General features: G+C 58.8%; 4 protein-coding genes across 7 annotated transcripts in view; 2 read left to right on the forward strand and 2 right to left on the reverse strand.

Moving 5' to 3' along the window:
* Nucleotides 1–1022: 1022 nt before the first annotated feature.
* Nucleotides 1023–7794, reverse strand: LRRC75B (leucine rich repeat containing 75B). The gene is made up of 4 exons (XM_012661002.1): nt 7599–7794; nt 5053–5181; nt 3485–3600; nt 1023–1822 (listed from the first exon to the last, which is right to left on the reverse strand). The coding sequence occupies exons 1-4, from the start codon at nt 7773–7775 to the stop codon at nt 1297–1299; spliced, it is 948 nt and encodes a 315-aa protein (XP_012516456.1). The 5' UTR covers nt 7776–7794; the 3' UTR covers nt 1023–1296.
* Nucleotides 7795–15860: 8066 nt separating this feature from the next.
* Nucleotides 15861–31110, forward strand: GGT1 (gamma-glutamyltransferase 1). 3 transcript variants are annotated; one of them, XM_012661000.1, is made up of 15 exons: nt 15861–16189; nt 17759–17870; nt 20041–20202; nt 20666–20833; nt 21594–21724; nt 21847–21933; nt 24605–24797; nt 25176–25333; nt 26256–26405; nt 26912–27048; nt 29528–29715; nt 29937–30064; nt 30167–30279; nt 30362–30475; nt 30808–31110. In XM_012661000.1, exons 4-15 carry the CDS (start codon nt 20670–20672, stop codon nt 30952–30954), a joined length of 1710 nt encoding a protein of 569 aa, XP_012516454.1. In that variant the 5' UTR covers nt 15861–16189; nt 17759–17870; nt 20041–20202; nt 20666–20669; the 3' UTR covers nt 30955–31110. The 3 variants fall into 3 exon arrangements, with proteins under 3 accessions (XP_012516454.1, XP_012516453.1, XP_012516455.1); XM_012660999.1 differs by having other exon boundaries at nt 20041–20833; XM_012661001.1 differs by lacking the exons at nt 15861–16189; nt 17759–17870; nt 20041–20202; ... (3 more) ...; nt 24605–24797; nt 25176–25333 and having other exon boundaries at nt 29506–29715.
* A 2240-nt stretch (nt 31111–33350) lies between these two features.
* Nucleotides 33351–50201, forward strand: GGT5 (gamma-glutamyltransferase 5). 2 transcript variants are annotated; one of them, XM_012661004.1, is made up of 12 exons: nt 33351–34098; nt 41216–41346; nt 41606–41701; nt 42152–42347; nt 43015–43172; nt 43571–43717; nt 45702–45838; nt 46183–46373; nt 46749–46855; nt 47054–47172; nt 47299–47409; nt 49756–50201. In XM_012661004.1, exons 1-12 carry the CDS (start codon nt 33926–33928, stop codon nt 49900–49902), a joined length of 1713 nt encoding a protein of 570 aa, XP_012516458.1. In that variant the 5' UTR covers nt 33351–33925; the 3' UTR covers nt 49903–50201. The 2 variants fall into 2 exon arrangements, with proteins under 2 accessions (XP_012516458.1, XP_012516459.1); XM_012661005.1 differs by having other exon boundaries at nt 47108–47172.
* Nucleotides 50202–62701: 12500 nt separating this feature from the next.
* Nucleotides 62702–66768, reverse strand: part of SUSD2 (sushi domain containing 2) — a 6794-nt gene continuing 2727 nt past the window's right edge. The window contains exons 5-15 of the mRNA XM_012660986.1: nt 66256–66430; nt 65916–66117; nt 65676–65761; nt 65330–65598; nt 65104–65247; nt 64856–65014; nt 63723–63971; nt 63332–63604; nt 63026–63202; nt 62836–62938; nt 62702–62726 (exon numbers count right to left, since the gene is read on the reverse strand). Coding sequence (XP_012516440.1) covers nt 62702–62726; nt 62836–62938; nt 63026–63202; nt 63332–63604; nt 63723–63971; nt 64856–65014; nt 65104–65247; nt 65330–65598; nt 65676–65761; nt 65916–66117; nt 66256–66430 — 1862 coding nt within the window. The remainder of the gene's footprint in view (nt 62727–62835; nt 62939–63025; nt 63203–63331; nt 63605–63722; nt 63972–64855; nt 65015–65103; nt 65248–65329; nt 65599–65675; nt 65762–65915; nt 66118–66255; nt 66431–66768) is intronic.

Raw genomic sequence — 66768 nt, forward strand, 5'->3', positions numbered from 1 at the left:
CCTCCCTCCTAGTCCTGACCGACCCCAGCCCATCCTCACACTTCTTGGGCTATCTCCTCTCTGGCCCAAGGCTGTCGTTCATCCGGCCTGCCTGGGATGTGCTAGAATATGTGCCCTGGGGTAAGGGATGTGCCCAACATGTCAGGGAAGGTCAGAGCTGGTGGCCCAGGGGGTCCCCTGCCTTCTTAGCCTTGGGGCTTCCCTGTGCCGCCAGGTCTCTCCTCATAAAGCAGGGTCTCACTGCCCCCAGGCCCTACCTCCTGGCTCAGCAGGGGCTTCCCCTCTCTGTGCCTCAGTTTCCCCTCAGACATCTCTTTATTCTTTTCTTGCCTGCCCTGCCTGTCTCCCAGTTATGCTGAACTCCAACTCCCCAAACAGAGCTGTGAGGGTGACCATGGCATTGGGCTTTTGGTTGGGAGCCCACTAGCATGGTGCTTGGGGAAGAAGAGACAGTCCCCACTATCTGGGACAGCCCTGGGACCTCTCTGCCCACAAGGCCCCCTGCTCCTGGCTATGCCCACCTCCACCCCCTGCATATTCTCCCACAGGGGAACCCCCAGGGCCTGAGGGGAACACAGAACACACAAGCTCTTTGTTTCTGGCCTGATGCGTCTCCTAACCCTATGGAGTTACCTGCTTGCCAGGTACAGGAGGCCTGGCTGGCGGGTAGGGGGTGGGCAGTGCTGTGCCCTGTGGGAGATGAGCACCCAGTCCTCCCACTCGAGTCTACATGGCCCTGTCCCGAGCCTAAGGGGCCCTGGGGAGAGTTGGCAGGCTGGCCTCAGACGTGAGCTTGCTGTGGGGCTCTGTGCAGAGCTTTGTCCCTTCCTGGGCTCCCAACTGGCTCCCCCTAGTTCCCCATCTTAAGAAGCCCAAGCCCTGCCCAGATGTGCGGGCCCCTGGAGGCCTCCTCTGATTCCCCAGACCCCTCCCCAAGACCGCCACAGCTTGGTCTCCATGGGTAACCCACCTCTTCTTCCCACCCCAGCCCCAGAGCTGGCGCTCAGCAACCCCAAGGTCAGTGATGCAGAAAGGCTGAGATGGGGCATCGCCCTTTATTGCAGGATCCACATTGCGGGGGCCAGAGCCCCTCCCGAGGGGGGAGGCTGAGGCTCCAATCTAGGCTGACCACCCACCCTCCTATGGGCCCATTTTCCTTTTGTCCTCTTAATCCCAGGCCAAGCACTTACACTGGACCTCTGAGGGCCTGTGGGACCCCCTGGGCCTCCGTCACCTGATGTCCCATAAGCTTGAGGGCATTGTATGTCAGCAGTGGTGAGCCAGGTAGGTGGCAGGTCACCTGGTGCAGCAGGCCTGGGGCTCAAGGCCCTTCCCAGCAGCTGCAGAGCCCCAGGTGGAGGCAGGGGTGGTGGCCTCGGCTGCGCAGCCCCCAGGCTCCAGGTCCAGGCCCTCGTAGATGGTGGGGAGCGAGGTGCGCTGGCTGAGCCGCCGGCGCAGGCCGACCAGCAGTGGCTGGGGCAGGGAGGCCACGTCCACGTTGTTGCCCAGGTCCACCCAGGCCAGTGTGGGGAACTTGGTGGTGTCCTTGATGGCCTCGGTGAGCTCTCGGGCGGTGGCCTGCGTCAGCCGGTTGCCGTTGAGCAGGAGCTGGGTGAGGCGGGGCAGCGTCCACAGGCTGGGCAGCAGCAGGCGCAGCAGCTCGTCACTCAGCTCCGTGAAGCTCAGGTCCAGCACCGCCAGCTCAGCGCCATGGCTGCCCAGGTAACGCGTTATGTGCTGCACATCTCGCACTGACAGTGGGATGCCTGAAAGGTCCACGGTCTCTCCTGCCAGCAGAGTCTTCTGGAGGCTGCTCTTGACCCTACGGGAGGTTTGCAAGGGGGATGGACTGAGCAAGAGCCCCCAAGCAGGCCCTGCTGACCAAGGACAGTGACCTGTCGGGGCAGCCCAGGCCTGCAGTCTGGCAAAGCCAGGTTCACGCTGTCACCATCTGAGTGGGTGGCCATGGGAATGCTTGGAAGCTCTCTGAGCCTCAGTTTCCACTTTGATGAAAAGGGGATGTGGCTGTTATGAGGACTGAACACACGCACGTGCAGGCTCCGTGAACTATTATTGTTATAGAAACTCCCAGCATGCCCAGCATCACCACCCATTACAGCTGTTACCTCACTGACTTTTACACCAATCCAGTGGGGTGGGGATGATGGTCCTGTTCTACAGAGGTGCAAACTGATGCCCAGAGAGGTGAAGTAGCTCTTCCGTGGCCACGCTCCGCTAAGGTGGGAGCCGGGTCTCCGAACAGAGGTGCTTTGACTCCGGAGCCCACACGTTTGTTTCCTGTGCCCCTCAGAGGTCAGTTCCTCTAGGTTGCGGTCCCCAACCCCCAGGCCGTGGACCAGTACCGGTCTGTGGTCTGTTAGGGACTAGGCCGCAGAGCTCTGCTGCCCTCCACCCTCCCCAGCCCCGTCCGTGGAAAAATTGTCTTCCCTGAAACCGGTCCCTGGTGCCAAGAAGGTTGGGGACCACTGCTCTAGGGTAAGGAAACACTTCCTGCAGGGAACAGGGTATCAGGATGGTCCCCTCACCTTCAGGGCACTGAGATGCAGGTGGTGTGGGGTGAGGCCTGCCTCAGGGAGGCTCCCTGTGTTCTCAGCTGAGAGGGAAGTTTAGAGATGGAGGAGGGCCCCCCACTGCCCTCTGCACACCCCTCTAGGTCTCTCTTCTGTTGTCTGATCAGAGCCCACTAGGCAAGTAGGGCTTTGGGGGGGCTAAGAACAGTGAGCACCCCTCCAGGGCCCCCACCTGCCATGACAGGGAAAGGCCCCCTGGGTTCCAGGCTGATCGTGTCCCATGAGGCCCAAGGTGGGACAGGGGAGAGGGACAGACAGGGGAGATGTGCCGGGCCAGCTCCCAGCTGGGTGCCTGTGGCCAGTTCTGGGCTGAGCCTGTGCCATGCGGCTCCCTGGACAAGTCACTCCAGGATGGAGTGACTGAGGGGCCCACAGCAGAGTGAGCTATCAGGCAGCCACAGAAGCCTTGGTTTCAGGCAGCCTGGCATTAGCAAAGAATTCCCAAAGGGCTGCAGGAAAATTGGGGTGTGTGTGGCCCTGGGCAAGCCACTTTGCTGCTCCCAGCCTGTTTCATTCCCTATAAAATGGGAATCATGACCCAGAATCTCCCTCCCTCCCCAATTGTTGCAAAGATCCAGCTGAGGATGCCTGTTGAGGTCACCCTGGGCCCAGGCCCTGTGACAGGCCAGGTATTGAGAGGCTAGTGAATGGCAGGAGGCAGGACAGTCCTCTGGAAACGGGAGGCAGGTCACACAGAGAGTGTGGCTTGGCTTGGGAAGCATCTGCTGCCACGGGCCAGACTGGCTTCCAGAGTTGGAGCCCTCGTGCAGACAAGGCTGAGGGCCTCCCAGTGTGGGATTTCAGGCACCAGCCTCTCGGGGAGAGTGCAGGTGTCACCCTGGGATGGGACCCTGAAGGACAGGGAGGAGGGGCTGTGGCCGGGCTCCCCTTACCAGCTCTGGGTCCTCCTCCGGGGCAGGCTGGACCCTCGCTGTTGCTTGGAGTGAGGGGTGAGGTGGTAGATGAGCTGCCGGCATATCTTGTCTGAGGACTTCCAGAGCTCATAGTCCTGTAGGGGGACAGCAGTGTCCCAGGGTGAGCCTGAGCTCCTGCCACCCCCTTGGGGCCTTGGGAGAGGGCCTGGGCAGCCAAGTACGTGTGTGTGCACAGCTGTGCATCATGGGTCACTGAACTGCCCACCGGGGCCTCCCCCACTCACCTCCCACCCCGGCCGTGGCCTGGCGGGGAGCCAGGGGAGGCTGCCCTCTGGGAGCTGGACAGGCTGGTCCGAGGCCCGCAGTGCCCGGCGGGAGGAAGCCCAGACAATGGGCCCTTGTTCCCTGTCTCAAGTCCAGGGCCAGCGTCTCGGGCTATCAGCCGGCTGCCTGCCCACCCTCAGCACCCCTCGGGGACTTGCCACAGGGGGAGGAGGCCAGACCAGGCCCCTCGAGGGAGCCCTGCTCCACTGAAGCCAATCCCAGGGAGTAGGAACAAGCCAGGTCAGCATGTTCTTCTTCCTCTCACTCTCCCAGCAAAACCGCCTCTGGGGCCTGGGTCTGGGCTGACAGGGCTGGGGGGTTAATGCTTTACAGCACCACCACCTGGCTCTCTGGTCCTAACCGGGCTCTCGTAGAGGCCCAGCTTGGGGCGGAACATGGTGCGCATTCCACAAAGCTGGCACTGAGCATGCTCCACTGCCCAGAGCGTCCTTTTATCCAGTCCCTCTGTGAGTAGCCCCAGGAGCGTGCAGCACACAGAGCGGCAGCAAGCCCTGGCGGTCACTGTGATGGCCATGGGCTAGCCACACAATCCTTGGTGCCAACTGCACACAGACGCAGGAGTTCGGAGCTGGCAGGGCCCATGGCAGACACCCTTGTTCCACGAGGGGGACTCACTATGATTAGGGGTCTGGCACTGGTGGCTGGCCACAGCCACGCATGCTGGGGCTGTGTTGATGCTCATGGCAGGACATCTGCAGGTGCCATCGGAACAGGGTTCTGGGCAGCAGTGGGGTGGAGGCTGCAGGTGGCAGGCTCCAGCTCAGCATGAAGCCCAAGCTGCTGTGAAGGGGAAGCAGTGAGCACCCATCCCCAGGAGTGTCTACATAGGACAGAGACCAGTGGACAGGGTCTCCAGCCAAGAGTGGCTCTCTTCTGGCCCAGAGATTCAGAGGCTGGGAGTTGAGTTCCTTTAGTGGATTTATCAGAACAGTCTGTGTCCCACAAGGTCCCCGTATGACTTCTGCCCAGCTAGAGGCTCCCCTGCCTGGGTCCCCACGCCTGGTGCACAGTGCTGCCACTCAGAAAACAGGTGTACCCAGCATCTGACTTTCAGGGTCCAGCAAAGCACAGCTCACACGTGCTCCAGCTGTTGGCCAACCTAATATACTGAAGTTGGCATCAAGTCCCAGAGAGTGACAGTGACCACATAGCAAGCCCTGGCCCCCAAGCCCCAGCCCTGGGCTCTCCTGGCTCCTGTTGACCATACTGCCCAGCCCGGGGCCCCAACCTGCTGGCCTCACCTTCTTGGGGCACTGTAGGTCCCGGGCCAGGTTCACAAGCAGGTCATGGGAGATGGGGTCCACCAGGTTCAGGAAGGCCACATCCCTGTAGAGGATGTCAGTAAGGAGGGTGCCTTCAAGGCCCAGGTCCTGTAGGTGGTGGAGAGAGTTGAATGAGCCAGCTGGGGCCTCCCTTCTCCAGGCCCTGTCCCAGCCATCCAGATGCCACTCATGGCCATCCCATCTCTGTCTTCCTTCCTGAGGCTTGCTGGGGTCTCTCCACAGGCGGTGATGGGCCAACTGTCCAGCAGCAGGTGGACCCCTCAGATGAGGAGAGGGGAGGTGCCTCGGGGACCTCGGCGAGGCAATAAGCAGATCCAGGAACCCAGATTCCCTGGAGGGGAAGTGTCGTGCTGTGACACCTTGCCTTCTCTGGGGTTGGGGCTTGCCAGGGAGATTCTTTGGGGTCTCCCACTCCTCTTATAACCCCCCAATGCCACTGTCCCCAGTGTTCCCTTCAGGCCCTGTGCCTTCCTGTCTACCTCTTAGTTCTCCTGATCTGCAGCCACCATCTGTTTGCTGACAGGTTGGACCCATCCTGTGAGGCTGGGCCTCTCTCAGCTCAGCTGTCCCAAAGGCAGCGTGTTCATTCCCCACACTGAAATGGTAGGAAATGCCTCCCACGCCCATCTTCCCGGGCACTGGGGCCAGAAGCCCAGGAATTGCCCAGCTCTCCTCCCTCTCCCTCTCTCCCTCCACTCACCCGGCCAGTCTCCTTCTCTCTCCCCAGCTCCTCTGCCAAGTTTCGGCCCTCACACCCCAACAGCACCCCTCCAGTCCACCCCTGGGCTGCCAGAGCCAGCCCTATGAAACACACACCTGAGCTAAACCAAATGCTCTAGCACTTAGGTGACATCAGACTCACGCACAGTCTGCAGAGTTTCAGAATTTCCTGTGCCTGACAGTCACACCCTCCCCGGCCCACCAGGCCCCTTGCCCAGCCTCTCCTACCCCTCGAATGGACCTGCTGTCCCCGACCTTTCGGACTTCTCCCGTCTACTCCCATAAGCCTAGTGTAGGGCTGAACACCATTTTAGAGGGTCCATTTAGAGGACACGCTGACAGCTGGCAGGGCAGCCACAGCCAGGAGGGGCCTTCAGACCCTGTGTGGGCCCTCCCCAAGCCAGAGAGTGACATGCTCTGGGCACAGGTCCTGGGCACAGGAAGACGGGCCAGACGAGAGTGTCCATGGGCCACAGTGCAGGGTCCCTGCAGGTTATGGGGCAGGACAGGCCCCTTGCTGGGCCTCAAATCCCAACCTCTGGGACATAAGGGGGTGACCTAAGTGGTCTCTGAGGGCCCTTTCCTCCCCAATATTTCCCAGCTAAAATGCCCATCTGGTGCCTTGGGCTCCAGACACTATCCCAGAGATCTGTGCCTCTGGGCATCTGTGCCTGATTCAGTGCTGCTCTGCTGTTTGCATTCTCAGTGTGGTTCAAGCCACAGATGCCAACTAGGGAGGATCCAGAAGAAGGAAGGGTGGCTGATGAGCCTGGGCAGACCCACAGGGCCCCAGCCCATGGCCTGCCAGCCTGCCTTCCGCAGGTCTGGACAGCTCCTCTTAAAGGGCCAGCTCCTCCTCCCTATCCTGCTGAGCTGAGAAAGGAAACTGGGTGCAGGAGCTGGAGAAGGGCTGGGAGGCTGAGCTCTGGCCCTGGCTCGCCCCCAATTCTCTCTGTGGGCCCTGGGCTCACCACTTCTCCCCATGCCTAAGTTTCCCCATCTCTAGTCATCCACCTTCTGCAGTCCAAGACCTGCAAAGCTCTTTTCAGCTCACGGGATGGGGCAGGTGGTGGTGGCAGCTGCCGCAAGGGATGGAGATGGGTGGGAGGGTCGAGGGGATGGGGGGACATAGAAAGGGGAAGTGGCTTGCCCTGTGGTGATGCTTGGACCTGCACCCATGTCTCCTAGAGCAACCCAGGGCTCGGGATCTGGGATTAGGGTACCTGGTGAGTGTGGGACCAGAGCTGCCCGCCCAGATGTGTTGTTTTGTACAGATGCTGGGCATGTATGCTCAATGCGCATGAGCTGTCTGTCGGGAGGACAGGTGATGCTGTGGCTCTGTCTGGGCTGCATAGTGTCTTGTGGTGAGGCTGCACCAGCAGACCGGCCGGGCTGTCATCTCCCACGGTCCTCTCTCCAGGGTCCAGTGCCTCCCTCATCCTGGAGGAGGGGAGAGTGCCCCCTTCCCACTGCCCCTCAATACCAGATGATTTGACCCCACCTGCCACTCCTCCCTGCCCCCTCCCTTCTTGCCTAGGCCGGGGGTACCTGAACACACAGCCCACCTCAAAGCCCCGGGACCCGGACACACTCAGCGGCCCCAGTCCACGCGCAGTCGTCCTCACCCTGCCCTCACTGCAGCCGCCGCCCTCTCGCCCGGACGGAGCCCACCCGCTGCAGCGCGTCTTGCCCTCGGAACCCGCCCAGCCGCGCCCGGCAGCTTGCAGGCCCGCAGCCCCCGGTCCCCGGCCCCAGCCCTCCCCGGCCGCCGCTCCTTCTCTCGCCTGGCGCAGGAGGCGCAGCAGCTGCCGCGCGCGCTCGGGCCGCCGCTCGCGGAGCGTGGACTGGATCTCGCGGAGCCAGCGCACCCGGCGCTCGTAGGGCGCGGGCCCGCCGCCTGCCGCCGCCCCGGCCTCCGAGCCCGCCTGGGGCCCGGCCCGCCGGCCCAGCCGCGCCCCCATGGCCGCCGAGCGGCGGGCGCGGAGCTGCGGGAGGCGGGGGCGGGCGGGGGGCGGGGCTGTGCTGCCCGGCCCCGCCCCGGTCCGGTCGCTGGCCGAGCGCCGGCCCCCGGCTGCGCCCAGCGGGGCGAGGGGTTCCTGAGTTCAGTCGGGGTCTCGCTGGAAGAGGCTCTGCCCGCCTGGAACCTGGCGCTGGAGCTCTGTTCTGAGGGCTGGAGCCGCCAGGGGAGACGCTGCGCCTGGCCAGGACGAGGTGGCTTTTGGCACCTCTCAACCCTCTGGCCCCAGTGCTGACCGGGGAATAAGTTACTTTGATGATGCAAAGAGCGTTCCAGGCGGGGGGGAATTCTACTGCGTCTGCCAGCACTAGGTAGTGCCAGCACCTGCTTTCAGGAATCTCCCCTGCAATTGTAGTATATGACCTGTCCGCCTGCGTGAACACTCCTGCATTGACAAATATTTACTGCCACTCCCTGCTTGGCCTGGGCAGGTGGGTGGAGCTGGGCCCTCTGCCCCCTGCCTGGATGGGGAGTGAGGTTAACCGTTAAGCCCAGCTCTGGGCAGGCTGGCAGCAGGCAGGCTTTATCTGCCCCTGGCTTCAGTTGTCCTGCCTGACAAGGGGAGGGGGCGGGCAGTGTCAAGGGGGCCCCTGGCTCAAGGGGCGTCCCACCTCCTGGGGCTTCCTCAGCAGGAGTCTAGGGTCTCTGTGGGAGGCCTGCTGCCCCCCTCCTGCACCCCCACGCCACCTCTGGGCCCCTCACATTCCCTGGGTGGGGGGCATTTGGGGCACTGGGCTATAGCCCCCACCTCCCGTAGGCAAGGAGCACTGTCAAGCTTTCGGGGACAGGGTGTCCGGTTATGTGTGCAGGAAGGTGTACCGGGTGTGAGGGAAGACTTGTTAAAGGCACATATGAGGGACGACAGGCTCCTTCCTCTGGGTGAAGCGTTGCCTGCCCAGAGAGTGGGGGCAGGGTGGCTGGAGCCCATGGGCTGAGCCCCTGAGACAAGGCAGGGGACAGCAGGATGTCTTGACTACCCACTGACCCCCAACTCCTGTTGGGCCTGCTCCTGGACTGCCTTCTTCCCTGGAACCTGCCAGCTGGACCCAGCAGCCTCCCCTCCCCTCCCCTGCAGCCAATATTGTCCTGGGCCACCTTGGCACCACAGGTTTCCTCCCTGGCAAACCTGCATGACGGCCCTGCCTGCTCTCCCCAGGGCCAAAGCGCTGAGCTGAACTGTTACTGCACTGAAGTGGTGACCAGGCCAGAGCTTTAAGCAGCAGCTCCAGTGCCCAGGGACCTTTCAGACCCCTGCCCAGAGCAGGCAGCCTGGTAAGCCCTCCTCCCCCTCCTCACATCCTCAGGGCTGGAGCCAGAGCTGGGAGGGCTCCCAGAGCCTGACCGTATCCTCCCAGAGGCTGAGCCAGGCCTGGACATTGTCCCCTTGAATGTGAGAAGACTGGGTGGGGGAGGTGTGGGGTGAAGGGAGGGCCAAGCTTGGTGACCTGAAGGGGCAACGTAGGCAGTGGCATGGGGGACCCATGCCCAGACCTTAGAGTCCTATGAACAGCAGAGAACCGCCCCCCAGCCCCTCCTGTCACCCCCCACCCTGTGTGCGCCTTGCCAGCCTCCATGTGTACTTAGCTAAAGGCTGCTGGCTCCTCTCCCTGGAGTTGCCCTAAGCAGCAGAGCTGTGTTTGTGGGGACCCATGGGATAGAGGAACTGCAATGTTGCCCTCTCAGCCCCCCAGGGCTGATGTGGGGGTGCAAGAGCTTGTCCCAGGTCCTTCAGGGTGGCCCTGACACCCCTGGGGAGCCAGTGAGGAGGGAGGTTGGGGGCCAGAGAGTCAGGTAGGAAGGACACAGCCCTACCTTAGGCCCTAATGGGACCTGCTAGGAGACAAATGTTGGCAACAGCCACATCTTTGGTGTCTCAAGCCCTCAGCCACTCATGTGGTGGCCCAGTTGAAGTGACAGTGAACCAAGGTTTCGGTGATCCAGCGTGGGGGAAGGAGGCGGAGGGCTGCAGCCAGGGATGAAGCTAGACCTGCTTCACCTTTGAGCCCCTTCTGTCCCCACCCAGTGGGATGGTTCAAGACCAGGAGGAGAACGGCCAGCTCAGGGCTGATGTTACCTCAGCAAGTAGCCCAGTGACACTGAGCCTCCTGGGAGCCACTGCAAAGAAGGATGCAGAATGATTTTGGAACATTCACCAGGAGGAAGGAAGCAGGGGGACACTCTGTGGGGACAGTTTCCCCAGAGTTTGCTTTACAGGGAAAGGCTGTCAACCTCCTGCAGGGCCAGGAATCATCACGGGGCTATTGGAGGCAGCAGAGCATGGCGGGTGGTCAAAGGCACAGGCTCAGGACCTGGATTCAAGTCCCCTGGGCTGCCACTTGTTGGGTGTGTAACCACAGGCAGGGTAAGGAGCTGCCATAAGTCACCGCGGACGCAGTGGCTTAAAACAACAGAAGTGGGCCGGGCGTGGTGGCTCACGCCTATAATCCTAGCACTCTGGGAGGCCAAGGTGGGAGGATGGCTCGAGATCAGGAGTTCGAGACCAGCCTGAGCAAGAGCGAGATCCTGTCTCTACCAAAAATAGAAAGAAATTAGCCGGACAACTGAAAATATATAGAAAAAATTAGCCGGGCCTGGTAGCGCATGCCTATAGTCCCAGCTACTCGGGAGGCTGAGGCAGGAGGATCACTTGAGCCCAGGAGTTTGAGGTTGCTGTGAGCTAGGCTGATGCCATGGCACTCACTCTAGCCAGGGCAACAGAGTGAGATTCTGTCTCAAAAAATAAATAAATAAAGTCAATAGCTCAAAGATATTTTAAAGGATACAAATTAACAGATAGATAAAGAGATACATAGGACGAGGTCTGGAAGGGTCCCAAGTGCTGGAGTTTATGTCCCTGTGGAGTCAGGGTGTGCCGCCCTCCTGGCAGGTGGGTGAGTTCTTGTTCACCCTCCTGCAGGCCTCCATGTGTTCAGCTACCCGGAAGCTCCCCCAGCCCTGTCCTCTTGGGCCTTTCCTGGAGACTTCATTGGATAGGCATGATGGAAGCATGGGCAACCGTGTCGACGTGTGATTGGACATAAAGGGTGTGATCTAATACTAACAGCCTGCGTGGGGCAGCTCAGCTCGGCCTGTCTTAATGCTTCTTGGCTTCTCTGTGCAACACTCCTTTCTCCTGGGTATGGGGCAGGACCCTCTGTGGAGTGAGGGTCTTAGGACCCACAGTCAGATTAGAGCCCTGCCCTGGGGAAGAGAGAGGAGGGCAGCATATCCAAGAGAGAGATTGTTTCCTGAGGCTTGTTTCTGAGGCCTAAAGTGCCCCGACATTATAACAAGAGACCATAACAGGCGCTGTGGGAGTTATGAGCCAGGAACTGTGGACAAAAACCTATATATAATATCACAGATCACATTCTGAACTTCCAAATCATATCGATTTGGGGGGACACTCTTTAACCCACCATAAGTCTCTGTAGACCTCAATTTCCCTATCTGTAAAATGGGGAAAATAAAGTGCCCATCTGGCAAAGGTGCGGTAGGATCAGAGGTGCAACGAGGAAAGGGCCCAGCAAGCTGAAGTGCTGCGCATCGGCGAGCTGTTTTTACTCATGAATCTTCTGCGACTTTGCACTGGATCCACCTAGCCATGCGGTCGCCGCCGTCCACGCACTCAGCGCTGATTACTACGTGCTGTGGATCCCGCAGAGAGGAAGGCAGAGGAGTCGTGGCAGCAGCTGGCCTGCAGAGTGGGATGGGGTGCAGGGGGGCCCCAGGAGGAGGTGACGTGCGGTTGGGGTCTGAAGAAGAGTGCTTCAGGCCATGGCAATAGCCTGTGCAAAGTCCCAGAGTCCTGGTGGGGGCAAGAGGAAAGGGCAGGCGCCAGCAAGGCACAGGGGGCTTTGAGGGGCTTTTCTTGTGGGAGGGACATGCTCTGATTTGCATGCTGAGCGCTGTAGTAGGGAAATAGCGGAGGGGCTGGGACCTGTGACTCGGAGTCCCCAGGTGAGGGGTGGCCCGTGGGGACAGGGGGGATCAAGTGTGGCCAGGAGTGACGTGTAGAGGCAGGAACAGCTGGACAGGACCAGTCAGGTTGTAGGGGCGGCCGCCCGGGGCTAGACTCTGGCTACCGTGGCGGTTGGAGGTTTGGGAGGGCAGCTGCTTGGCTCAGGTTTGAGCATGTTCCCCTGGCACGTCGGAGCCATCAGCAGTGGGGCTCAGACTCAGGCTCCTGGCTGAGAGAGTCATCCTGAGCCCAGCATCTGAGAGGCGAAGGAGGCCAAGGAGGTGCCACTAAGAGGTTGGGGGATCCTGAGAGCGCAGGTGAGAGCTGAGCAGGGTGTGTGTGGAAGGCGTTGGGCAGTTTTGGCATCAGTGAAGTCACAGGGGTTGCGTGTGGACAGGTGGGCACAGGTGTGGAGACAGAAGTGGGCTGGCTCTCCCGGAGCCCAGGCCACGTGATAGGGTGGGGGCTGGCGCATGGACAAGATTCAGCCTTCCTCCCCCACCCCCTGGAGCTCCCAGACGCAGATAATTACCAGGTGATGTGATAAGTGCCACCTGTAGAGGGTGCCACAGGGAGGACAGGGTGGTCAGGAAGGGGGAGGGGGGGCCCTTTGGGCCTCTGCTCTGAGCTGTTCATCAGGCGGGGACAGAGGCAGCTGCAGGCCTGGGTGTCGGAGCCCGGCCAGACGCTGGGAGGCCCTGCAGACAGTGGTGCTCCCTGCAATCTGCGCGCAGCCATCTTGGTGAATCTGCCGGACAACCGTCTGGTCATTCCTGCCCTTCAGGTAGGGAACTGAGGCCAAGAAGGGGAAGGCCACCCACATCCCCTGCCACAAGTGGCTGGGGTTGAGTTTGAACTACCCAGGGACTCCAGGGCCTGCGCCCACACCATCCTGCCTGTGAGTTTGGAAGTTGGACTTGGTCCACCAGGTGCCAGGCCGGCCCTGCTGCTGGATGCTGCCAGGCGTGAACGAGCTGGCAATTCTGGAGGCCCACACTCTTGGCCTTGCTCCAGCCTCTGTCCTCACATCAAAGGTGGGTGCTGGAATAGCAAATGCTGCCAATGGCACCCAAGGGTGTTGGCCAGGCCGCGGGGACGTGGGAGCTCTGTCCATGCCCACAGGTGGCCTGTGCTTACCTCCCCACCACCCCTGGGTGACACCAGCCCCTTCGCTGAGCTGAGCTCTTCCTTCTATCCCTTCAGTGTGGTCTGGGTGGCTCAGAGAGGCTGTGGCCAGGTAGCCACAGGGCCTGGGGTGCCCCTGTTTCTCTGCTCTGTGGCCCTGCAGCCTGCAGAAGGTGTTAGAGAGGCAAATTGGGGATTGATGTTGGGAAGAACTTGTCAACCACTGTAGTACTGCTGGCTTTAGAGGTGGTGAGCTCCCTGTTGGGGCAGGTGGGTAAGCTGAAGATCAGAGACCAAACATTTGCGATTCTGTGATCCTAAATTTGCTATGACGCTTGGATTCGAAGTCAGTTTTGTTCAGTCTACCAAGCATCTCCCTGGTGCAGGAAACCAGGGGACACAAAATGCCCTGGATAATGTCAGCTTTCTGCTCCCAGGGGTCCCTGATATGTTGTCTGGCGGTTCTGGAGCATGACCCCAGGTGCTGCTTGCGTCTGGACCCACTGGCCTTGCCCAATCACTGTGAAGCTCATGACCACAGTTCAGAATGTCATGGCTCTGCCAGCCATGTCCCTTGCGGTGGCCCACCCCAGGGCATGAGGCTTTTCAGGTGATTCCTGGCACTCAGATACAGTCAGCTTCCTGGACCTGACAGTGGGGTGGGGCACGGTGGAGGCTGCAGTGAGATGCCAGTTGCAGGAAATGGTTTGCATGGCCTTTGCTGTGTCATGGGACATTGTTCTGCCCAGTGGCTTGAGCAGGTCCCTTCTCTCGGGCTATGGTTTCCTGTGCTGGGAGCTCTCTTCTTATCCCACTTTCCCAGATACAGAGGTGGGGCAGACCCAAGCCTGCTGGAACAGACAAGGTCTTGGAGGTCCCTGTGGGCCCATTTCTCAGACGGGAGGCTGGGCCAGGTGCTGAGCCTCCCACGGGACCGGCCCTTTGAGCCTCCTGTCTGGCCAAGGCCCCCGAGGCGCTATGGGCTGCTGGTGCCAGCACAGCAGGGCGATAAGGAGATGAAAGGCACTGGGACGGGGCTGGCATCCCCATGCTGGCTTGGCAGCTGCCCCTGGCTGAAGGCCAGCTTGGCCCTGGAAGGCTCCTCAAGGAGCAAGGACACAGAGAGCCCAGCTCAGCTGGCCCCCACCAGCACTCCCTTCCTCCCACGGCCCCTGCCCTCTGCTCCCTCCCTGGAACTGGCCAAGGAGCTAATGGGAACCCACTAGGGTCTTAATGAGTTAGCCAGGGTTAATGGGTTACCCGGCCCAGTGACACATTCACCAGTCTCCCAGGGCTCTCAAAGTCCAGACTGGCCTGGACTTCAAGGTCTAAACTCTGCTACCCTCTTTTCCGGCCTTGACACCTCAGGGCTCAGGAAGGGCCCAGGGAGGTCAAGAGGTCCCCCTTGAGCCCTCATTGTTCCTGGAGAAGGCTCCAGTTGCAGGCCTCAGGCTCAAGTGCTTCCTTGCCTGCTGGGTCCTCCCCAGTCCAATCCGAGCTCGGCGGGGTTCCCCAGGGCCCCATCCTGGTGTCAGCCCCTTCCGGGGCTCCTCCTCCTTGGGTTCCCCAGGGCCCCATCCTGGTGTCAGCCCCTTCCGCGGGGCTCCTCCTCCTTGGCTGACCATACTGTCTCCTACCCAGCCAGGCTGGGGCTCCTTGAGAGAAGAATCTGGAGGGGCCAGGATTGGATGGGCGAATGGATGAGTGAATGGATGAATGAGTTGAAGCCAGGGCCATGCTACTGGTGGCTATTCTGGCAGGCAGCAGACCACGTGTGGACCTAGGTCTGAGGGCTGAGAGGTTGGGATCTGCCAGCACCTGGGGGGCCCACCCCATCTCATCCCAGCCTCACTCAGCCCCACCCTCAGAGTTTAGGTCTCTCATTGAGGTTTTGAGACCCCACTGGGCTCAGGGAGACCCTCAGTTGTCCCAGGTCACACAGCCCCAGGGACAGGACCAGGAGCCAGCCCTCTTCTCACCTGGAACAGTTCCTGTGCCTTTAAAGCCTCCCCCCACCCCCGGCGGCATGGGGAGGGAGGGGAGGAGCTGGGTCGCAGCAGGGGATCGGGACTTAGTTGGGTTTGGGTGTGCAGTTGGACAACCAGCCCGGAAGTAAGGTGAGCCAAGGTGCATCTGGCTGTGCCCCAGCTCTGTGTGACCCAGCAGTACCACTCACCCTCTCTGAGCTGCTGGACATCACGTAGGTGGGGGAGCTCGGGCGTGGGGGCTCCTGGGAGGGCCTGGGTTCCATTCTCAGCTCTGCCATATGCCGGCTGCACTCTAGAGGCGCCCCTCTTCCTCTCGGGGCCTCAGTTTATGCGCCTGTGCAGTGGGAGTGAGGCTTGTGTGGACGGGCGCTGCAGAGGAATGGCACAGGTGGGCAGAGTCCCCGCTTCTCTGTCTGACCGGGGCCTGTGTTTCTGGCCTGATAAGTGGGCTTGAGACTCTGCCTGCCCAGGCTTTCTGGCCAGCTCTGCCACAGGGGTAAGGGGGGTGGAGCCACCTGAGAAGCCCTTGAAGAACCCACAGCTCCCAGGAAGTGGACTTGGAAGTAAGAGAGAGGAGTGCAGCGTGGAGAAACTGAGGCCCGGGAGGCTCTGGCAGCCCCGGGTGAGGGTGCAGGTGGGGGTGGGGATCTGCCCTGGAGTGGAGCTGCAGCTGTGATGGGGGCTGGGGGACATGTGTCCTTGGGCCATGCTCGCCCCTGTCTGGGCTCTGGTTGCCGCAGTGGATGGGGGTGGGGCAGGGTCAGTTGTGCAAGGGCTCATTGCCCAACTCCAGGGGGCGCCCGCCACCTCCTGGTCATCATACATAGCTCTTTTGACAGGTTTCCGGCAGGTGGAGCTTATGAAGTCTTAGCGAAGGGGCGTTTTTCTTTAAATCTCAACCCTGTGTCGCCACAGTGGGCAGTGTGGGAGACACTTTCCAACTCTGGACTGGGTGACAGTGAGCGTCCCGTACAGGGGTGGAGGCAGGCCTGGGGAGGTGGCTCTGTACTGGGGGCTGGTCCCACTTGTGGTCTGAATGCCTCCTGGGGCCAGCTGACCTTGGGCAAATCGATTTTGCCTAAGCTTTGGTTTCCTGTCTGTTAATGGGTTTGGGGCTGTGCCCCAGCTTCACCCTTGTGATTCTGGGGTTGCTGTGACACAGCCGTCGACCTGGGTTGGAGGATTAACAGGGGAACTCTGGGCTGGCTGCTCTGCCTAGATCTTCCTCATGCTCCCCTCCGCTGAGTCCTGGGAACCTGCCCTGCTCAGAGTCATGGTCTCTGGGTGAGTGAGGCTTGCATATTTCTGGGGACGGCGAGCTCACCACCTCATATGCCCACGACAAGAGCCTTGGGGTCTGGAGGAGACCTCTCGCCCAGACCCTGTAGTCTTTCCTCAGGTGATATGGTTTCCTATTCTTCCCTAGGTCCCCTCTCTGCATGCGAGGGGTGGAGGGCTGGACAGGACAGAATGTGACACACTTGGCATCTGAGGAAGAGCCTCCTTTGTTCTGTAGGTCATACCTCTGTTGAGATGGCCTTTGATAAGGTGCCTCCCCTCCTGTCTCCCCTCCCTGGACCCTGCAGCTGCTGCCAGGCTTCATTTGTGGCCCTATTCTCGAGGTCACCTGCTGGGGTCTGGGCCATCCTCTGCCCACTCAGACATTCTTTCTGCCCTCCTGCTGCTACTGATCCTGCCATGTCTTGTACCACCTCAGGCAGGGAGGAAACTGCTTAACAGGCTAGGGACAGAGCCCTGTGGCTCTCCACTGCAGACCCCTCCCAGCTGACTGCCCTGGAATGCAGCCACTCAGGCAGGGCCAAATTCCCTGACGTTCCTGTCTGATGTCCAGCCCTCAGGGGCAGGTCATGGGGCTTTGGTCCCTGGTTCCTGCCCTGTCCATCTTCCCCTCCACCATCAGGCCGTTGAGGATTTCATGGGAGAGTTTGGTGGGTTCTGTCCAGAGCCCACTCAAGGGCAGTGGGTGACAGAATAAGGCCCCTGTAGGCTGTGTGAGCCAGGCAGGCAGCGAAACCTGGCCAGATTCCACGTCCTTCCGTCAGCTGGGGCAGCCTTGCAGGAGGATCGTGGAGTGGGTGTTACCGGATCGGGACAGACCTCAGATGGAGGCCGCAGGAGCTCCTGGGCGCCCTAGGCACAGCTGGCCTGGGAGTAGGGGAGGGAGCCATGACTCAGGGAGTCTCTGACCCTTATCCTTGGCAGAGAGGGCCACAGGGGAGTGGGGAGCAATGTCCAAGGTCCCCTGGGGCAAGGCCCGCAGCTGTTCCTGGCTCAGGCTTCCTTGGTGGGCTTGTCAGGGACATGCAGCGACTTGGGGCTAAAACCAGGTGGCCAAGCTTGCACTGCTGGGCTGAGGGACCTTGGGCCAGCTCGGGCCCCCTCTGGGCCCTGCCTTTCTAGGCTGTTGAGGTTGTCCCTTGGGTCTGGGGTGCTAACATTCCTGGGTGGGTGGTGAAACCAGCCTGGACGCTGGGGCCCCGGGCCTGTTCCAGGGACTCGCTGTCGGTATCTGGCAGCAGCCTGTGGTGAGTCCCCTTAGGCCCGGGCTCTGTTCTGGTGTCAGGAACCATCTCTGGGACACTGTGTCTGGCTCTGAGTTCAGACACTCTGAATAGGGAAGGGCAAGCCAGAGGGGGCCCCAGCCTGGGACTCGCTGGAGGGGTGCACAGGCAGAGGGAACTGAGTCTGGGAGCGGGGAGCCCCTGCCCCAGGCTCACAGCACCTCCTGCCAGGGCCCTCCCAGGGCTGTGTGAATGTCAGTCACCTGGTGACAGGCCGAGTCACCGCACCTCCTCGCTGATGTGACATCAGCCTCCCCGTCCTCCTTGCCAGGTGGGGCCTCTGTGAGAGGACTGTCTGCCCCACACCCTACGCAGACGCCTTCAACTGCCCCTTGGGGACGCTGGGTGACCCCCGGCTGGCCTCTTGTCCCCTCTGCGACTAGGTAAGCTCCCGGGTCCTCCGGCCCCTTCTGCGCCTTTCCTGCCTCTGCTCCCCCTGGGAGGTGCCCACACCCACCCAGATCCCAGTCCCGATGCCGAGGCCCCCTGCGGAGCTCTGCAGGGCGCAGGCGTGGCTCCGGCGGCTCCTGGGAGTGGGGGGCCCGGCCAGCTCTGGCTGGGACTTTCCCAGGAGGACAAGTCTGCCTCTTCCTCCCAGGCGGGTGCAGCCCAGAGCTGTCTTCTGAGGAAGAGGAGCTCTCCTGGGCCCCTGCCGCCCCCGGGCTTCAGGTACGCCCACCAGCGTCACAGGAGGGAGTCTGGGTTTGAGGCCAAGTGCTGCGCCTGACCCACTCTCTGGCCTCGGTTTCCCCTCCTGCCATCGATGTGCGTGAGAGCGAGGCTTCTGGGTTTGGAAATTCTTTCCGTGAGTCTTTGAGAGAAGTTGGGGGTGGAGGGGTGGGAAATGAAAGCCTAGGCCCCCAGCAGGGTGTCTTCCGCCAGGCTGGGACATCTGCCTGTGGGAGGCTGGGCCAGCCCTCCCTGCTGCCCTGGAGGAGGGGCCGGGCCGGCATGGCCCACTCCGCTCCCCACGCTCCCTGGCGGTCTCAGCCTTGCTGGGTGCCCCCTGCTCCTTGGGGAGCCCACTTGGGTCTTTAGGTAGACAGATGGACAGGCAGATGGCTGGACAGGGGAGGCTGGAGCATAGACCTCAGGGGTCATGGCTGGCTCACCCCAGGGCCCCAAGGAGAGGCTCAGCTCACATGCCCAAGCCCTAGAGAGATGAGGCTGTGTCCCCAGGGTGCCCAGTGTGGCCCGGCACAGTGCATGGGACCGGGGAGCTTCCTTGGCAGGAGGGGCCGGGCCCCCACCCCTCCACATGTGATAGGAATGTTCTGTGTCTGTGTCTATGCCACCATCCGTGGCCCAGTTCCTGAGGCCCCTCAGCCCTCCCAGCACAGCTGTCTCTGTCAGGAACCCTTAACCATGACTGGGGCTCCCCTCCAGGGCCCAGGGTGTTGGAGTGCCCACAGGGCCCACGGCTGCTTTTCAGAGGACTGCGGGGAGGCGGTGTGGCGGGAGGGATGCAGGGAGGGGCGTGCAGTGGTCAGGCCAGAAACGGGTGGCGCCTGGATCCAGGCTGCTGTGGTCAGGGTGGTGAGGGGGCACTGTGGACACTGGACACGCCTGGGGGTGTGGGGTGGGGGTCCCTGCAAGACCACCGCCAGGCCCTCTGCTCCAGGGTTCTGCATCCATGACTGGGGGTGGAGGACTCTGTGCTTTCCCCTGCGCGATGAGGGGTCAAATGCTATCGCCGTTGTCCCCAGGCCTGCTAAGCCTGGGGTGGGGACAACCCTTCACACTGCTGTCTGGAATGCCCCCTGTGTGTGGGGAGGGCACAGGAGTCCACTGCTAGACCGTCTCTGGGACAGTCTCTGCCTCCGAGTTCAGATGCTCAGAACAGGGACGGGGACGGGTGAGCAAAGCAGAGGGGAGCCCAGCCCGGGCTCACTGGGGGATGCCGCCCTTTGGAGGGAACTGGGTCTGGAAGAGGGGAGCCCCTACCTCTGTCACCACATACCTCTTCCCTGTTGGGCTCACACCCGTCACTCGCTGCCGCTGCCACAGCCACAGGGACCTCAAGGGTCACTGGTGTCCCCTGTGCGGCCTGGAAAGATGTCCACAGGGGAAATACAGCGAGCAAGAGGCCTGTGCCACACAGGCCGCCAGGGGCGTTCCCTAGTGCAGCTGTGCTGATAACTGCAGTCAACACCGACAATCCGCACAGTGCAGCCCCTACTTCCCAACGCCCTCACAAGCAAGGTGCCATTGTCATTCTGGTGGGACAGTTTGGCGACTTGCCCTGGCCCCACAGCAGGTGGCTGCATCCCCTTGGCCCTCGTTGCCACCTGGCACGCTCAGCCCTGCAGCCTGGGCTTGTGCAGAAATGCCCTGTCCCCCTCGCTCTGCTCTGTGCAAAACCCTCTCCTGGCTGCGCCTGGGGAAAGTGCTGGGAGGATTTACGGAATCACGTGCGCCTCTGGTGGTGTCTTCGGCTCCAGAGTTCAACTGGAGTCAGAGAAACCAGCCAGAAACTGATGGGGGGGGGGTCACACGGAGCCCCCCGGAAAGGGCTGGACCGGGTGGCTTCAGGTACATCCCCTTGATTTGCAGGAGAGCGAGGAGGCTGCCTGGGTGCGGAGTCTCTGGAGAAGATTCTGCGGCCACAGGCACCTGCAGCGTGTGAGGGAGATCCCAGTCATTTCAGCCAAACCCTCCCATCTTTCACGGCTACCTCCCCAGGCAAGGCTTGGGGCTCCCATCTGCTGCCACACGGTGAGTCCCAGCCCCATCCAGCAGGTCTGATTTCAGGAGAGAACATCAGGTATCCCCTTTGAGGGCACCTTGGAAGCTGAACCCCATGCTCTGGGGGGCCACTCAGGGGATACCTGGACAGTGCCAGGCTCTGGGCTGAGGTGGGGGACACAGGAGGGATCAGGCCTGTCCACCCTGGAGCTCCCTGCTAAGCAGTGGAGGCCCGGCCGCTGGAAGGGGCTCGAGAGGTCTGAGGGCTCCCGGGATGGGCCCTGAAGACAAGCAGGGAGGGCTTGGGAGGGCAGGGATGGGGCCCGGAGCTCCCAGCAGAGGGCCTGGCCCGGGCAAAGGTCTGGGGGCCGGACAGCCCGCATGTGTCCTGGGAGGCTGGAAGGAGGCACAGGCCCATGTTCCCGAGGCTTGACTTTAGACTGTGCCCTGGCGGGGAGGGGCCTGGCCCAGTCCCCGCCCACCCCCGTGGCAGAGCCATGAAGAAGCGGTTCGTGGTGCTGGGCCTGCTGGCCGTGGTCCTGGTGCTGGTCATCGTCGGCCTCTGCCTCTGGCTGCCCTCGACCTCCAGAGAAGCCGACCGCCATGTGTACCCCAGGGCAGCCGTGGCCACAGATGCCAAGCGCTGCTCGGAGATTGGGAGGTGAATGGGGTTGCCCCACCCGGCAGGGCGTGGGGTGGCGTGGGAACATGGCCCTGGAGGACAACCATGTACGTGAACCCTCGCCCCTTTGAGACTCAGTTTCTCCACCTGTAAATGGGCTGCCTGAACAAGTAGTGTCTGATGAGCATGGAGCTATCTTTTCCTTGGACCCTCACTGTAGCCTCTGGTCAGGGGAGAAGGGGACAGTGACCCTGAGAACAGGGTGTGGGCCTCCCAGAGCCCAGCAGGGCCCCTTTTCTCCGTTCTAAGAATCTCTGTTTCTCTGGACGAACGCCACTGTTTGATTCTATTTTAGACTCCTATTGCTCATTGTGTATAAAAATCACTTCCCACCTAAAGAGTTAAACAGAAAAAAAAAGTCATTAATAAAATGTACCAATTTCCCATTTTTTTTCAAAAGTCATATACATTTGTTGCTTAAAAAAGAGGAAACTGTAAGTCTTTAAAACAAAAACTTACTGGGCATGGTGGCTCTCACCTGTAATCCCAGCATTTTGGGAGGTGGCGGTGGGAGGATTGCTTGAGGCCAGGAGTTCAAGACCAGCCTGGGCAACATAGACCCCATTTCTGCAAAAACACATAAATAAATAAATAAATAAATAAGAAACAAAAACTTGCATGGACTCCTCTTCCATCCTCCCTGGGGCAGGGCGGCCCGACAGAGGGGGTGGGTGGGTGGCAGGGTGCGTGGGGTGGGCACAGCAGCCTGCAGGTTCTCACCCCAAGACGTTCCATGCAGGGACATGCTGCAGGTCGGCGGCTCGGCGGTGGACGCGGCCATCGCGGCCCTGCTGTGCGTGGGGCTCATGAACGCCCACAGCATGGGCATCGGGGGTGGCCTGTTCCTCACCATCTATGACAGCGCCACACGTGAGTGCCCAGGGAAGGGCGCGGGAGGCTGCGGGCTGGGGCAGCCCAGCAGGTGGCCCCTGGGCTCGAGTGTGGGGTGAGGGTTGGCGTGGGTCCTCCTGCCTACCTGCTTCTCCTTCTAGGAAAAGCTGAGGTCATCAATGCCCGAGAGGTGGCCCCTGGGCTGGCCTCCGCCAGCATGTTCAACAGCTCGGAGCAGTCTCAGGAGGGTGAGTCGGGGTGTGGGTGCAGAGCGGTGCCGGCCGCTGGGAAGGGGCCCCGCCCTCACCATCACACCCCTGTCTGGAGCCCAGGAGCAGCTCCAGCACCCTCCATCCCTCCCGGCCCCCAACCCCTTTCCCTAATGTGAGGTCAACACCATCCCTGGAGGGAAAAGGGACAGAAGTGTCTGTTATTTCGACTCAGGCCCTGCGGGGCCACCCTGTGGCAGCACAGGACAGGACACTTATTGTGATACCAGCTGTCACATGCCAGGGCTCGCTGGGGCTGGCACCCTGTTTGGTGCTTTTCACCAACAAGACCCCATATTCCCCCTGTGCCCTTGGCGGTGGGGGATGCTGTGTTGACTCCCATTTTACAGGTGGGGGTACTGAAGCCCAGAGAGGTCTTGCAAGTGGGCTGAGGTTACACAGCTGGGAGGTGGTGAAGCTAAAATTGAACCCAGGCTTTCTAAACCCTGTGTTTTCAACAGGCATCCCATTTGTTCATTCATTCATCCATCTGTGGGGATAGCTCTCTAGAGAATGGGGCACAGTCTGTCTTTTCTTACCTGGCCTTACGTGGAGAGGAGGGCCTGGAAGTCCCCAGATAGCTGAGGGGAAGCGAATGTCCTCCCAGGGTGCCACTCAAAGGAGGCGAGACGGACCGCGGCATGAAGACTGGAGGGACGGAGGGGCCAGGCACACCCATAGCACGTCCCACACCTCAGGCAGGCATCCTGGGCGGTGCCCTGTCAGTGGTCCCTTTGGGGTCCTCCCCAACATATAGAATCTTTGATTTTTTTATACTCACTGAGATACTCAGAACGTGTAGAGTTTAAATTGCTCAGAGAATGAGTATGTGGGAATTTTACAGACTTAGCATCTTGTGGATGCTTGGAGTTCATTTATTTAACTGGGACTTATTGAGCGCACCTTAAAGTGCCAGGTGCCGTTCTGGAAATCAGAGCACAAAACAAAGACAGCGGGTGGCGTCTGTGGCGTGGTCAAGGTGACGCTGCAGGTGGAGGAGAGAGAGGCGATCAGGCACTGGGGAGAAAGCGGAGCTGGAGGGCGCAAGGGCGGGGGCTCCACAGAGGGGGACCTGGGCAGGGAAGGGGACGTCTGAGCAGAGACCCAGAGGGGCAGGGTGAGGGGAGCTGTGCAGGCGTCTAGCGGGTGAGCGAGTGATCCAGGCAGGACGGGCGGGGACAGCCCTTCGGGGAGCCAGGGAGGCTGCAGCACGTGACCCAGGAGGAGGAGGATGGGGGGGAGGGGGGTCAGAGGGAACGGCCCAGGTCGTGTGGCCCTCGCAGGTCACGTGAAGCCCCTGCCTCTCGTCTGGGTGAGGTGAGGCCCTCGTAGTGTCTGAGTGGAGGGGTCTGTCCTGTGGCTAACAGGCCCCTTGGGGTGCGTAAGGGGCAGGAAGCAGGCGGCAGCTGCCAGGAGGTCCCTGCAATAATCCACGGAGAGGAGGGGGTGGGAAGGGGCGGGTGCTGGACACATCTGGATGGTGGCGCCTGCACATGTGCAGACGGGTCGGGTGTGCAGCTCGTGTGGGGAGTCGCGGGTGGCCCCAGGGTCTTTGGTCTGCGCCTGAAGGATGGGGTGGCCCTAAGAGAGACGGGCAGGGCTGGTGGGGAGCTGGTTAGAGCAGACACTCGGGAGCTCGGGAGATCACCAAGAGAGTGTGGCAGGCAGAGGAGAGGGGGGAAGGCAGGAGCCGGGCGGTGAGGCAGGGGTCCAGGAAGGAGAGAGGGGAGGCTGAGAGGGGCGCTGGCAGTGTGGGGGTCGCTGGTGCGTCTGAGCAGGGTAGTGTGAGAGCCTGACTAGCCCGAGGTCAGGAGAGGATTTTTTAAGGTGGGAGGAACCGTGTGCCAGGTGTCAGACCTTCCGAAACCGCAGCTTCTAGGAATCAACAACCAGCTCTCAGAAACTGTACCGGCTTCGCAGTGGCAGAGATGGTTCTGGAGCTGCAGCTGCCAAGCCTGGGAGTAGCCAAGGTGGCACTTGTCATCTCAGGTTGGCAGCAGGAGGGTGCCTGGGGGCGGGGCCTTGGCTGTACCTTCCTGGGCCGAGGGTCAGTGTCCAGCTCAGGGTGTTGTGCCCAAGTGGGCAGCGGGGCTTGGAGGGGAGGCAGGCCCAGGGGCGTTTCCGATGGAATCTGGGGCGCCTCAAAATTCGGAAATGGAAGGCAAAGCTGTGTGTAGTCAGGTGGGGAAACTGAGGCTCAGAGAGGGAACAGGGCGGAGATTAAGGCTTGGGTCCTGCTTCTGGGACAGTAGGAGAGAGGAAGGGGGCCTTGAGGGCAGCTGATCTGGAGCTGGAGCTGGCAGGGCCTGGTCTTGCTGCGGTGGTTCAGGTGGCGCCCGCGAGTCTTACGGGATGAACGGCCGCGTGGCTGGGACAGAGCTGGGAGGGGTCCGGCTCCCCCAAGTCTCACTGAGCCGTGTGGCCTGGCACAGGACTTCAGACATGGAGGCGCCTGTGGAGACAGACACTAATCCCGGGACAGTAAAACCCTGCCCCTCCACACTCCCCCTGCCGAGCCCAGACAGGACCTGAACACTCCCTTTCCTCCTGAGCCTCTCTGGCCCTATCTGGGGAATGGGTCACGGAATGTGGCTGCGAGAGACCCTGACGTCCCCTTCCCGGGGTGCTAACCGTGGTGCTCTCTCCCCAGGCGGGCTGTCAGTGGCGGTTCCCGGGGAGATCCGCGGCTACGAGCTGGCGCACCGGCGGCACGGGCGGCTGCCCTGGGCTCGCCTCTTCCAGCCCAGCATCCAGCTGGCCCGCCAGGGCTTCCCCGTGGGCAAGGCCTTGGCCGCAGCCCTGGACAGCAGGCGGGCCGTCATCGAGAGGCAGCCTGCCCTGTGGTACGTTTGCGGTTGCGGCCACCCAGGGCCCCTGCAGGCCGGGAGCAGCTGGCAGAGCTGCGCCTTGCTTTCGGGGACCTGCGCTGATAGGGGTATGGGGTTCGAGGACATGTAGACCCTTCCCACTGCGTGTAGGGACACATCCTGAGTCTGGGGCTTGGGGCCCAAGGTAGACACCGTGGCCACCATGTGTCCTGAGTGGCAGGGGACACTTAGAAGGCACAGGCTGGACTGGCCAGAAAGGGCACCAGGAGGCCGAGCCCCGAGCGACAGGGACACTTACCTGTGGCCGGGCCCATTCATGCTTTGTTCTCAGTCCCCTGGTGTGGGTGGGTGTGGGAGCGTCTGGCTGCGTTTCACACGAGCCCCCCGCCGCAGCGAGGTGTTCTGCCGGGATGGCAAGGTGCTCCAGGAAGGGGAGACACTGATCCTGCCGCGGCTGGCCGACACGTACGAGACGCTGGCCCGCGAGGGTGCCCAGGCTTTCTACAATGGGAGTCTCACGGCACAGATTGTGAAGGACATCCAGGCGGCTGGTGAGCGGGTGACTTGGGCCTGGGTGAGGAACCCCGCAGAGGGAACCCTGAGCTGGGGCCCAGAGCCCTGGGGTCCTCCTGTCCTGCCCAGGCCCTCGGGGAGCTCCTGGCTGGGTTAAGGCTGAGAGAGGCCGTGCAGTCCAGGAGAGAAAGTCCCTATGGGTTAAATGCAGGGGCTGGGGCAGGGGAAGTGCTAGAGTGCAGACTGAGGATCCAGGAGGACTTCCTGGAGGAGGTAGTGGCTGAGCTGCTAACTTTGTTAGGTAGAAAGGGGAAGGGATTCTGAGCAGAAGGAATAGCTTGGGCTAAGGCCAGGGGAGGGGCAGTTTGATTCACCGGGAGAGTCACCAGGGATGAGGGTCGGCTTGGTAAGAGAGATGTAGGAGGGCCTTGCGGGGCAGTGGCCTGGGAGCTTGGCTGTGGCCTTCTTCATGTTGTTGTTGTCACTGTTTCATGGAGGAGGGAGATTAGTAGGTTGCCCTCTATTACTGAGGCTGGAACTTAGGCTGTCAGTACCCTGTCTGCCTGGAGCTGGTTCCCTGGAGATTACGAGCCTCCCGCGACCCAACCATTCATTCCCAGAGGACAGGGCTGAGCAGGGGGGAGATGGGGGCAGTAATTCTCCACTCAGAAAAGACCCTCTGGCCACAGAAGGGAGGAGGCAGACCAGGAGGCCGCCAGCCAAACAGGTTGAGGCAGGTGGCTGGCCTGGGCCTGGCTGTGGGTAGTAAGTGCCCTGAGGGAGGACAGAGGGGCCAGGACGGTGTGGGCCAGTGGGGAGGTGGGCAGGGCTCCCAGCCTGATGGCCCCGTGACCCCTCCCAAGGTGCACCCCATCCTCCCTGCTACGGTGCAGGCACATCCCACCACCACCCCGGTGCGGCCCCGTCCCCGTGTCCACCCGAGCTGCTGTCCCTTTGCAGGGGGCATTGTGACGGCCAAGGACCTGAACAACTACCGCGCTGAGCTGATTGAGCATCCGGTGAACATCAGCCTTGGGGACACAGTCCTCTACGTGCCCAGCGCGCCGCTCAGCGGGCCCGTGCTGGCTCTTATCCTCAACATCCTCAAAGGTGAGAGCCTGCGACACTGCCTCTCCCTCCCCACGCTCCACCGCTCTCAGCTCAGCCGGCCTGGGTCCTGCATCCTGCGTCCTCCCTTCACTGAGCTCCCAAGGTGTGCCCCTGCCCCACGGCTCTCTGTGCCCTGCAGGAGGCAGTGCAGAGTGACCAGGGTGTGGCGGGAACTGCCCAGGGGCTGGAGGAGGAAGAGTTGTCAGGAGAGAGAGGAGTGTGGGAGTTCCAGGCCAGGGGGCCTGGTCCAGAGGGCATCCCTGGTAAACCTAAGTGGTCATGTGTGACATCGTAGACCACCTGGCCCTCAGACTGAGGCATGTGGTCCAGGCCCGGGAGCCCCTGCCTTATTTCACCCTTAAACGGCCTTCTGAAGCGGCCACTGCTGTTGGTTATTAAATGATCCCCCTCTCGAGGTGGGCAAAGTGGCTCAGGGAGGTATCAGCCCTCTGAGCCCCTCCGAGCCCCTGAAGCCTGCCAACGTACACCTGGCTCTGACCAACCAGGGTACAACTTCTCCCGGGAGAGCGTGGAGACACCCAAGCAGAAGGGCCTGACCTACCACCGCATCGTGGAGGCCTTCCGGTTCGCCTACGCCAAGAGGACCCTGCTGGGGGACCCCAAGTTTGTCGATATGACTAAGGTAAGGGGAGGGGCTAGCCCACAATGGGCGCGGGGCCTGCTGTAGAGGCAGCAGGTGGGCTCCTGGGGCCACGGCAGCCTTGTGTCTGCTTTGTGAATCTATTCCCGCCACCGACTTTGGTTGCGGACCTACTGTGTGCTGGTGTGGACTGGCAACCCCAAGTCTTGGGCTCTGCCCCATGGAGCTCACAGTGTGGGGAGGGGCAGGGGAGACAGACTTGACAGTGGGCAATTAGTGCCCTCCTATTCTGGTCACACTCCTGTCACAGGGCCTTTGCACATGCTGTGCCTATGGCTGGGAAGGTTCTGGAATGGTCAATACTGAGGTCAAGAATGCACAGGGGTGTTGTGGCCCTCAGAGATGATGAGAAGGATGGGTGAGGGGGAGAGGCCAGGTGGGCAGAGGCCTTGGCCGCCTGCTCTCTGGTCACTTCAAGGAACTAACACTTCCCAGATCCCCACCCTCAGCCCCTCACTCACCCACCAGGTGCCCCAGCTCCCCGCTGGGCCTCCACGGGGACCCCTGTCTAGTCCCCTCCACCGAGGGGCCTCACATCCCTCCTTTCCCACTCGGATCCCTGGCATGGGGATGGACCTGCAGACCCCTCACGCTGCCCTGTGGTCTCGCAGGAGGGCCCTCAGCTGCCCAGCAGGCGTCTTCTCTTTCCTGGTGAGCATGGTGCACCCCACACCACCGCCAGTGACCTGGCGTCTCGTCTCTCGGAGGGGACAGAGCCACCGCATTGCACCCCCCCGACAACTCTGGGCTCCGGCCAGCCCATCCGTCCACCTGCTGGCTCAGGGCACCGCAGCTGCCATGCTCCTCTCTGCCTCTGATCAGTTTCCCTTTTTAGCGGATTGTTCCCACAACACAGGCAGCTGTTGTTGCTCCAGAACCTTCCACCTCTGCTCCCCTAGGGCAAACATGACTGGGCTCCATCCTCTCTCCCTTCAGGCTCCCCCCTTCCCCTCTTCCTCATGCCACCCCCACACCACCAGATACCCAGGTCGAGCCTCAGTTTCCCCTTCAGGCCCCTTCGGCAGCATCTCACACAGCCAACCACACTCTCCCTCTTTCCTCAACTTTGCATTCTGCAAATGTTCACACCTACAAAAATCCATTTCAAAAACCACTGGAGTCCCCAGTGTGGCCATCCTGCCAGATTTCCTGACTCTGTTTGCTGCCGCCCCCACCCCGCCCGTCGATATCCGTGTCTTTTCTGAGTGATTGGACAGTGGGGGCTGATGTCACACTTGGGGGCGTGTCTGCTACGAGGGAGGACCCAGCACCCCACAGCAGCCAGAAACCCCGCGTCACGTCGGGGCGACGTCACCTGTCACACGCCCGTGTGGGATCTCCCCAGGAGCCCCGCGTCCTCTGGGTCCAGGATCCGTCAGTCACGCTTGCAGTTGGCTGTGTGGGCTCTGTCGTCCCCTAGCCTGCGGCGGACCCCTTGGCTGTGTCGCTGAGTTTTACCACCCAGGGCAGCTGCCCTGGAGAACGTCCCACATCCTGGATCTGTCTGCTTGGGAGCAGACTCAGGCGGAAACGGCTTTTCCTTGGGTTGGTCGGTTCATCCATGGGGTGTCGCTGAACCCCCCTTGTGGCACATTCTTTGGCCTTCAGGGGCCCTTCCTTGCTGTCTCCTTCTTCATCTCCTCCTCTGCTCTGTCCTCAGTGCTACCGTGGGGACCTCCGCCAGGCTTGTGGCTTTCAGCAGCCTCCCGCTGCCATCACCTCCCCATTTACCTGCATCCCTATTCCCCTCATGGCCACCAGAGGGCCCCTGTGAAACACTCCCCCAGCATGCTCACTCCTGCTCCATGCCTGCATGTCACAGAGCAAGAGCCAAAGTCCTCGTGGGACTGCAGGACTGGGCCAACCTGCATCCTCAACCTCCTCTGCCCTCAACCCAGTCTCTGTCTGCCTGTCACTCACAGGCCTGCTCCGCCTGCCAGAGGGCCTTGACATAGACCATTCAGCTCTCATTCAGGATGTCACCACCTCCGAGAAGCCCTCCCTGACCACTCTGTCCCCACCCATCCTTCTCAATCCCCCTTATCTGGCTTGCTGTTTCAGCACGTCCCCTGCCTGAGTTTGTCTTTCCCACTGTGAGGGTAGGAGCCTACCTGCCTGGTCCCCACTGACCTTTCTGTGCTGGGCACATAATGCAAGCTCCACAGATGTTTGCATGAATGGATGAATGAGTGATTGAATGTGACAAGAGTCTAGAGGCTTGAGGGACAGACATTCAGAGTTGCTGGAAAGCAGCAGAGACAGGGGCTGCAGAGAGGGGTCAGGCTGCACACGTGAAGAGCTGGGCCTGACCCCAGGCCCTGGGAGCCACGGGAGGTTTAGGGGCAGGAGGGTTGTGGCCAGAGCCACGGTCGGGGGAGCTTTCTGAGACCTGCTTGCACAACCCTGTGCCCCCCTCCCCACCTCCCTCCACCTCCTCAGGCCAGCTCTGGGGTCTCGGCAGGTGGTTCTCAACATGACCTCTGAGTTCTTTGCGGCCCAGCTCCGGGCCCGGATCTCCGATGACACCACTCACCCGACCTCCTACTACGAGCCTGAGTTCTACACGCCCAACGATGGGGGCACCGCCCACCTGTCTGTCGTTGCGGAGGACGGCAGTGCTGTGTCTGCCACCAGCACCATCAACCTCTAGTAGGGGACGCCGGCCACCTGGGTGGGACAGGGCCGGGCCAGGTGGGCCTGGGCTGCCTGCATGTCCCATTAGGGGCTCCAACACCTCCCATGGTAGGAAACTGAGGCCCCTCCTCGGTAGCTTGCCCTGGGCCTCCTGAGGAGTGAGTCTGAGCTTCGGGAGGGCGGGCAGGGCGGGGCTGGCTGGGCTGGGCGCTGCTGTCTGACCTGGCGGGCTGCAGCTTTGGCTCCAAGGTGCGCTCCCCAGTCAGCGGGATCCTGTTCAACGATGAGATGGACGACTTCAGCTCTCCCAACATCACCAACCAGTTTGGGGTTCCTCCTTCACCTGCCAATTTCATCGAGCCAGGTGTGGAATAGGGGTCAAGGGGCAGGGGCGTTGTGGGGGGAGGGGGCTGGTGGCCTGGGCAGGCAGCCGACTGGCACCTGTGTCCCCTCCTGCCGGCCGCAGGGAAGCAGCCACTCTCGTCCATGTGCCCGACCATCATGGTGGGCCAGGATGGTCACGTCCAGATGGTGGTGGGAGCCTCCGGGGGCACGCATATCACCACAGCCACTGCACTGGTATGTTCCAGCCCCTGTCCTCCCCGCCCTCCCCGCCTCTGCCTCCCCGGGCCCTGCTGACCCGCACACCCGACCCCCCCAGGCCATCATCCACAGCCTGTGGTTTGGCTACGACGTGAAGCGGACCGTGGAGGAGCCCCGGCTGCACAACCAGCTTTTGCCCAACATCACGACGCTGGAGAGAGACATTGACCAGGTGGGCTGCGGGCTGGGGAAGCTGCGTCACGGTGTGGGGCCACAGAGCACCCCGGGCTGGAGCCCTGGATCTCCCGAGCCATCACAGAGTGGACAACAGTGGGTGTCCTGCTCGGGCGGATGATCCTCATGCCCATCACCGGGGCCACCAGGGCCGTGAGGCCCGAGCCATCTGCTCCAGCGAGACCCAATAAGCCAAGGTGCCCCCAGCTTGCTCTTCCTGGTCACTGGCCAGAAATGGCGCCTCTAGGCTGTGAGGCCCGTGACCACGCAGGCGTGGTCCAGACGGTGTCCGGGCCCTGCTGAGGCCTCTCCCTCCCCTCCCACTTCCAGGCAGTGGTTGCGGCCCTGGAGACCCGGCACCACCAAACCCAGTTCACCTCCACCTTCATCGCTGTGGTGCAGGCCATCGTCCGCACGGCCAGCGGCTGGGCAGCTGCCTCGGACTCCAGGAAAGGCGGGGAGCCTGCCGGCTACTGAGTGCTCACGGCAGACAAGCTGCCCAGCAGCCCGGGGACCAGATGCTCACCAGGCCGGGGGGCGCCCTGTGGGACATGCTCCCCTGCGAGTGGAGGAGCAGAGCAATAAATGGGGCCACCGTGCCGGCTCTGGGCAGCCTTTGTGGTCAGGGTCCCCGTCCTCTGGGCCTCGGTGTCCTGTGTGTGAAATGGAGCCGTCAGCTGGGGGAACAGAGAGGTGGGATCCGGAGGCCTTCACACCGCAGGCGCTGGAGCCGGCCACAGTGTTTTCAGGAGGGGGAGAGCTTGGCAGGTGGCAGGGGCCCAGAGGCTGCCCGTGCCAGGCACAGCCCCTGGCGCTGCTACCCCGTATGGGCCAGCAGGGGGCGCCGCAGTCCCGGCGGTCACTTAGGCGGCAGGTGGGTGGGCGGCAGATGCCTGGAACCAGGTGCCGCCTCCTCAGCCCCTTGGGTGTCCCAGCTCACCCTGCCTGGACAGACAGAGGCGCAGCTGAGGTCTGAGCCCTGGGGACTGGCAGGAGGGTCAGAGCCGGGCCCCAGGGGGCTTTCCAAGCACAAGCCCACAGTGAAACCTAAGCTTGGGACCAGCTCCAGATGGAGGCCTGGTTCTCAGGGAATGGTGAGCGGAGGAGGTCCCCAGATCCCCAGAGGGGCGGGTCTAGAGTCTAGAAGGGAACTGCTGGATATGCATCCTTCACCATGGCTGGCCCCTTGACCCTGCCTCGGGGTCTGCTAACTTGTCCTCCACACAGGGTAGCAACACGGGTGAGGGCTGGTGGAGATGGCATGGGGGCACAGCCAGATGTCACCCACGAGTGTGCACAGGGCCCTGAGGGCAGGGCTGGGGAGGAGCCAGGCAAGGCTAGGTCTGGACTGTCCTTCAGGAGGCCAGAAAACCTGGTGCTTCCAAAATGCCCACGGGGAAACAGAGCTTTGTGCCTGCAGGGTGCACCCTGGTCTGACCCCGAGCCCTGGGGGGCTGTCTCGGGTCCCCAGGGATGAGATGGAGGCCAAGCAGTTCGCAAGTCGCCTCTGCCTTATGTTGGCCTGAGAGGAAAGGCCACAGCCCCATTTGCAGGGGAGAAGACTGAGGCCAGAGGGACAGGCCTGGCTCCGAATTGCGCAGCAGCGAGGGATGTGGGGGATCCTCAGGCCTGAAACACTGGTGGGGTGCACCCCAGGTCCCCAAGCCCCGTGGAGCCCAGGACTACCTCAGGGCCTGGGGGACTTGAATTTTCCTCTTTTCTTCCCATTGTCCCCTCCCCTGCCACCTATTGGATAAGGACACTCGAGGCCCTTCCCCACTGAGCCTCCCTGGCTGTGCCTTGGACCAGGCCCAGTGTGACACCCATTCCTTTCCCTGAGCCTCTGCACCCTGACCTCTGCCTAGCCAGGATGGCTGGGGGGAGGAGGGGGGACGTCCCCAGCCCTGCTCTCCTGCTGTCCTGGCCTCTGGCCTCCAAGGACTGCAGTGGGTGGGTGGGCTGGCCAGGGCTCAGGAATGTACTGTGGTTCCTGGTTGAGCAATGTCACTGCGGGTGGGGGTTGGGTGGGGGCGGGAGGAGGCGCCCACAGTCCCCTGCTGTGAGGCAGCAGTGGGAACAGCTTACGGGAAGCCCTGCCCCCGCCACTCCAGCCCGGAATGACCAGGGGCTCAGGCTGGACGTGGGGGCCGGGCAGGCTGTGTGGCCCGTGAGCGTGAAGACACAGTCCCTCTCTGGACCTTGGTTTCTCTGCTGTACTGGGAGGTGGGCAGACACTTGGGGCAGGTGACGCTCACCTGGGAAGGCGGGGAGGATGTGTAGGGGCCGTGCAGGCCTAGAGGAGTCCTGCCCTCAGCCCCTGCCCCCCGTGACCCTGCCTAGCCTGGTCCTCCCCACCAGGAACTCCTCAGTGGGTCGTTACACCCCCAGCTCCTGAGGCTGGGGAGAACAGGGCTCAGGCTGCCCTGTCCCCAGGGCAGCTATCCCTGCTGCTATCCCCAGGGGAGGAGGCACTGCCAGCCCGGGAACAGCGGGGTGGACACAGGCAAGCGCCATAGCTGGGAGGGGCAGAGCTGCAGTAGGGTGGGGGCCCAGGCAGGGCAGCCCCTCTCCCTGGAGGCTCATGGCTGCATCTCTAGGACGGCAGGTCCCAGGGGTAGACGGTGCAGTGGGCGCTAGGTGCCCAGGGCTGGATGCACGGCCTGTCTGCATTCCCCACGTGGCGTCTTGTAGTCATGGGTGTTCGGTGCTCCAGAGTCTGCCTGTCTGAAGCTGAGGCCGCCTCCTGGTCACCCCGAGCCCCTCCTAGACCAGGCTGCAGCTGAGCAGGGACGTGAACCTGAGTGACACCACCTTGGGTCCAGGTTCCCTCTGTCTCTTCAGCCCCACCTGGATGCGGAGGCCGAGCTGCCGCCTGGGCAGACTTGCCTGACCCAGGGGAGGGGGCCAGGTGGCCCGAGCCCTCTTTCCTGGGTGCAGCAGGCACCACGTCCTCAGGCGCGTTGGCACGGGTTAACAGTGGGCGCCGGCAGGAGGGGCCGTGGGACCGGCAGCAGTGAGGGAGTTAACTGCAGCAGCTGCCTTCTTTCGGCAAGAAAAACTTCCCCTGGATGCTGTGCTGCTGGCCTCCCGCCAAGGACCAAGCAGGAGCTGAAAACTGGAAGCTGAGGCGTGAGCGACTCTGCCTCCAGAGTGAACGCTGGGGAGCGCAGCAGCCGCCAGCCGCCTGCTGTCTGTCCGCGCGCCCGCCTGTCTGTCTGCTGCCCGCTGTTTAGACCTGTCTGTCTGTCTACCCATCTGTGAGCCCATCTCTGTCTGACCATCCTTCACTTAGTGTCCTCTCTGTCCATCTGCTTGTCTGTCTCTGACTCCACTTGTCATCTTTCCAGTCATCTGTGGGTCCACCTGCATCTTCTTGTCCATCCATCTGTCCATCTGTCTGGCCGTCTGTCTGCCCACCGGCCTCCCCTCTGCCCCTGGCCGTGGAGCCATGGCCTGGGGCCATAGGACCATGGTCAGCCTGGCCTTGGTGGGGCTGGGACTGGCGCTGGCTGTCATCGTGCTGGCTGTGCTCCTCTCTCACCACCAGGCCCGCTGTGGCCCCCCAGCCTTTGCCCATGCTGCGGTGGCTGCTGACTCCAAGGTCTGCTCGGACATTGGACGGTGAGTTAGAGGCGGGAGGGTGGCCCTTGGCAGGAGACTTTGTAACCAGTGGTGAAGGAGTGGAGGGGGCGCACGTGTGTGTGTGTGCACGTGTGTGCACGTACGCTGGCCCCTGAGGCAGGGGCCGTGTGAGTTTGGGCTCTGGCACTGGCCAGACCTGGGTGCAAGGAGGCAGCCCCAGGGCCCTTGCACAGAACAGGTGGTGGGTGTGCCCACGGGGTGGACAGGGGCAATGGCAGGGAGGGCACGGTGGTACATGAGTCCGTTCCCAGCTCCAGGGCTCAGGGGGCCCATTTGCACACACACACTGGGGTCGGTCTGGCCGGCCTGCCCCACGGCCACTGCTGGCCCTTCAGCGAGGCCGTGTCAGTTGTCCAAGGCTGGGGTCTTCTCACAGGGGGTGGGCGAGGGGGTTCAGGGGCCCCCTATGTGGGTACCAGCCTGCTGGGGCACACCCAGTGCTGCCAGGGCCAGTCTCTGCAACCCCACCGGCCCAGGACCACATCTCAGGTCTCTTAGACCTGGGAAACCTGGTGCCCTCCCTCCTGTCCTCCCTCCCTGCGTCAGGGCCTGGGCGAGAGACGGTTGTGAGGGTGTGGTGGAGCGGGGCCACAGCTGGCATTTCCTGACCCTCGTCCAGGAAGCCCAGCCCCAGGGAGGCTTCCGCTGCTGCAGGCGGGAAACGTGGCGGGACCCCCAGCCCCCTGCCTCCCACTGGGCCCACAGAAGCCCAAACGAGCATCCCTTCCCTGCCGGCTAACAGGTCTGCTTCCCAGAGGTGTGTCCTGCAGGCTGCTGTGAGGATCCAAGCGCTCTGTAAACTGGGGGGACAGCCTTAAAGCGACAGGGTGTGGCTGGGCCTGGGCCAAGGCACCCCCTGGGCAAAGTGTGTTCCGAGCCCCCTTCCCAGCCTCACCGCTCCGGCAGGCTTTCTTTTTCTGTTTTTTCATTCATTCACCTTTTTACTCCTTCCTCCATCCGTCTGTCCATCCATTGTCCATCTGTCCCTGCTCCAATTGCTTGTACCACCCCTGCCCCCTCCTGATCTGGGCTCTCCTCAGGGCTTTCTGTCCCCTCTCTCGGGGCAGAGAATGGCAGCTCAGGGACAAGTGGGGACTGGCTGCTGCTTGGTCTCCCCAGGGGGCTCCCAGGGAGTGAGGCCACCTGCCGCCCTGGCTGGGCGCCTGCCTGCCCAGGAGGACATGCAGAGATGTGGCACCCACTGAAACCTGCAGCTACAAAGACACAAATGGGGCTGGAGGATCCCTGGTGGGCACATGGCCCGGGGAGTGGGGGCTGCTGCCACAGACCTCCCAGCGGGGTCTGGGCCCACTGTGTCTCCCCGAGTCTCTGTGCGGGGTCCCCATGGCATGCCCTGCTGGGTACGTGAGTCTCAGGGGTTGGGGTCTCTGCTCTGAGCTGCTCCCTCATCAACCCTCCCTCAGTGAGGCAGGAGGATGTGGTTTGTCCCCGGTGTTTGGGGACATACAACTCCCTCCGCTTCCTGTTTTAAGAAGGCAGGAGTGGGATGGAGCCTGGGGCCGCCCCAGCTGCTGCTGTGGAACAGGGATCTTTCAACCCTGGGACTCTGCTCGGGCTGGCAGGGGCTTCAGGAAGGTGCTTGGTGCTGTGTCCTCCTGGCCAAGATCCCTCCCTGCGGGGACCCCAGGCCACAAGGATGCAAGGTCTGCTGGGGCCACTTGCAGCCAAGGTTCCTTCCTCCCACCCATCCCCCTCTCTCCCCACCGAACGCCCCCTCCCCAGCAGGCCCTCCCAGAGCCGGGCCCCTACTCTGTGAGCACCAGGTTCTGTCCTTGGGATCGGGCCTTCTGCCGCAGTCAGCCCCTGCGTGCAGGGTCCTAGGGTTTACGTGCATGAGGACCCAGCAACGTGCCCAGGAAACACACAATAGGAGTGTGGCAACGGTGAGGTCCATCGTCTCCCAGTGTAATGTCCCTATTTTGATCCTTGTCTGAACACATAAATGTGTGTTTGCAAAAAAGGAGATTTTCTAAAACTATCTGTCATTTCTTCCACATTCATTAGCTAGTGTCCTGTAAAGATCCCCCCCCAACCCTGACATTCTTGAGTATTACTAGTGACTTGTGAATTCTTCTTCTTATTATTATCTTTAATTTTAGGGACAGGGTCTCGCTGTCACCCAGGCTGGAGTGTAGTGGCACAATCGTAGCTCACTGCAGTCTTGAACTCCTGGGCTCAAGTGATCCTCCTGCCTTAGCCTCCCGAGTAGCTGGCACTATGGGCTCACACCACCACGCCTGACTGATTCTTAAATTTTTTTGTAGAGACAGGGGTCTTGCTATGTTGTCCAGGCTGGTCCCAAACTCCTGACCTCAAGTGATCCTCCTGCTTCTGCCTCCCAAAGTGCTGTGATTACAGGTGTGAGCCACTGCTCCCAGCCTATTATTTTAACTCAATGTTATAATCCATCACCATTATTCTTTTTGATGCTCAAATTGTCACAGACGTGATCAGTGGGAGCCCCTTTAAGCCAGCAACTATGTTCTTCTACATGTCTTCACTGGTGTTGGAGAACTTTCTTGTCTGTTAGCATGGGATGTTCAGGATCAACTCAAACATTCCCTTAACCAGATCAGAAATCGGGAATTGGTGAGAAGGTATTTTAGGAACTAAGATCTGGATTCTGGGAGTGCTTATTCCGACTGGGATGCCCTCACTTCCAGGTTGCTTCTGTTCACAGAGCCAGAAAAAGCATATTTATAAAGTAAAAAAAAAAACAACAAAAAAACTAACGTGAGTCCAGACTGATAGCTCCAGTTCAAATCCACCATGGCAGGGATCTTCCTGGCCTTCCCTCCCTTCATTCAGTCACCCTGGTCACCCCCGTGAAAGCCCGAGTCCGAGAATATTCACACATTGACTTTCTTGCTCCATCCCAAAATACTCGCGAAATGGTTGCAGGATTACTTCAGCCACAGCACCACGACAGGTAACAGATCTGCTAGGTAAAATTCAAGATGTCTTTGCAGGGTTTTGGTGTTGCTGTTCTTAGCGTATATACCAAGGAGATGTACAGTTAATTAAATTATTTTTCTCTATGGTCGTGCTATCAGTTCAACATATTATTAGCCTAACTCTTTAGGGTTTTCTTTTTTCGTCCTTTTTGTTTTAATTTCATTTTTGAATAAAATGTCAAAAGTATATAAAAAGGTACACTCAGAGGTCTTAGTCCCATTCGTATTACCTTTCCCATTTCCTATTTGCTCTTCTAGAGGGAACCACTGACATTTGTTTCTGATTTATTTTTCCTGTGTTTTCTTTTTTTCAAGAAGAAAAAAAATGGCTCATATCTGTAATCCCAGCACTTTGGGGGACCGAGGCAGAAGGATCGCTTGAAGTCAGGAGTTCAAGACAAGCCTGAGCAAGAGCCAGACCACATCTCTAGAAAAAATAGAAAAATTAGCCAGGCGTGGGGGCACGCACCTGTAGTCCCAGCTACTCGGGAGGCTGAGGCAGGAGGATCTCTTGAGTCCAGGAGTTTGAGGCTGCTGTGAGCTATGATTGTGCCACTGCACTCCAGCTTGGGTGACAAAACAAGACCCTGTATTTCTTGGAAAAAAAAAAAATAGAGTAGACTATTTTAGAGAGTACAACATGCATCCTTCATTTATCAAAGTCTAACATCAGTTAGTACTTTTATCCTCTTCCTAAATAAAACTTTGGAACTAACTAAATTTACCCTGTAATGACTTGTATGTTATTGTTTCTGTGTATTTTAAATGTGTGAGTGCATGTGTGCATATATGTGTCTGTGTGTATTTAGTGTCCCTTAGACGTATGTATGTTGCTAGTGCAGAGCTACGTAAAAGGAAAGAGAGTTGTATAACGAGGGCTTATGTATCTTTCATCCAACTCCAACGACAATCTTACAGCCACACTAATTTCACGTGTATTCTCTTCTGCTCCCCCTGCCCCATATTATTTCAATGTAAATCCCAGATATATAATTTACCCATAAGTATTTCAGTATGTTTCATTTATTTTTAAACCCCAGAAGATAGGATCATTTTCTATATTGCTATAATTTTATACCCATAACATTCATTTAGATTTACCCACACATTTACCTCTTCTGTTGCTCTTTATTTATAAAAATATCTTCATTCCACTTTCACCGTTGCAGGATATTGTTGGTGGGCGAAGGAGTCTAGGCTGGCAGATGTTTTCTTTCCTCATTCTGAAAACATCGTTCCCTCGTGTCCGGCTTTCCTTGTCTCTGCTGAGAAGCCAGCCCTCAGTCCGCTTTGGCCCCTTTGAAGGCAATCTGTGTTTTTTCCTTTTGAAAAGTTTTATCTTTGGCTTTGCGTAGTTTTACGTTGATGTGTTAAGGTGGCTCTTTAGAAAATTCTCGGTTTTATCTCTTCCGGCGTTGCTTCTTCTCCATCTCTCTCTTCTGTCCTCCTGGGACCCGGATTTCACGTGACTCACACTTTTCACAGTGTCCCCTGTGTCTCTCAATCTGTTTCCTGCATGTTCTGTCCTTTTTTCTTGTCTGTACTTCAATTTGGATATTTTGTACCAAACTACCTGCCCGTTCACTAATCTTTTTCATTTTTCGTGTTTGTGTCTAATCTGCTGTTAATCTGCTATTAGAATTGGGCTCCTAATTCCATTTTTTTAATAGTTGCCAGTTCTCTGATTAAATTCTTAATCTCACCTTTATATCATTGAATACAGTTAAAGTCTGGGGTCTGAAACTTTCACACTCCGGAGATCCTATGGCTCCTTTTAAAGTTGTCCCTGCTTTCTCTTGGGCTTTGTTCCTACTGTCTCATTTCCTTGTTGGCTTGGTGGTTTTAATTTTGTGCTGGAGGGCATGTATAAAAATTGTATAATATTCCAGGATGTGCACGTCGGGAGGGAAAAAAGAAAAAGAGAAAAGAAAAAAAATTGTATAATAATTTTTAGAAATAATTTTGAGGCTAGGATTTTGAAATTCTGGGATCTCTTTCACCAGTTTGAGTGACAGATGATTTGCAGCTGGGTCCCAGTGCTCATGAGGGCTGCTCTGTTTCTGGCTGTCACTCCTGGAGTGAGGACCCCACCCCTCAAGTATGGAGTGTTATAGCATTCCCCTCCCCCAGCCACCCAAGGATGTCAAAAGCACTGCTTTAGCCAGGCGTGGTGGCTCACACCTGTAGTCCCAGCTACTCAAGAGGTGGAGCGGGGAGGATCGCTGGAGGAGGAGTTGGAGACCAGCCTGGGCAACATAGCAAGACCCTATCTCTTTAAAAAAATGTTTAAAAGTGCACTGCTCTGCCTCTCAGCCCCCTCTTCCAGGATTGACAGTCACCTTGAGGGAAAAGCCGCTCTAAATACCAGCCCCGCCTCTCTCCAGCCCTGTAATTCACTGCCTCTGATGCCTTTGAACAAATATTTTCTATGCTCCTGGCTTTTTTAGTTCTCTGTGGGAAGTTTGGCCTGAATTATAGTCTCCCAATACTAGGGAGTCTGATTTACATTTAACATGTTATTTTGCTAAAATGTAAGAGAAAAAGGCAGCCACAGGGGCCAGGTAGGAGAGGCTGCTGGCTTGGGCCAGGATGGGGTGGTGGAGGTACAACCAGCCGGATTCGCCAGTGGGTTGGGATGTGGGGAGAGAAGGAAGTGACCAGCCAGGGATGACTTCAGGGTTTATGTGCCGGGTGAAAGGGTGAATGGGTGTGTCATTTTCTAAGAGTGAGGACAAGGAGAGGGGCCATTTGGGGGGCAAGGGTAGGAGGAAAATCGAAAGTGCACTTTAGGTCGTAGGAAGTGCTTCTCAGACACCCAGGGGAGGTATCTGTGCACAGCTGGGTGTGCGCGTCTGGAGTGCAGGGGAGGGGACTGGCCCGGAGATAAAACTTGGGATCGTGAGCACAGAGGCTGCATTGTATGCCATGAGTTTGGACGAGCTCACCCAGGACCCAGGACTGAGCCCTGCCAGCAGGAGGCCAGGGAGACAGCGCCTGGGGAAGGGGGTCCTAGAAGCCGCCTACAAAAAGGAAGGGCTTCCAGGACCGGAGTGGCTGGCAGAGCTGGAGCCCGCTGAGCCGGCAGGAGGGCAGCCAGTGAGTTGGGGAAGCGCAGGCACGCTCCATTTAGTAAGGAGACCTTTGTCTAGGGTGGGAATTGGAAGGGATTTTTCCCTCCAGTTTGTCGTTTGGCTTTGTTGATAGTGTCTTAATCTCATTAAAGATTAGTTCTTCTGCCTGGCTGGAGCAGTCTTGTTTCTTTCATGCCTCTGGCTTCGTGCTCTCTGTCCCATTCCGAGGTTCCGTGTGCCCACGTGTGAGCCCAGAGCAGGGACACAAGGCTCAGGGGCTGGGCAGCGCTGGAGTCCCAGACGGGCTGGCCCAGTCAGGCCATAGGTACCTGATGGGATCAGGGCAGGGGACCCAGGGCCACTCCCTCTTTGGGCCTTGGTGTCCCCTCTGTAAATGCCGGCTTCTCGAGGTGCTGGCGAGCATTCCTGGATGTGTGGGAGGAGGCCGCCCTCGGTGAGCTGTGCAGGGCTGTGCCCCAGGGACGGGGTCCTCAGGACACAGGCCGGTCTGACCTGCACCTCGGAGCTGAAGGGCTTCTCCCTTGCTGCCCGTGGGCAGATGGGAGGCTGAGGACAGAGAGCGTCGTGCCCTGGTGGCAGGGCAGGATCCTGGGGTCGCCTCCCAGAGGGCAGCCTTGAAGGGGTTGGGGCCAGCGTGTCTCTGGTGAGATGGCGAGTGGCGTCCTAGGGTGGGCTCCGGGACCAGTGGGAGGGACCGAGGGGTGGCCTAGGCCTGGATCTGCCTGTGGCAAACGAGTGGGTGCTGCTGGGAGCACCTAGGGAATAATGGCAGCAGAAGGACTTTGCAAACTGAGAAGTACCTTGAATATGGCAAAGGTCGGTGTAAATGGCATTGCATTTTGCAATCTGTAGAGTGCTGTGGACCTGCGAGCGGCTGGATTTGAAGGGGCAGCCTGGTGTGTTCTCTGCCCCAACCTGGGTTTGGTGGCAACAGATGGGCTGCCTGCCTGTCACCATTCCCCAGTGAGTGCCAGGTGGGGAGGCTGGGGGAGGGGAGCCCCGCCGCTGACTCTGAGTCACATCCCCTAGAGCCATCCTCCAGCGGCAGGGCTCACCTGTGGACGCCACCATAGCAGCTCTGGTCTGCACTGGCATCGTCAACCCTCAGAGCATGGGCCTTGGCGGAGGGGTCATCTTTACCATCTACAATGCAACAACAGGTAGGCCCCCATGTGACCCCCACAGGGACGATGAGCTTGTCCACACCACGGGGCAATCACTGCCCGAGCCCCTTCCTGGTGCTCCGGGGCGTCCCCACCTGCCCCCTTCAACTTGGTTGTGCAAAGCCTGGTGTCTGGTCCTGTCCCAACTATTAGCACAGGAGCCATCTCATGATGCAGAGAGGGAAACTGAGGCCTAGAGTAGGCTGGGGCTGTCTGAGGGGACCATGACCTCTTGATTGCCCTGCCCCGACCCCAGGGAAGGTGGACATCATCAACGCCCGGGAGACAGTGCCGTCCAGATCCCCACCTGGCCTGCTGGGCCAGTGCGCCACAGCCCAGCCACTGGGCACAGGTAAGGCCGAGGAGGGGATCCCGCTCTCAGCCCACCAGGCCACTGGGGCTGACCAGAACACCCCTCTGAAGGGGCAGTGTGCCTCCTGGACAGGCTGGGACACCCTGGCACTACGGGCTGGGAGCCCGTGGGCAGTCCCCACGCACTGGGGCTGGGAAGGTCCTCCTGGGGGAGCGGCCCTCTGGGAGGGGGATCCGGGGAGAGGGCCAGGCTGGGCAATGCCCCAAGGGCTCAGTGGACACGGTAGGTGGGACGAGGTGGGGCAGGGCTCCGAGCCAGTTTGCGCAGGGCTGGGGGGAGCCAGGGAGGTTGAACAGGGAGGGACGCGGTTGACGTGGGCTCCAAAAAGTTTATTCTGGCTGCCATGGCAGGGAGGCCACATGTGGGGCGACGGGGAACCCCTGGGCAGGACTGGCAGCCACAGGGCTCAGGACGGGGTGTGCTGTGCAGGGACCCAGTGGATTGGGGTGCCCGGGGAGCTCCGCGGCTACGCCGAGGCCCACCGCCGCCACGGCCGCCTGCCCTGGGCACAGCTGTTCCAGCCCACCATCGCACTGCTCCGAGGGGGCCACCGCGTGCCCCCCGTCCTCAGCCAGTTCCTGAACCACAGCTTCCTGCGGCCTGCCCTGCAAGTGTCCAGCCTGAGGTGAACCCTACACGGTGGCTCCCCTCGGCTCCTGGGCTCAAGGCCAGGTCCTGTCTGAGCCCAGCCTGCACCCAGCTCCGCCTCGGTCTCTCCTCGCACTGGGGGATTGACCCTCAGGCGTGCGGGGGGCCCTACGGCTGGGGTGGCCAGTGCTTCTCTGTTTCAGTTCACGACCTTTGGGCTCCACGTGGCAGAACCTAACTCCGAGGGGCTTAGGCCGGCGAGGGGCGGGGCGGGGCGGGGCGGGGACTTTATTGTCGGAGTGATAGGACTCCAGGGGTGTGGACTGGGGCTCTGCCACCCGAACTCGGGCCCTGGCCTCCCCCTCACTATGGCATGGCAGGAGGGTTTCTGCTGCCCTCTTGCCCACCCGACCGCCAGCCCACTGGCAGGTTCTTCCAGGGGTGTGGAGGGGACAGGCCCCGAGTGAACACCAACCCCACTGGGGAATGTGCCCTCCCTGGGCCAGGGCTGTGAGCGGGGTGGGTGGTGTTACCTCCACCCTCTCCTGGAGAATCTGTCCCCCTGCTGTTCACCCCAGCACCTCAGGACCCCAGGCCAGGGCTGTCCCCTCATAGGGACCTGAGGACCGCACAAGATCCCTGGCAGGAGTGTGGCTGCCCCTGGGACCTGGTCCCACACTGAGGCTGCGCGCACGCCCCCCCAGGCAGCTCTTCTTCAACGGGACAGAACCGCTGAGGCCTCAGGACCCACTCCCGTGGCCTGCGCTGGCCACCACCCTGGAGACGGTGGCCATGGAGGGTGCGGAGGCCTTCTACACAGGCAGGCTGGGCCGCATGCTGGTGGAGGACGCTGCCCAGGAAGGTCAGCCTCGCCCAGGTCCTGTGCCGGCAGCCCTGGGCAGGCCCCTCTCCAGCTTCTGCCTCTGGGACCCCTGTGATCAAGCACTCCGAGAAGCAGAGGCCCCCAGAGTTCGGACAGCAGAGGGGAGTCCCCCACAGCCAAGCGGGCCTGGGCATCCAGCTCCCGCTCCCACCCTCCCGTACTCTCCCCAGCCCGCCAGCCTCCGGCCTCTGTCCACCCCCAATGCCTGGCTCCAAGGGCCCAGCCCTGGGGCCACTGTGCGCAGACTCACCGTCACCCTCCGGGTCTATGAGGCTAGGGGACGAGGGGAACCCCATCGTGTGACCGAGGGCCAGCGGCTAACCTTCTCCACCTCGGTTTCCCCATCTGTACATGGAGTCCTCCCTGTCTCACCCCAGGGAGCATTCTGACCCTGCGGGACCTGGCCGAGTTCCAGCCTGAAGTGGTGGACGCGCTGCAGGTGCCCGTGGGGGACTACACGCTGTACTCGCCGCCGCCGCCTGCAGGGGGCGCCATTCTCGGCTTCGTCCTCAACGTGCTGAGAGGTAAGGCCGCCGGGCCCCCACCCAGAACCTGCCCCTCTGGGAGCCCCAACTCCAAGCCCAGGCACAGCCATAGGTGGCCCCTGCCTTTTCCAGCCCAGCTTCCTCCATGAGCTGGGCTGATGGGAGCACGATGCCGAAGGCGGGGCGGTGGGAACGCCCCCAGGGTGGCGTGTTTTAGAGCTGGCCTCTGCTTCAGTCCACACTCGGGGCTTTGCTGAAGGGTCTGACCTCATTCACCTAGAATCCTGCTCCCCAGCTAGGTGACCCAGTCCCAGGGCACAGGAGCAGGTGGGCTCTGCAGGGGGTCAGGGGTGTGTACCCAGGATTAGGCCCAGCCCAGCCTATGGCAGCCTGCAGGGGGGTCCTGGCAGTGCCCGGGCCTGGGACTGCCCAAGGCTAGCTTAGTATTAGTGTCGTGTGGGTGCTGTAACAAACAACCACAAACTTGGTGACTTAAAATAACAGAAAGAAATTTATTCTTGCCGGGCACAGTGGCTCACACCTGTAATCCTAGCACTCTGGGAGGCTAAGGCGGGGGAATCCCTTGAGGCCAGGAGTTCGAGACCAGCCTGAGCAAGAACAAGACCCCCGTCTCTACTAAAAATAAGAAAAATTAATCAGGCGTGATGGCCCATGCTTGTAGTCCCAGCTACTTGGGAGACTGAGGCAGGGGGATTGATTGAGCCCAGGAGTTTGAGGTTGCTGTGAGCTATGATGACACCACTGCACTCCAGCCTGGGTGACAGAGGGACACCCTGTTTCAAAAAAAAAAACAAACAAACAAAGAAATTTATTCTATCACAGTTCTGGAGGCCAGAAGTCCAATATCAAAGTGTTCACAGGGTCACATTCCCTCCAAGGGCTCTAAGGGAGAACCGGTTTTCTGTCTTGTCAACCTACATAACAAACAAATGAGGCTCTCTAAAAGAAAATGAAGTTTATTCAGGAACAGGCGTTGTAGTGGGAATATATATGCCATAGTAAATGGTGTGCGTGTATATTCAGGGAGGTAAAGGAAAATGAAGATTTTTGAAAGGAAAAAGTGAGGAGGGTTACATAATCATTTTGAGATAATTATTCTTTTTTTTTTTTTTTTTGAGACAGAGTCTCATCCTGTTGCCCGGGCTAGAGTGCTGTGGCGTCATCCTAGCTCACAGCAACCTCGAACTCCTGGGCTCAAGCGATCCTCCTGCCTCAGCCTCCCCAGTAGCTGAGACTACAGGCATGTGCTACCATGTCCGGCTAATTTTTTCTATATATTTTTAGTTGTCCAGCTAATTTCTTTCTATTTTTAGTAGAGATGGGGTCTTGCACTTGCTCAGGCTGGTCTTGAACTCCTGAGCTCAAATGATCCTCCCACCTTGGCCTCCCAGAGTGCTAGGATTACAGGCGTGAGCCTCCGTGCCCGGCCTGAGATAATTATTCTTGACTACGAAGCTGAATCGCAGTCTGAGGGTGGACGGGCAGTGTCTGGGCAGATGTCCTTGGAGAAGCATGCTTTGTGTAGGGTTGTGGTTTCTGCAGTCTCTCGTGAAGGCTTTGTGGGCAGGAATACGAATGTGAGAACCCTGCCTTCGCGCCTTCCCTGGCCCTATTTGTCAGGGTTTTTAAAAACAAAAGCGACTCCATTCTGATCCTGACCATTTTCACAGCCTCATCCAGCGGTGGGGGGCTGCCGGTGTTCCTTGCCTTGTGGGTGCATCACTGCAGTCTCTGCCTCTCTGTTCACACTGCCTCCTCCTCTCCTCTGCATGTCTGCCCTGTGAGGACACGGGTGGTCGCATTTAGGGCCCCCTCGAATAATCTATCCCTCTCAAATCCCTAACATACTTTGCCATTTAAGGTAATATTTGCTCTTGTGCCGTATAAAGTCATATTCTTAGGCTCTGAGCATTAGGCATCAGGATGTGGATGAATCTTTTCGGGGAGCCAACATTCAACCCCCGACACGGTGAGCCCCATCTGTGCCCTGCCTCCTCCCCAGGGTTCAACTTCTCGGCAGAGTCGGTGGCCAGCCCCGAGGGAAGCGTGAACATGTACCACCACCTCGTGGAGACGCTCAAGTTTGCCGAGGGGCAGAGGTGGCGGCTGTGGGACCCTCGCAGCCACCCAGAGGTCCAGGTGAGGTTGCCTGAGGCTGGTGGGCACCCTCTTTCCTGCTCCGGGACTTGGCAGGAAGGGAGGGTCAGGCCTGGCAGGGGGGCGGTTGGAGAGATTTGAACGTGGTTCTTGGCCAGGTCAGACAGGCGGTGGCCCAGGGCAGGGCCAGAAGGGACCCTGGGGTGGCAGGTATGGGGCAGGTGCAGCGGTGGCACCATTTCTCAAAGGGCCTAGAGACGGGTCTGGGCCTATCCTGGGCTTGAGGGAGGCCTCTCTGGCCACTAGGTAGAGGGCAGACTGGAGAGGGCCCCCCAAGGATCCCACTTGGCCCCTCACTGCCCCTGCCCGCTGCCTGCCCATCCCAGAACGCCTCCCGAGACCTGCTGGGAGAGGCTTTTGCACAGCACATCCGCCAGCAGATCGATGGCCGTGGGGACCACCAGCCCAGCCACTACCACCTGGCCGGGCCCTGGGGCCACAGGATGGGCACAGCCCACGTGTCTGTGCTGGCGGAGGACGGCAGTGCCGTGGCAGCCACCAGCACCATCAACACACCGTGCGTGGGGCCCGGGGCAGGCAGGCAGCCCCTCAGCTCTGCTCCCTGCACCCCCCGGCACCACCAGCATGGCCGACCACCCAGGGCTCCCCCGCTCACCCTGCAGGGCAGCACCTTGCTTTTGCCTCTTCCCGTCCTGCACCCTTGACATCTCTGGCTGAAAAGCTACTGCCGGGGTAGCCCCGAGCCAGGACTAACTTGGGCGTGGGCCTGACTCAGAAAGGCATCCTGGTGGGGGTGCAGATGGATCTTTGGGGACCCCTGCTGGGTGGTGCCAGGGAGAGAACAGTAGCTCCAGCATGGTGGAGGGCATGTGTGAGGTGAGGGGGTCCTGCAAGGGTGGCCCCAGCCCCGGCTCTGCCCACCTGGCTGCAGCTTTGGAGCGATGGTGTACTCACCGCAGACAGGCATCCTCCTCAACAACGAGCTCCTTGACTTATGCTGGAGACACCGCCCAGGCTCCAGCGTCACCCCCCAACCCGGTGAGAGTGGGGGCTCCCACCCAGGTTCCACAGGGGCCCTGCCGGGGACTGGAAGGAAGGTGGCCTGGCCAGGCACTGCATGCCAACCCCCGGATGGGCCACCCCACTTGCTGAGCCACTGTGCAGTCAGTGGTGAAAGGAGACAGGGTGGGTGTTGGCCCAGAAGTAAGGCTGCAGGTGGCATCTGTCTGGCCCCAGTTCCAGGTGAACGGCCCCCATCGTCCATGGTTCCCTCCATCTTGATCAATGAAGCCCAGGGGTCGAAGCTGGTGATTGGTGGGGCTGGCGGGGAGCTCATCATCTCTGCCGTGGCCCAGGTGAGCCTGGGGCTTCCTGGCTAGAGTGTCCCCTCTCTGGGCAACTCTCCTTGGGGTGGGGGTGTGAGGGCTGGTGTAGGGTAGTTGGTACCCCCACATTCCCTGGACCCCCAATCTCTCCCCCAGGCCATCATGAACAAACTGTGGCTTGGCTTTGACCTGAGAGCGGCCATTGCAGCCCCCATCCTGCACGTCGACAGCGAGGGCCATGTGTCGTACGAGCCAAACTTCAGCCAGGTGAGGCTGAAGTCCAAGCCATCGCTAGGTGGTGGTAGCCCCCACTAAGTCCGTGCTGTTCAAAGGCCCTTCGGAGGAACTCAGTTATGGAGTGTCTTAGGCCAGGCTCACTTCAGCTTTGGGGGCCACAGGAGTTGAAGCCCTCAATGGGGGAGCCAGTCAGTGGCTTCCAGGGCAGAAAGCAGGGCGTTGTCTACATTTCTCCTGCACTGAGGACCTCGGCACCTTGGTCCCTGGTCTGTTTGCACCATTTTTTGGAAGGTAGTCTTCCTGGCTGTGGCCTCTCAGGCTCTCCCTCACGGTGATTTGTTTCCTTGTGTGATTTTGCAACTTCCATTTGCGAGTTTATTCATAACAGAGGTTGTTTTTCCTGTGGGAGTCTGCAGAGTGATTTTATTCTGGGGCGTTGGGGGATGGGTTGGTGTTGGTTCTTACAAACATTTTTTGGTTTCCCCACAAAAGCCCACAGCGCAGGAGCTGAGTTCTCTTGGCTGACTCCCCTCCCTCCCCAGACAGGTGGTCAGCTTCCTCAGAGCTTCTCTGGCCTGGTGGGTGTCTTTGTTAGAATCTACTTAAAAGACTGACAGTTTTTGAAGGCTCCAAACTTTACACCCGAGGTCAGTTCAACTAGCTGGGGTTCAAGATCCTCAAAGCGCCTTTTCTGTTATGAGCGTCTCTCGGTCTCAAGGCCGCCTTCCATGGCCCTTGCAACTCTGAGGACCATAGATTGGGGACCTTTCGTCCAAAGGGGGCTTAGTTGCTGAGAACTTTAGCCTGTTAGACAAACTCTTGGAGTCTGAGGCCCTCTCTCCCTTTTCAGGGTCCTTCCAGTGGCAGGGTGTCCCTCTCGGTGTCCTCGGGTTCCAGGGATCTTGTATCTGGAGGTTCTCAGGATCCGGGCACATCCTCTTACCCCTTCCTCCTCAGCCCTCGTCTGAAGGCCCTTACTTGGCAAACATCAATTCTCAGGACCTGGTGCTCTGAGGACCTTACTCAGACTCTGAGAATTTGGGAGATGACAGTCTAGTGACCGAATCCCACGAACCCAATGTCCTCAGCTCCCTTGGGGAGTCAGAGTGTCAACTGTGCAGGTCTAGGGCTTTCCAGGGAGAAAACCCTAAACTCTGGGTTGGAGACCTTGAGTCTCCAAGGACCTTTGCAGCTAAGGCCCAGGGACTGGGGCAGGGAGGCTCTTTGATCCTCAGAGTCTTGGAGTTGGGCCACTAGACTCCAAGGAATGCAGTCTCTGAGGACCGAAAGGCCAGCTCTGGCCTCAGCAGTGAGGATCTTGGCCTTCAAGTCTAAGGACGTGTGATGAGTATGTCAGGCACAGAGAAACTTATATAGCCAAGAGGACAGGGCTCCGAAGACCTCACCCTGCAGCAGCTCGGGTAGTGTGGTATCACCTGATGACACAGAGGTCCTGGTCCCAGGGACTGCAATTGGTACCTAGGAGTCTCTGGAATCTTAGGCCCGGAGGGGCAAGGTTCTCAGCCCATTAGTCCAAAATGGTATGGAGAAACATGTGGCCCATGTGCCAGGGTTCTTGTCCCTATGGAGCAGTAGTGTGGGGACTATAACCCCGGGGCCAGGTACTTAGTGTCTTAGAAACCAACACTGCAGGGCTAAGGGCCCGCCTTGGTCTCTAAGCTTCTCAAAGTCCACAGATTCGGGGTCTGGGGCCTGAGCCTGTAGGCCCTGTGCCCTGCACAGCTCCCACTCTGGGATGACCGCTGCCTCCAGCCGGAGGTTGAACTTCCTTGGATTTGTGGGTGTTCAGAGTGAACGAGACCTGCAGCTTCCGGTCCTTCTCTAGCCGAAACCTCCAGTTTGGCCCTAAACTTGCTAGGTGTCAGGCCCTGAGGGGTTTGGTCACTGTGTTCCTGGGTGTCCGAGGTCCTGAGTCTTCTCATCTGTGTGTTGAGATCGTGGGTCTTGTGTGGTCCAGCAGAGCTCCTGTCATCGGGCCTGGATACCTGGCACCGGCTGTTCGTGCTCAGTGTCCTGGGGTCCTGGGTAGGGAGACCCCGGGCAGGGAGAGGGACCTTGAGTTGGGCAGTTGTGAATGTAGGGGTGACTCAGGGCTCTGAAGGCCCCAGCATCAGCCTTCTGGAAGGCTTTGCTTTCAAGGTCCCCAAAGTCGGAGGCCTCTCGGTCTAATTCTCCAGGAGCCACTCGGACTCACATTTGTGTGCTCAGGACCTGGCGTGCTCCATCAAGGACAGAAAGGAACTTGCATCTGGACACCCTTGTGGCCCTAGGGACGTCCTCCCTGCACGTTCTGGTGGGTTTTCCGTTTCCTGCCCAGGCCCCTCGCCTTCATGAACCTGCCTCTCTCTTCCCCAGGAGGTGCAGAGGGGGCTCAGAGGCCGTGGCCAGAGCCAGGCCCTGAGGCCCCACTTCCTGAACGTGGTGCAGGCCGTGTCCCGGGAGGGCGCCTGCGTCTACGCTGCATCGGACGTGAGGAAGCATGGGGAGGCCACGGGCTACTGAAGAGACTGCTCTGCCCAGATCTGGGACCTGGCCAGCAGTTAGCCCTGCACCCAGGCGGGATGTGGCCAGGGGACCAAGCACTCTGGTAGTATCTGTACCGCTGGCTGGGGTCCAGCTGGGACTGGAAGAGGTGGGGATCAGCCTCGAAGATGGACAACGATGGGGGCTGGGCCTCACACTCTACCCCCTCCCTGGGCCCCTTGTGGCCCTGTCCACCCACCCCTGTCCCTCCACAGGCCTCTGGCCGGGTCACTCGCCCACCCTCCCTACATGTAGATCCCCCAGTCCAAGATTAAAGAGGAAGCCACACCATGGCCTGATTCAGCAGTTCTGAGTGCGGCAGGGGACCCTCAGATAGTGCTCAGTGGGGCGCAGGTGCCAAGCTCCACAACGTACCACCACGGAGGCAGGGAAACCGAGGCCTGCAGATGGGCCAGGCCTCGCCCTGGCCACCTGTGGACAGAGGCAAGCACCCCTCACACTCTGTTCTGGCCATGGCACTGCCGAGGCTCAGCCGTGTGGCCAGCCCGGGGCCTGTGTGTTGGTGGGAAGGCAGGGGTGTGGCCTGGGACACCTGTCCCTGCCTCCTGGGGGGCCTTGGCTGAGGGCCATCTCTGGACCTTGTCACCTGTGCCAGGAAAAGGTTGGACGAAGCAAGACCCAAGAACCCTTTCTCCTGCCCCAACACCTCCTGTTCCCAAGACCAGGGTGTGTCACGCTGGGTGCTGTCAACAGTTGGGATGAAATGATTCTCTGTGGTGGGGGCTTGTCCGCACACATAGGGTGCTGAGCAGCATCCTAGCCTCTGCCTGCTGATGCCGTAGCACCCCCACCACACACACTCAGATGTGACAACCAAACTGTCTCAAGACACAGCCACCTCGCCCCTGGTTGGAACCACTGCTCTAGACCAAAAATGAGCCCCCAACTGCCATGAATGGCTTAGCCAGCCGCTGGGGGGTGGGCTTACCTCCCTGGGGGCTGAGGACCAGGGAGACTGCCTGGAGCCAGCCTGGGAAGGCCTGGCCTGTTACAGAGTGAGACAACTTTGTCCCTGTGTGTGTCAGGGAGAGGCAAGGGGACCCCTTTTGCTCCATAGGGGGTGCAACCCCGGCTCCACGGTGCCCAATTTGACTCACCTGTGGGGTGAGGGGGCACTCCCTGGGCTGTCACCCACCCACAGGAGGCCTGGTCACCACTTGTGAGCTGATGTGGATCCCCACCCTGGCTCTGGCCCAACTGTCTTGAGCAACAGAGCCACACAACCCACCAGCCACCCAAGCACCTCTGCAGCATCTGGGATCCATGGGTAGCTTGGACTCAACGTGCCAAACAGCAGTCAGCCTGAGGCAGCAGGAAGCTCTCCAGGGCCTGCCTCTCCTCTGCCCCTCCCCACCCCGTGTTGGTCACCGAGCCCTCCCTGCCCTCCATCCGCCCCAGCTCCATCTCCTTATCCCTCCGCAGCCTCTTTGCCGCAGGTGCCACCTCAGTCCACTCCCTACTCACGATGGCAGTAAGCCTAGGAAGTGCACGCCTGCTCCTGCCAGAGGCAGTGTGGAGGCCTTCTTGGCTCCTGAGGCCCTGCAGGAAGCCCACTTCTCTCCCTCCCTGCTCAGCCCAGCCCCTGCCCACCTCCCACTCGGGTCAACAGCAACACCAGCCAACGTGCATCCCCGGCCCCGCCAGAGACAGCTGGCTCTTACACATCTTGTGACACAGAGGAAACCAACACCAAAAGATCAATGTCTTCTGATAACATCGCGATCGGTATGGACCAGCTCCTACCAGCTAATGCAGGGCTCAGAGGAAAATGCATTGCTTTAAGTAGGTACATTAATAATAGGAATCAAAATATCAAAATAAAGCATCTAACTTAAGAAGATGGTAAAACAACAGTCAGAACCAATAAAGAACAATAAGGAAAGTAGGATGAAGTAGTCAGGAACAACTGAAGCAGAAATTAATAAATTTGAAATCAGCAAAACAGGTCTTTGAAACAAAATTTCATGGATAAGCTACTAGCTAGTGAATTGGTACGATTGAAGGAAGTGTGAAGATACAAAATAAGAACTGAGAATGCGGAAATAGCCACAGACATAGAGGAAGCTGAAAGTATTATAAAAGATTACTCACGTTTATTCAAAGAAATCTGAAAACATGGACAAAATCAATGACTTCCTAGGACAGTATAAATAGGGTTGCAATCGGGACTTATACTAAGAACATATTGTTGTTCATCTGAAGTTCAAGTTTAACTGGGAGTCCTGTATTTTTATTTCCTATCTCTGGCAAACTTAAACATAAGTGACAAATGAATTAAACAATAAGGGGCAAAGGTCTAAACACATCAAAGATCCCAAAAGAAAGTGAGAATATGACCAGAACACTAGCCTACCCTAAACACCCTTCTGGAAATTTCCATAGGTTAAGTGTGTCTTGCCATTAGGATCAGAAACATTTCCTGTCAATTAAGCTCCTATAGTGTAGGGCAGGGAGGAAAATTTCCACATCCACTTTGTGAGGCCATTGTAGCCCTGACCCCAAACCTGGCAAAGGAAACCACTAATTGTGTTTATGATACCATGTAAACTCCTAAATAAAATATTAGCATGGAGAATCCAGTAGTACATTAAGGAGATCTACTTATCCTGGGGGAGCCAACACCAGTCCTGCAAGGAAGGCCTTCTCTTAGTCTATCCATGAATGCTGCTCTTATCTCATCTTTCACCAGAGGAGAAAAAAATCACAGGGTTATCTCCAAAGAGACTGAGGCAGCATTTGAAAACATTTAACAACCATTCTTTTTTTTTTTTTTTTTTGAGATGGGATCCCTCTTTTTGGAGTGCAGTGGTGTGATCATGTCTCACTACAGCTCAAAATCCTGGGCTTAAGCAATCCTCCCACCTCAGCCTCCCAAAGTGCTGGGATCACAGGTGTGAGCCATCATGACTGGCTAACACCCACTCTTGATAAAAACAAATAGACAAAAGAACTACTGAATAAAATGGGAATGGATGGATACACCCTTAACATGACTACGTATTTCAGAGAAATTAATAACAACATCTGTTGGGTGTTGACCATAGACTGGGTGCTATTCTATTGCTTTATATGCATTAACTCAATTTCCACAATTCTCTGTAACGAAAGGGAGATGTGATCATCCCAGTTTTCCAGGTGAGGATACTAAAGTACTAAAGCTCCAAGAGTTACCCAAATAAGTGCCAGAGGCGGAAACGATAGACATATAGAGAAAATTAATCTTGACCCCTACCTCACACCATATATGAAAATTAATTTGGGATGACTCTGAAGTTGGGCCTAAATGGGAAAGCTAAAACAATTGCTCCAGCAACATTTATTATTAATATAAAGACCTCCATTTTCCTCATAGAATTGCATTGGTGCCTTAGCCCATTTTCTGTTGCTTATAACAGAATACCTGAAACTGGGTAATTTATAAGAAATAAAATTTATTTCTTACAGTTCTGGAGAATAGGAAGTCCAAGGTCAAGAGGGTGCATTTGGTGAGAGCCTTCTTTCTGGTGGGGAATCTGAAGCTTCCCTGGGCAGCAAAAGGTATCACATGGCGCGGGGCTGACGTGCTAACCACCTCTTCTTGTAAAGCTGCCAGTTCCCCTCCTGGGGAACCTATTAATCCATTAATTCATGAATAGATTAATCCATTCATGAGGGCAGAGCCCTCAAGTCCTAGTCACCTCTTAAAGACCCCATCTCTTGACACTGCCAGTTGGGGATTAAATTTCAACACAAGTTTTGGAGGGGACCTTCGAACCATTTTGTGTCTTTGCAGGAAAAAAAATCGAGTAAATCAACCCATCATATTTTCAAACAAATGATAAACATATAATAGTTAAAATAGCATATGAATATACCTAAGAAATCACTCAATCCTAGTAAAAGGTCCAGAAAGATGCCAAAAAAAAAAAAAAGAAAAGAAAAGAATTTTGTCTATACTAAAGGAGCACTTCAAAACACTAGGAAAAAGATGATTTGTAACAGTTGGTATTGGGACAAGTAGGTAGCCATTGTGGAAAATAGTAAAGTGAAATTCCCAGCCTTTTTCTTTACATCAAAATTCGTTCCAGTTCTTCCAAAGTATTAAGCATTAAAAAATGAAACCATATAAATATCACAAAAAAAATGAGAAAAATGTATTTATATTTTTAGAGTGGGGAAGGCCATTTTAGGTATGCCATAAATGCCAAAGCCATGGGGAAAAAAAAACTGACAATATGAACATATGGAAATAAAAACTTTGTATTTAAGTTTCATATTATTTTTATTTAAATTAAAAAATTTTTTGATGTGGAAAAATATCTTAAAAGACCCATGAAGGCCGGGCATGGTGGCTCATGCCTGTAATCCTAGCACCCTGGGAGGCCAAGATGGGAGGAACGCTTGAGGTCAGGATTTCGAGACCAGCCTGAGCAAGAGTGAGACCCCGTCTCTACTAAAAATAGAAAAAATTAGCAGGGCATGGTGGCGCATGCCTGTGGTCTGTGGTCCCAGCTACTAGAGAGGCTGAGGCAGGAGGATCACTTGAGCCCAGGAGTTGGAGGTTGCTGTGAGCTAGGCTGATGCCATGGCACTCTGGCCTGGGCAACAGAGGGAGACTCTGTCTCAAAAAAAAAAAAAAAATGAAAAACTTGGGGAAAAACAGTTTCAACACATAATATGATGTGGGGCTGGTTTCTTTAATAATTAAACATTTAAATATTTAAAATCAATGACTAAGTATCTACTAGAAATATGAGAAGGGATACGATTCATTGTCTGCAGAAAGAAAACTAACTACAAATGGCTATTTCAACACATAAGAAGTTGCTCAATCTCACTCATAAATAAACATTGCGAATTAAAACAACAATGAGACCCTGCAGAGACACAGTAAATAACTCCAGTCCCAGAAGGCTTCCTCTGTGGAATCTTTCCAGAAACTGATGGGAGGGAAAAATACCAGTCTTACACAAACTTGGACAGAACACAAAGGAGGAAACATTATTCAACTTCTTTTTAACAAGGCGAGTATAACTTTGAGAACAAAACCTGACAAAAACATTTCAAGAAGGAAACGTGGAGGGTTATTTTATTCACGACCAGAGATGCAAAACTCCTAAACAAAATATGAGCAAACCAAGGATGACAAAGAAAAAAAAAAAAAACAGAAAAAGAAAAAAAAAAATATGAGCAAACTGAACTCAGAGACAGAGAAAAAAGAGACTTCGTCACCACCAATCTGGGTCTGTCCCGGGATTGCGAGATTGGTCGACCGTCAGAAAATAATGCCGCGCGATTTGCCACTGGAAAGAAGAATCCCAGACCATCTCACAGCTGCAGAAAAGCATTTGATAAAATGTGCCAACATTCACTCACAATAACAACTCTCAGCAACTAGGAATGGGAGGAAACTTCCTTAATCTGACAAATCGGGGCTACAAAACCCTCAGTAACTGTCACACTTAATGGTAAAACATAAAAAGCCTTCCTTTTGAGATGGAGATCAAGATAAAAATCATCTTCATCACTTGCTTGCAAGAGAAGTCAGGGGAAGTCCTAGCCAGTACACGAAGGTGGGAAAAACAAATAAAAGCTCTAAGGATTGTGATGGAGGACTCGAAACTGTCATTGTTTGTAGATACTCTACAGATAAATTGTTTGTAGATACTCTACAGATAAACTGTTCGAAATAGGTGAATTGAGCAAGGTCCCTGGAATCAAGGAAAATATCCAAAAATCAATATTTCTACACACTAGCCACAAATAGAAAACACCTGTTCGAAGTAAAATCACTTAAAATAGCATTAAAAAAAATCAAATACCTAGAAGTAAAACTAACAATGAGTCTAGGCCCGGTGGCTCACGCCTGTAATCCTAGCACTTTGGGAGGCCGAGGCAGGAGGCCAGGAGTTCAAGACCAGCCTGAGCAAGAGTGAGACCCTGTGTCTACAAAAAATAGAAAAATTAGCTGGGCATTATGGCATGAGCTTGTAGTCCCAGCTGCTTGGGAGGCTGAGGCAGGAGGATCGCTTGAGCCCAGGAGTTGGAAGTTGCAGTGAGCTAGGCTGACACCACTGCATTCTAGCCTGGGCGACAGAGCCAGACCATCTCAAAAAGAAACCAAACCAAATGAAACAAAAAACTAATAAAGATATGCAAGAGCCCTACACCGACCACTAGAAAACATAATTGAGAGAAATTAAAGAAGACCTAAATAGATACGTTTATGGACTAGAAAGCTTAATATTGTGAGGAGCCAATTTCTCCCTCATTTATCTCTAGATTCAATGCAATCCTAAGCAAAATCCTAACAGTTTTGTAATTATTATTATTGGCAAACTGACTCTAAAATTCATATGAAAACGTTGAGGACCAGGACTAGCCCAGGCAATCTTGAAAAAGAAGAACATAATAGTAGACTCATAGTAGCAGATATCAAGAACAAGCTATGGTAATTAAGACGATTTGGTATTGGTACAAAGACAGACAAACTGGCCAGTGGAACAGGACAGAGGATCACCTGACCTCTAACAGAGGGGCCACAGCAGAGCAGCGGGGAAGAGATGCTGTTTCAATAAGCGGTGCTGAGTCATGTGGGTATCCACATGAAAAAAGTGCACCTTTTTTTTTCATTTATTGATTTCTTTATTTTTACTGTGAGCTCCCAGCCCACTGGCCCCCCTGGTGCTGCTTATCTGGTGGCTCCAACAGAGCAGGGCATACCCTGAAGCAGAGGGATATTAAGCCTGCCTGAGCAACCCATAGCCAGCTCAGAACCAACATGATTCTCCCTGGAACAGTCAGGGATTGAACTTGGAGGACCAGGGGCCAGGCCCACAGGCTGGATCCCATAACCCTAGGACTCAATCGTGTTGTTCAGGGGCATAAACTAATCTTTATGTACAGTGTGGGTCTAAGCTGCAGCACACTTGCAAAGCACTCCTCCCCTCACAGGAAGGCCACACTCTTGGCCCAGAGTGGGATCCTAGGCAGAGAAGCTCCCAGCCTACAGTGCCATTGCTGATGAGCACAGCTACTTTGGGCCTGCTTACTTGCATCCAGATGCCGGAAGGAGATACACGGAGCACGGGAGGAGGGAGAATAGCAAAGCCCACTCTTGAGAGGCAGACAGCACTTGTCCCATGAGCAGACTTTCTGGCTTGGTAGGGCCACTTCAGCCCCTCCATGGTGGCTTTCCCCAGCTGCCTGGGAGCTGACCCTCTAACCCTGCCAAGACAGTTCTTGTGCTTGCCTTTGTGGAACCCGAATGCAGGCTCACCTGACCCAGCCCCATCCAGCCTTGCTCCTCCACCTAGCTCTGCTGTGTTGGAGAATAAGAAGTCCCCTAGGAGCTCCAGGGCCCCACACACCCAAAAAGTGTACCTTGACCCCTACCTCACACCATGCCCCCAAATATATTCTATTTGGTTTGCAGATCTAATTATAAAATACTAAGCAATAAAGCATTTACAGGAAAATAGAGAACGTCTTCATGACTTTAGAGTAGGCAAATGATTTTTTTTTTTTTTAAGAGACAGGGTCCCACTGTGTCACCCAGGCTGGACTGCAGTGGCACGATCATAGCTCACTGTAGCCTTGAACTCCTGGCTCAAGCGATCCTCCTGCCTCAGCCTTACAGTAGGCAAATAATTCTTAAACAGGACACAAAAAGTACTAACAACAAAAGAAAAAAATTGATAAATTGGATTATATTAAAATTAAGAATGTCTGTTCAACAAAAGACACCATTGATACGGTGAAAAGACAAGTTAGAGAATCGGCAAATATTTGCAGTGCTGTAACTGACAACAAACTCTTATCTGGAATATATAGAAAGAACTCCTACAAATCAGTTAGAAAAATCCAGATGGGAAGAGACTTGAACAGACACTTGACAAAAGAGGAGCTCCAAATGGCCAATCAACATACGAAACAGTGCACAGCTCCACTGGTTGTCAGAAAAATGCAAATTAAGTCCACAATATGCTACCAGTATACACCTGTCAGAATGGCTAAAATGAAAGACTGATAATACCAAGTGTTGGTAAGGATATGGCACATCAGAACCCTCATGCACTGCTGGAGGGAATGCCAAATGACAAACAACTGACATTATCTACTAAAGCTACCATACATGTACCACATTCCCAGCAAGGCTGCTTCTAGAAACTCACCCAACATCAGTGCATACATTTGTGCATCAAAGGACACATATGAGAATGTTCACAGTAGCACTAGCCGTTATAGTCCCAAACTGGGAATCGCCCCAATGTGCTTCAACAGGAAGGTGGATAAACAAATTGTGGTGTATTCATTAGATGGAACAACACTCAGCAAAACATCAGTTACGGCCTCACACCTCAACAGGGACGAATGGCACAGGCAAAGGGAGCTAGACACAGACAGCGTCTGCTCTACAATTCCATCTTCGTAAAGTGCAAAACCAGGCAGACCAATGCATGGTGTGAGAAAGCAAGGCTGTCTGGGGAGGTAGGGGAGGAGAGGGGCTGATATAGAAAACTGTCGAGGGTGTTCTGTCTCCTGACCGAGTGGTGGTTACCTGGGCGTGTTCACTTTGGGTTAATCCACCCAGCTGCACTCTTATCGGCTGCACACATTCCTGCGTACAATTCATATCTAAGGAAACATTGACGATATCCCATTTATGCCAGCCAGGTTCCATCACAGAAGCAGGACTCGCAGCTGCGGATCTGGCTCTGTAGGCTTTGCAAGTGTGTGGTCTTGATCTTGATCTTGAAAGACACGTGGCTGGAAGTCAGAAAGGGGAGATGGCTGTGAGGTGGGCGGGGTCAAGAGCTGGCCAGAACCCAAGCACAGGCTGGAGCCCACAAGGCTGGACTGGAACCCTGGTTCTTGTCACTGTGGATGACGAGGGCTTCCTGCAGAAGTTGGGACCCTTCAGCTTGGGCACAGTGGCTCACAACTGTAATCTCAGTATTTTGGGGGGTTGAGGCGGGAGGATCGCTTGAGGCCAGCCTGGGCAACACAGTGAGACCCTGTCTGTACAAAAAATAAAAAAAGTTAGTCGGGTGTAGTGGCACGTGCCTGTAGTCCTGGCTATTCGGGAGGCTGAGGTGGGAGTTTCGCTTGAGCCCAGGAGTTCGAGGCTGCAGTGAGTTATGATCGCACTACTGCACTCCAGCCTGGGTGACAGAGCAAGACTCCATCTCTAAAAAAAAAAATAAATATAATAATAATAATTTTATAAAAAGAAGCTGGGACCCTTCCTCGCACACCTGGCCCAGGTGGCGGCATAGCTGAGGGTGGCTCCAGGGACAGCTGCAGGCCCGGGCCCTGTCTGTGCCGAGCACCTGAGCCAGCAGACGAGCGCCAGGAGAGTGAGCTTGTCTCGCCTGCTGCTTCGCTTCCGCAAATCTCGCAGGGGGATCTCTGTGCGGCTCATCCCAACCGGAAACATGCAGAGGAGGGAATTCGGGCAGATGCCACGCAGGCCGGCCACGTTGGTGCAGGCCCTATGACCTTTTCCATCTATCTGGCAAACAGCAAACAATGAAGGCTCCGTATGTCAACGAGCACGTGGGGATCAAGGCTCCCTTGCGGGTCGGTGGCGGCGTCCACTGGTGCAACCCCAGGAGGAAATGCGTGTGCCCTTGAGCCAGCCAATCTACGCGTGGGAATTTCTTTCCCGGGTAAACCTGAACTTGCCCACAAAGTACAACCATGTTTAAAGAAGCAAAAGACTGCACAACTTCAACGTCCACCCACTGGGGACCGGCTACGTAAATTGTCATTGAGAGTTTTCACCCCGTGCGCGATTTATTCCCAACACTAGGGAACCATGTAGAGGGCTGTCTTCACACTTCTGCCTCGGGTATCATTAGAGGGGTTGTTGACCTAAAGAAAGACACTGAAGCGAAATTCATATGGAGAGTTTGCTTGGGCCAAGGCTGAGGACAGCAGCGGGGACACACTTCCAGGTTGCCCTGGTGGGAGGTGGGAGGAGAAAGAAGCAAGTGTCCCTCTGCCTGGGAATTGTGCTGGGACCCTGTGGGTGTCTCACCAGCTTCTATTCGATCCCCTGCCCCCAGCTCTTTTGCCAGTGTGTTTTCAAGTCCTTGGGTTACTGTTTCCTCCACCTCGACTGGCACCGCCACGCTGACACTGTGACTTCCATATTTCCCTCATTTCGAACCCTGGTGGGACGGCCACAGGCTCCTGCAGCTGCCCAGCCTCCACGCCCTGGAGCTGCTGAACAGAGACAGTCGGCACCAGCTTGGGACCCTCCACCTTTGTACACGCCCAGCCTGTGTCCTTCTCCCCTGGAAAAGCCCCTGCCATGTGGCGGGGCTTCCCGGCCCGGCCTGCCCCTGGCACTGGGAAGACTGGGGCCAGGGCCACAGACAGGGCACCCTTCCTTCTGCAGGGGAGGGGAAGTGTGGGGGAAGCCCGGGGGGCCCATGCTGGAGGGAGACTGGTGGGGGTGGAGGGGGAGCCTGAGGCAGCCCATACTTTTTTTTTTTAATATTATTTTCTTTTTAGCTTAAATTTGCTGCAGAAGAAGCAGACCATGCCTTGTTCTTAGGGTGAGGTCTGACGCCTTGGCCTGGCAGGGGAGGTCTTCGTTGGCCCCAGCCCCCACCCACCGTTCCGAAGACACACCTGCCCATGTCTTCCTCTGAGCCTTTGCTCAGGCTGTTCCTCTGCCTGGAACATCCTCTCTGACCAGTCAGAGCCTTGAGAATCCACCTGTCTATTCAGCTGTTTCAGGGCTGCCCTTGTCTGGGACACCGTCTGGTGGACCCGCTGAGCTTTGAGGCTGCCCCTGCCCTCCTGGGCCCCCAGTAAACCTCTGCCTGCTCCCGCACGCCCAGGCCCGGACCAGGAAACTCACTCCTGGCCTGGGGTGAGCAAAGCCCGCCTTACCTCATCCGCAGGGAGGAAAGTACCTGCCCAGTGGCCAAGGGACAGGCCCTCAGCCCCACCCTGCCTGCAGCTGCAAGCCTGGAGGGGGGGACCTGGTTAGGTGGGAAGCACTGACCCCGTTCCCCTTCTCTAGTCTCCTTGGTGTCCCCAAACCCTCACTCTTAGCTGTTCCCTCACATTTGCCCCCACTATGCACACTCACCTCCTCCAGAAAGCCCTCAAGACGGCACCTGCCCCTGCCTCCCAGCTCTCCTGATTCTGGCCCAGACCCTTCACCAAGGGCAAGGCTGAGGAGCCTGGACTCCGACCCCGGCCTGATGACCTGCGCAACCTCTCCCACACTCCTGAGGCTGGGGGATGACCGGGCGGCCCTCCCAGGTGAGGGGAGGCAGAGGGGTGGCCCATACGCAGACCTAGGAGGGCAGCGGGTGTGACCCAGCTCCCTGCCCAGCTGCGCGCGGGCTGCCAAGCCCCTCCGCTGTGCTCCTGCCCTCTGCTGCCACCGTGTGGCCACTCCCACCCCCACACCCTGCAGGATTGCTGGTCCCTGGGCACCCGGCGCCAACCTCCAGCCCTGCCCTCCCGGGCACTTTCCCAGTCTGAGATGTAAGGGGCAAATCTGACCCAATCCTGCCCTGCCCTGCCCCCATTCACGGCCCTCTCCACAGAGGAGGACTTTGGGCCTGGTCTGTGTCTCTGTGGCGTCCCCTCCCCACCATACTCAACGCCACAGGAGGGGCAAGTGCTGAGGCAGGCCTCAGTGGCATGCGGTTCGGGCTCTGTGCCCAGCTCTCGGACATTCCTGGGCAAAGGCAGGGACTCAGATGTGGCCCTACCAGTGACTGCGCCCGGCCAAGGTGCTGCTGCTTGCAGGGCAGTGCCAGGGCAGGGTTGGGGACCAGGCCAGCTTGCCAAGGCACAGGCAGTGCTTCCCAAAGAACGCCAGGGCCAGGGGAGAGGCTGGCGCCTGCACAGCGAGGAGGCAGGGGGCAGGGGGCGGCAGACTGGCTGGGCTGGGGCTGCCCTCCTGTCTCCTGGGAGACGGCGGAGCTCTTCACTAACTTGCCCCGCGGCCCGGCCCACCCCAGAAGGGTCACTGTTCTCATCCACTTTACACACGAGGAGAGAGAGGCTGGGGAGGGGCATCGCATCCCGGTGACCTGGGTGAGGATGAACAAGTGGGACTCAGACCCGGGTCACTCTGGGTGCTGTTGGTGGGTGGCCCCATGGGGTGATTGTAGAACTCTCTGGAACCAAGGCGCAGCATGGACACCAGGACACCAGGGAAGGATCACAAGGGGCTTGTTTTCTCCTTATATAGGCAGGGAGGGGTGTTCCTGAGTGACCTTCCAGAAAGGTTAGAATTATGAGCCTGGAGTGCAGAGGGTGGTCTCTCCTCCTGGGGGGATTCGCTCTCTGCTGTGGGGTCCTGAGACCTCACCTCACCCTGAGGCTGGGCCCATCTGGGGTCTCAGACCAAGCCCGGGCATCCAGGACCCAGGCAGCTCTGCTCTGGTCCCCATGGTGGGGCACAGGTCTCAGCGTATCAGGGACCAAGTGTTGGGCTACGGGTAGCGAGGTGTCAGGGGCGGCAGCGCTGGGCTCGGAACTCCAGGGTGTGAAGTCTCAGGTCTGGGGCATCAGAGCCAAAGGCATCTGAGGACAGCACGGAGGGCTGACGGCACAGGCGCTGGGGCACCAGGCCTCCGGCCTCGGGTCTGAGATGACAGAGAAGGACGTTCAAGGCCCAGGTGCCAGGCGTCCAGGTCCAAGTTGCACAGCCCTTGGGGGGTGGGAGCCACAGGACTGGGGTGCATGTTCCGGAGGCCGTGGCTCTCTCCTGGGAGGCAGGGTCTCGGCCGAGCTGTCCCCATCACGGCTGTGAGCCCCAGACGTGCCTGCAACAGAGATGTAGTTCGGAGGGGGCACAGGCCCCACCGGCCGCCCCAGGGTCTTGGGAGAGTGGAGGAGGGCAGCAGGCAGGGGCTGGGCCGGGCGGGGTCTCACATGTTGCCCTTCTGGCGGCACAGCAGCACATAGGCCAGCGCGACTGCGGCCACCACCGTGAGGCCTCCGAAGATGATGCCCAGCAGCACCGCGTAGCTCCGTCCTGGCGAGGGGACAAGAGCGGTGAGGCTGGTCTGGGGCCTCGGGCGTATGGGGCATGGGCAAGTGTGGGGTGGCGGGACAGCCTCACCTGGCTGGCACTCCGGGGTGGGTGTGGACCAGGTGCCATCAGCTTGGCAGGTGCTGGTGTCTGCCCCGGCCAGGCTGTAGCCGTTGTTGCAGTGGAAGCGGACGGTGGAGCCCACCAGATACCTGATGCTATCCTTGTGCCCGTTGAGGGGAGGGGCCAGCCGGCCACAGGACACCACTGGGGCGGGGGCAGAGTGCAGACAACAGCCCTGAGCCGCCGGCCACCGCCCATAGCCGGCTGGCTCGGGAGTCCCGTCCCAGGGTAGGGTGCCCACCCCCGTGCCCCCACGCCCCTGCCTGCCCTCACCCGGCTGCAGGCTCTGCACACGACGCTGGTGCAGCTGGTGGGCCACCCACGTGGCGTTGCCTGTGCTCAGGCTCCCGGTGGCCGCCACATCGAAGTTGCAGAAGGGATCATCCCCGCATAGTTCAGCCGCCTCATGTGCCTGGCCGGGGCTGAGGGTGGCTTCACCGGGGAAGAGGGGCTCGAAGGTGGGGTCGTGCCTGGGTTGGTACAGGAAGTTGTGCCTCAAGAACCAGGAGTCATAGGTGAGCAGGGAGGAGGCGTTGTGCACGGCCCCTGGGGAGACAGGCAGGCCTGGCTGGGCGTGGTGGCCGAGGGCCCATGGACCCCTCCCGTGCCGCACTGTCTCCGGGCCCCACCCTCTGCACCCAGCACACGCCACGGGGTCACTTACAGCTGGCCCCATACTGGAACAGATCCCGGGGACTGGCGCTTGGGGGCAGAACCTCCCCGCTGCGAAGGGTGAAGTCGTCGGTGGGGTCGTTATTGAGCGTCCCGAGGAGGCCGAGGGTGTGGGTGAGGAACTTCTCGGGCAGCAGGACGGACACACTCAGGAATGGGCCCTGAATGCCGACCTCCAGGCCGGCCCCCGAAGCCAGCATGACTGATACCTTGTCCTCCGTAGCCACCGACAGGAACATGCCTGGGCGCAGGTAAGGATGGGTCAGGGTCACGCCCCAGACACTGCGCCCTGCCCTCCTGCAGCCCCAGGACAGGGTGGTCGGCACCCACGGGCACTTGCAGGGGAGGGGGGCATCTCCGGGGCCAGCCCTGCTGACCGTGACACTCTACCACCCTGGCCCACGCTTGCGCCAGAACCCCCGCGTGTGCCCGCGGTGCCAGCCCATGCAGCGAGGCCCCAGGCTGAGGCTGCCTGTGGGGTCTGGCCCGACTGGGTTGCAGCAGCCACGTCTGCCTTGGCCCTTCCTGAGGGTCTCTGCACCCTCAGCGCTGACAGGCCCATCCCAGGTCCCCCGTGCCAACCGGGATCCATGTCATTTGTTCAGTTCCCTGAGGCAAGGGGGTCGATGTAGAGCTGCCACACTTCCGAGTGGCGTCCTTAACCGTACAGGCTGTGTCCTTGCGGTGGCTTTTGAGTGCAGGAGTGGTGCCACACAGCCCAGTGGTGAGAGAGCTGCCAGGGCCAGTGCCCTTCATACGGCTCCCGGGTTCCTCTGGGCCACAGGGAGGACACATCCCACAGTCCCAGCCTCTCAGGCCTCTGACCGGGCCAGTGGGTACACCGTGGACACCTCCATGGGTGTGTTGGCCCGAGTCACACCTCTGGCTGTGCTCCTGCCACCTTTGGCCTGGGACCACATCTGGCCTAAGACAGCCATAGGGGGAGGAGCACGATTCACCGGCCGGCACAGCATGGTGAATCTCTGAGCCCCCTCTGTCTTTGCATCTGAGCCCCGGGCAGCACCCCAGCTCTGGCCAGGGCTGGGGAGCGGCGTGGAGGCCCAGGGCCGCCTCCTGGTCCCCGGGCGGGAGGGGAAGGAGGCCTGGCCCGGCTGGATGGCTCACCCTTCAGGTCCATCCAGCTCTGCTCGGCAAAGCTGAGCACCTCTTGGTTCAGCAGCACCTCCAGGGCCCCGGCCTTGTGGGCCAGCCGGACCTCCACCACGTCCGAGTCGTCCTCCTGGACGGCCACAGCGGTCAGCCCCGTGCCGCGGGTCTGCGTGCCTGTGGTGGTGGGTGCGGAATGGCCCCGCTTGGCTCCAGCCTCCCGCCTGCATGACCCAGCGCCACCCCAAGCCCCGGGCCGGCCTCACCGTTGGCTGTCAGCCCGGGCTGGGCCCGCGCCTGCACCCTCAGGTCGGTCAGCACCGCCTCCAGCAGCACGTACTCGCCCCGCCCGTTGAACGTGAACTTAGTGCCATCGAAGGTGACGAAGTGCGGGTCTCCAAAGGCGGAGGCTGGGGCGAGAGCAGGGGGTCAGGCGGGGCCCACCTCGGCCTGGCCGGCCGCACCCTCCCCAGGCGCTCGGCCGGCACCCACCCAGGTGCGGGGGCCGGTAGGTGCGGCAGTCGTTCGAGGGCCGGCGCTGCATGTAGCGGGAGCAGTCAGGCGCCCACAGGCAGCAGTAATAGAAGCTGAGGACGTCGTAGAGCCAGTGGGACATGCCGGGCACGCGGGGCGGCGTGCGGAACGGGGGTGCGCCCCAGTCGTGGCCGCGGTCGGGGGTGCTGCCGCTGCTTGAGTCAGCGGTCAGGAGCTGGGTGCCGTCCGCCGTGTAGCAGCACTGCTGGCCAGCGCCGTACCGGGGGCTGGGGGCGCCGGCAGGTCAGGGCAGCCTTTGGGAGCCCGGCCTGGCCCCGGCCCCCAGCCCCCGGCCGCGGCTCACCTGGCCTGCACGGAGCGCACACAGTGCACGGCCCCTGGGTGGTAGGTGCACACGCTGCCCTGCTCTATGTCACAGCCGTAGTCCGTCTGCAGAGCAGCCAGTGGCTGTCACCCGCCGGCCTCAGGTTCTGCCTTCCCCTCCATGAAGCCAACCCCACAGGGGGCTCAGACCCCAGCCCCACCTCCCAGGGCCTCATTGGGGGAGGCTGCCCCCTCCCCATCCCCTCCCTGCGGAGCTCACGTGGAAGCGGCCGGAGTCGGCCCGGGCCTGCTCCAGGGTGCAGGGGCAGTCGGGCAGCTCCTCCAGGAAGTCAGGCATCTGGTCCTCCAGCTTCTCCCAGGCCCCACACTGAGCAAGAGCCCAGGCCACGGGGTCCTCCCGGAAGTCATCGCCCAGGTGCCAGGCCAACGCGTGATCGTTGGTCCAGAGTGCCTGCACGTCCCTGTGGCAGCGACCATGCACGAGCTGGGGGCCGGGCCAGGCCACCCCACTGTCCCCACCCCCGACTGGGCTTCCTGGGCAAGCAGGACAGTCTGAAAGCGGTCAGGCCCCAGACTGTCCTCTGCGCCCTGGCCCTTACTTCTGCCCTGGGTAGTTCTTGCTGTCGATGATCCGGAGTGCACCCACTTTCCACTCCTGGTAGTTGGGGAGTGCAGGTTCCGGGGTGAAGGTGAAGAAGCCAGAGTTGGGGATGTTTGAGGCCAGGGGGTACAGGTATGACCACTTCGCTGTCCACTCCCCAGAGTATGGCTTCCCTGAGGGGAGGGAACCCTAGTTAGCCCCGGCGCCCCACTCAGGACCCTTGGGGCAGGAGGGGTGTTCGGCACCTGGAGCAACCTGACAGATGTGTTCGGATGGGTGGACAGACAGACAGGTGGTCCCCATAGGAGGACCCTGGCTTAGGCGACCACCCACCTCCCCCCACACTCCCTGTCCCTGCTCAAGGCTGGGCCCAGGGCCGTGCCAGCCATCCAGGGGCTCAGAGAGGACAGGGTGGGACACTCTTCTGTGTCCACCACAAGCCTCTTCCCGAGGGGCCGGGTCCCAACCACTGCCCCCCACTCCTCTACCTGCTCCTTCTTAATCCTGACCC

Source organism: Propithecus coquereli, unplaced genomic scaffold (assembly GCF_000956105.1).
Source record: "Propithecus coquereli isolate 6110/MARCELLA unplaced genomic scaffold, Pcoq_1.0 Scaffold698, whole genome shotgun sequence".
NCBI lineage: Eukaryota > Metazoa > Chordata > Mammalia > Primates > Indriidae > Propithecus > Propithecus coquereli.

Bases quoted from the DNA above. Each gene is read 5' to 3' on its own strand.
- LRRC75B (XM_012661002.1), bottom strand. From the start codon at position 7,775: ATGGGGGCGCGGCTGGGCCGGCGGGCCGGGCCCCAGGCGGGCTCGGAG. The intron at 3,601-5,052 runs GTGAGGCCAGCA...GTCCCCCTACAG, and splicing joins ACCTACAGTGCCCCAAGAAG to GACTATGAGCTCTGGAAGTC. The intron at 1,823-3,484 runs GTAAGGGGAGCC...AACCTCCCGTAG, and splicing joins CGGAGGAGGACCCAGAGCTG to GGTCAAGAGCAGCCTCCAGA.
- GGT1 (XM_012660999.1), top strand. From the start codon at position 20,589: ATGTTCCCGAGGCTTGACTTTAGACTGTGCCCTGGCGGGGAGGGGCCT. The intron at 30,065-30,166 runs GTGTGGAATAGG...TGCCGGCCGCAG, and splicing joins TGCCAATTTCATCGAGCCAG to GGAAGCAGCCACTCTCGTCC. The intron at 30,476-30,807 runs GTGGGCTGCGGG...TCCCACTTCCAG, and splicing joins TGGAGAGAGACATTGACCAG to GCAGTGGTTGCGGCCCTGGA.
- GGT5 (XM_012661004.1), top strand. From the start codon at position 33,926: ATGGCCTGGGGCCATAGGACCATGGTCAGCCTGGCCTTGGTGGGGCTG. The intron at 43,718-45,701 runs GTAAGGCCGCCG...CCTCCTCCCCAG, and splicing joins CGTCCTCAACGTGCTGAGAG to GGTTCAACTTCTCGGCAGAG. The intron at 47,410-49,755 runs GTGAGGCTGAAG...TCTCTTCCCCAG, and splicing joins ACGAGCCAAACTTCAGCCAG to GAGGTGCAGAGGGGGCTCAG.